Source organism: Carcharodon carcharias, chromosome 19 (assembly GCF_017639515.1).
Source record: "Carcharodon carcharias isolate sCarCar2 chromosome 19, sCarCar2.pri, whole genome shotgun sequence".
Classification (NCBI taxonomy): Eukaryota; Metazoa; Chordata; class Chondrichthyes; order Lamniformes; family Lamnidae; genus Carcharodon; species Carcharodon carcharias.
In genome coordinates, this window is record NC_054485.1 from 79,960,305 (window position 1) to 80,032,101 (window position 71,797).

The 71,797-nt window shown below is 46.5% G+C and overlaps 2 protein-coding genes and 1 long non-coding RNA gene across 7 annotated transcripts; 1 reads left to right on the forward strand and 2 right to left on the reverse strand.

The window, feature by feature from the left end:
• Positions 1-3,271: 3,271 nt before the first annotated feature.
• On the reverse strand, positions 3,272-50,998 carry LOC121291118 (class I histocompatibility antigen, F10 alpha chain-like). Of its 3 annotated transcripts, XM_041212184.1 has the most exons (7): positions 50,771-50,998; positions 46,362-46,622; positions 42,977-43,252; positions 42,581-42,859; positions 41,314-41,430; positions 35,012-35,066; positions 3,272-3,795 (listed from the first exon to the last, which is right to left on the reverse strand). In XM_041212184.1, the coding sequence occupies exons 1-6, from the start codon at positions 50,820-50,822 to the stop codon at positions 35,038-35,040; spliced, it is 1,014 nt and encodes a 337-aa protein (XP_041068118.1). In that variant the 5' UTR covers positions 50,823-50,998; the 3' UTR covers positions 3,272-3,795; positions 35,012-35,037. The 3 variants fall into 3 exon arrangements, with proteins under 3 accessions (XP_041068118.1, XP_041068117.1, XP_041068116.1); XM_041212183.1 differs by lacking the exon at positions 3,272-3,795 and having other exon boundaries at positions 34,486-35,066; XM_041212182.1 differs by lacking the exon at positions 3,272-3,795 and having other exon boundaries at positions 34,486-35,719.
• LOC121291116 (class I histocompatibility antigen, F10 alpha chain-like) lies at positions 4,611-15,154 on the reverse strand. Of its 3 annotated transcripts, XM_041212179.1 has the most exons (6): positions 14,977-15,154; positions 9,910-10,170; positions 7,190-7,465; positions 6,794-7,072; positions 5,605-5,721; positions 4,611-5,109 (listed from the first exon to the last, which is right to left on the reverse strand). In XM_041212179.1, exons 1-6 carry the CDS (start codon positions 15,026-15,028, stop codon positions 5,069-5,071), a joined length of 1,026 nt encoding a protein of 341 aa, XP_041068113.1. In that variant the 5' UTR covers positions 15,029-15,154; the 3' UTR covers positions 4,611-5,068. The 3 variants fall into 3 exon arrangements, with proteins under 3 accessions (XP_041068113.1, XP_041068114.1, XP_041068115.1); XM_041212180.1 differs by lacking the exon at positions 5,605-5,721; XM_041212181.1 differs by lacking the exons at positions 4,611-5,109; positions 5,605-5,721 and adding an exon at positions 5,746-6,021.
• LOC121291121 lies at positions 18,946-24,995 on the forward strand. Its single transcript, XR_005945963.1, has 4 exons — positions 18,946-18,967; positions 19,465-19,497; positions 24,293-24,328; positions 24,762-24,995. It is a non-coding gene; the product is annotated as an uncharacterized LOC121291121 (long non-coding RNA).
• Positions 50,999-71,797: the final 20,799 nt, after the last annotated feature.

Here is a 71,797-nt window from a genome sequence, read left to right on the forward strand (position 1 = left end):
GAAGGAGCACAGAGAGGGGATGGAGTTCGGAGGGGGGAATGTCCAGTTGAACGTGCAAGGGAGGACTCTGCTGAGTCCGTGATGGCCTCCTGTTCAGGGAACTGAGGGTAGGTGTGATATGAGGGAATGGTGAGAGTAACCGAGGGCAGAGTGAGGTGATAGGTTGGGAGGGTGAGGGTTTGACGGTAGTGTAGAAGGGGAAAAGCGAGGGAGGTTGGTTGGGACCCGGAGGCAGACACTGACCCTGGGGGTGGGAAGGAGGAGGTCAGGGGGGTGAATGTGGATGGGGGTAGGATTTTTGGGAAGGAAGGGAATGTGTACGTTCACCTGGACATTCCTGAAGGAAAAGGGTTGTGGAAGGTAGGTCACGGAGGGGAGGAGGAAAGTGATGCCAGAGGGTTGACAGTGATGGGGGAAAGGAAATGGGAGGGGAAAGGACAGGAGAGCAAAGAAAAAACTGCAGCAGCATCGTGCTGGCTAAATCGAAAGTGAAACCAGAGTGGTGGTGGGTGAGATCAGGTGCTGTATGGGAGTGTGGTCAGTGGGTGGGCGGAGATACAGGTCGGCTCAGATGGACACCTGAGAGAGAACCCCAGCAGCAGCATTGAAAATGCTCGGGACAGTAAGATGAGTGTGATGGATGAAGGATCCGTGTGTGTGAGAGAGAGTTTGCACGAGGCTCTGAAAGGCCCTGCCACACACACACACTTCTCCCTCCAGAATCACTCACGGTCCGGCTGTGTGCAGCTGAACTGTTAGTGGGGGGGGTGGGTGAGGGGCAGGGGGCGTGGGATGCAGTGGGAGGACTCGGGAAGCCTGTCAGTGAAGCTGAAAGACACCATTACACATTACACAGTGAAAATGAATATATTTTCAGATTGTAAAATGACAAAACGTGTTCACGCATACAACCAGCTGTGATCAGAATTGGTTAACTTGGAGCCTTAGATTTCTAGATGCTGCCCTGACATCCGCAGCAGGGGTGGAGACAGCCTGTGCAATGGTCGGCCTTGTTACCTCTGATGCCTTCGGTGTGGGTCCTCTGGAGAGCCGAGGCCTTGAGGGCCTGGGCTTGCTCTGGCTGTCCTCCTGTGGACCTGCTGCTCCCTCTGTGGTGACAGAGGACGAGGTTGAAGATCTCACAGGCAAAGGAGACTCGGAGGGAGAGGACAGCCTCTGAGAGCACCACTTCATCAGACAGCAGGCAGACGCACTCCTCCGACTCATGTGCCACTTTGTTGAGGGCTTCCAACAGCTCTGCATGATGTTCCCACGCCTTCTGCTGACTCTCCACGATGAGTTGGAAGGCCAAATCCACAGGCTCTACATCTGATTCGGCCCTCACAGATGCCTCTCCCCCAGCAGTCCTCCGAGTGCCGGGGAGCTCGGCTGAACCTGCCTCCTCCTGTTGCAGGCACATGTCCGTGTGGTGACCACCAGAATGTGAACCTGAACCTGCTCTAGATCTGGGTCCCACCGAGGTGTGTGTCTCTGCGCTGGTGGAGGATGTGGGTAAGCGCTGTGATGGGTCTTCCAGGCCACTTATTTCCAGCTCTTCAATGGAGGAGGTGGCCTCTTGGCTGGAGGTGAGGACCTGGATGGAGCTGAGGGACTGGCTGGCTGAGGGTGTTGGTCACTGGGCAGAGCTCACTGTGAATCAAAGTAGAGATAATTAGTGCATGGCAGCAGAGTGAAAAGCAGGAGAGAGAAAGAGAGCTCTCACAGTTGTGTTGAGAGAGGGATGATGTGGTGCAGGATCCACATGGAGGGTGTTCACCGCCAACCTCACTGTCACCACAGGCAGGGTCCACATTCTCACCAGCCAGCGCGATGACACACTCCTCAAAGTGAGTGAGGGGCCTAATGTGGGCCACTCCACCCACAGTCTGGGTCCTCTCCCTCATGAGGTCAGCCAGCTTCTCCTGCCTGAAAAAGATGGAGAGAGTGTGAACAGGATACATGGCACTACCTGGAATGTTTGTGTGGTGAGTGGAGACATGGACAGGATGAGGACATGAGCTCGAGAGGCTATGAGCCTGATGGGGATGTGAGGGTGTGTGTCAGAGTTAGTGGTGTTGTCCCTTGAGCTGTGAAAACCCTGTGGATGTGTGCTGGGTTTGTGAGTGTGAGAGTTGAGAGTGATGGGGAGAGTGACTTACCCTGGCAGAACGAATGAGCCAATTCACCCTGCAGTGGTACTGGCTGTCTGCCCTCTTTGACAGGGCATTGGCGCTGCCCACCACTGCCATCACCTACCAAGCCGGATTACTGATCTTGCTGAACCTCCTGCAGCCAGAGCGGGGCTAGGGGACATCACGGTGGGCCTGCACTGTGTACAAAAGGTGCTTGAGGGACGTGTCATTAAACCAGGCGGCTGCTGTCTTCTTGCCTTTCGGGGCCATGTCTTGTGCAGCAGTCCTGGGCTGGAAGCATGAACAGCTGTGCACGCGGCTGCACTTTAAATATGGTGCCCATTGTGATGAAGCAGCGAGGTGATGGCGTGGCGGGCGAATGAGACCCGCCCACCATCCAAACGGCCTGTTTCCCGGGAATACATAATTAATGAGGCAGTATTGGGATGATACAGCGTGAAAAGCCACCATTGCTGCCAGTGGGTAAAATGTCCTTTTCCCACCTGCTACTGCACCTAGTGTCAAATCTGGGATGTTCTGCCCTCAGTGAGTGTGTCTCCAATGGCAACTGAATTTTCCCACCACTTGACATCATCCACCCCTGACCAACCCATAAACCGATTAACAGAATCTTCACTTCATTACCCATTAAATCTTCAATGAACAATTAAATGATAAAAACTGCAAGAATTCTACAAAAACTGTCAGATTGTGTGAACTCATTCCATTTCTTTCGACATTGCGGTGTGGACCATGGAACAGTGCAGTTAGCAGTCACACTCTCTGTCACCTCCTTCCACACCAAGACACTAACTTTACTCGGTAACCCACACTTCTCATTACTGAGATGCTGGAGACACTTCAGCTCCACCTCACTGGCAAATGTGTTGAAGTTTGATTCACTAAAGTTATGACACGTCTTCCTCTTGTTTGTCTTTTGCTCTGTCACCTTCTTGTCTGTAAACAAGTGAATAAACGCTGATGGAAAGCAGTGAATGATGCTGACATTTGATATGAACTCACCCTGTTCACATTAAACTGAACTCCAACAACTGCCCATTCCAAGACCCACAAGATGCTGAGTGAATGAATTAAACCTTTCTTATGAAATCAGTAAAGAAGAATTCAGACAAGTCAACTACTGACAATTATTTATTGACAACAAACCACAATTATCAACACGTGGTGAAACATTGAGGATATAAATGTGTTTTAGCTCTGTAAATACTTTAAAGTTGCAAAATTTACAAATGTACATTATATAACAGCATAAATCTGACATAACAGAAAGTGCAAAATAGATCAGCTTCTATCAATATAAAATGTGTCTCTCTCAGTTCCCTCAAGACATTAACTCTGTTCACGTTAATCACTCAACCTGAACAAGTTGCTGAAAATATGAAAGTGTGATGGAAAATCATCCCTGAAGTTCCCTTCGACTGTGAGAGCCATCACATTGTGGATCCTGGATAGAAACACTACTTGAGAAAGTCTCACTTGAAGAATCAGGATCCCAACCTGGTGGATCCAGGATCCACTGTTCAATCTGTGGAAGCACATTCCCAGGTAAAATCGATCTCCACCATCAAAGCACTCAGTGTAAACAATGAGCTGTGATTCTGTCTGTCTGCTGTGATATGGAAGGATAGACGATGATGTCCATGTTCACACTTCATAACATCATTTATGAAGATAGATTGGTGAGATAACGAATGTTTCACTTGGAGAAAAGAAGGTTGAGAGGAGGTTCAACTGAGGTCTTCAAAATCATGAGGGGTCTGGACAGAGTAGATATGGAGAAACTGTTCCTACTCGTGAAAGGATCCAGGAAGAGAGAGCAGAGGTTTAAAGTAATTAGCGAAAGAAGCAAAAGTTAGATGAGGAAAAAACATTTCACACAGCGAGTGGTTAAGGTTTGGAATGCACTGCCTGAGAGTGTGGTGGAGGCAAGTTCAATTGAAGCATTCAGAAGAGAATTAGACTGGTATCTGAAAGGGAAGAATGTGTAAGGATGCGGGGGAAAGACAGGAGAATGGCACTAAGTCATAATGCTCATTCGGAGAGCGGGTGTAGACACGATGGGCCAAGTGGCGTCCTTCTGCACTGTAACAATTCTGTGATTCTGTGACTCAATGTTTCCTGTTGATGTCGAGGATCAGTCATGATCTTATTGAATGGTGGATCATGCCACTGGAGCCAAATGGCCCATTTCTGTTCCTATTTCTTATGTTCATCTCCCTGAGTCAGTGACTCCAGGTGTGGAGAGGAGGGAGTGGAGAGGGAGGGAATGGAGAAGGAGGGAATGGAGAGGGAGGGAGTGGGGAGGGAGAGAGTGGTGAGGGAGTGGAGAGGAAGGAAGTAGAGAGAGAGGGAGTGGCGTGGGAGGGAGTGGAGAGGGAGGGTGTGGGGAAGGAGGGAGTGGAGAGGGAGGGACTGGAGAAGGAGGGAGTGGAGAGGGAGGGACTGGAGAGGGAGGGAGTGGAGAGGGAGTGGAGAGGAAGGAAGTAGCAAGGGAGGGAGTGGCGTGGGAGGGAGTGGAGAGGGAGGGAGTGGAGAGGGAGGGTGTGGGGAAGGAGGGAGTGGAAAGGGAGGGACTGGAGATGCCTCTATTCTGATCCCCAATTCTAGACTGACCCAGTCAACCTCGTGAAAGTAACAAAGTCTCTGATAATTATTTCAATATTCGGTGCGATTAATGTTCATCAAGATTGTAAAATAATTCACAAACACAACAGAACAAGTTCCATAACTTCCCTGTTGCTGTCGGATTATCAGAGGAACCGAGTGAAATCTGGAAGAACAACTTCAAAGACCATTCACATCTTTCAGATTGTTTCTCTGTGGGATCGAGAATCCCCTTCCAGAGAATTCCCAGGAGAATGTAATTGTACAACTTTCAATCCCTCCTATTTCATTCCCAACAATCTGTCCCTCAGTCAATTACTCTGAGCTGTTGTGTAGTTCACATTTGGTGAATCTGCAGAAGCAAAATAAATGTCAGTTAGAATGGGGAATAATCCATTATCAGAGAGCGAGAACACAACAAGTGTGAGGGAATGGAGATTGTGTAAGAAACGCTCATTCCCACACTCCCCTCCATCCTTACACTTTATGGAGATCCTGTCGATCTCTTCCATTCCATCGATATTCAGTGGGTGAGGATGTGAGTGTGTGTGGTGAGTTTAATGATCAATATTAGACGTGGTCTGGGCTGATCACACAAAGGAAGATCAGACAGGGAACAAGACGTGTTTACCTTTGTGTATCTGTGTGTGGGAATTAAATCAGTTCCATTAAACAGTGTTCTGTACTCCCAGTACTGGAGATTCCCCCACACTCACTCTGTCCCCTCAGTTCTACATTCCCCTCTCTCTCACTCTCCCCTCTCAGTGTCCTGTACTCCCAGTACTGGAGATTCCCCCACACTCACTCTGTCCCCTCAGTTCCACATTCCCCTCTCTTGGATTCTTACCTCTCTGTTGCCTTTTCCAAATGAACATTCCAATTATCCCGAACATAAAAATTCCAGCGATCACTAATCCTGTTACAATTCCAAGATACAGTAGATCTCCACTGTGTTCTGGGATTTCTGAAACACATTTGAATAATATCAGGATTGTCTCTCTGTTCCCGGATCCATTCCCATGTCTGACCGGGGACACTGGCCGGATGTGATAAGTTGTATTCCCCAGGGATCTGGACTGGGGCCTCAGCTTTTCACCGTCTATATTCATGGCTTGGATGCAGGAACAGAGAGTTGTATATCCAAGTTTACAGATGATACTAAGTTAGGAGACACAGTGAAGGGACATTGACAGATTAAATGAGTGAATTCCATCTGCCACAGTTTTCCCCAATGTTGCGAAGTGTGGGATCACCTACATTAAATCTGGAAAAGACAAATTGGAACATTTTCATTATGTTGAGAGTGTAGGAGCTGTAAAAAATCCGAGATGTGGATGGGCATGTACACAAATCACTAAAAGCCCATTCACTGTTATAAAAAATGAATCCGAAAGGCTAACGGGCTGTTGTCCTTTATCTCAAAGGGGATTTGAACACAACGTGAGGAAATGAATCTTCAGTTGTACAGGCTTTGGTCAGACTCCATCTGGAGAACGACATTCAGTTCTGGACACCAAACCCCACATCAGATATATTGGCCGTGGAGGGGAACAGTGTAGATTCAGCAGAATGATCCCACAGCTCAGAGGGTTCAGTAACGAGGACAGGTTCTATAAAGCTGACAATGTATTTCCTTGTGTTTAATAGGGTGAAGGATGGAGATGTTTAAAATGATAAAGGGAGTTGATAGGGTCAACAGAGAGAAATTATTTTCTGTGTGATGGAATCCGGAACAAGTTGAGGCCACTCAGTAGTGAAATCAGGAAGCGATTCACCACAAGCGATTCACAAAAAGGGCAATGGACATCTGGAACTCTCTCCAGCAAGAGGCTGTGGGAGCCGAGAGTCAACACACACACACACACACACACATACACACACACACACACACACACGCACGCACACACACACACACACACACACACACACACACACACACACACACACACACACACACACACACACACACACACACACACACACACACACACACACACACACACACACACACACACACACACACTACAGTTCCTTACCCCACTGATAGAGCTGGGTCTCTGCCAGGCTGCTGTGTTCAATTTGACAGGAGTATTGATCCTCATCCCCAGCATTTATTTCAATCTCTTTCTGGATCTGATGGGTCCCATCGTGATTGGGTCGAACCCCCGAGGATAGTGTCTCAGACATTACCTCTCCATTCCTTAGCCAGCTCACCTCGATGTCTACAGGATAAAACCCAGTAACCAGGCAGGAGAGAGTGAGCGGCTTGTACTGACTATTGGGGTCACTTCTGGAGATGAATACTTCAGGCTGAACTGTAATGGGAAAGGGTGAAAACACAAACCATAGACAGACACTGAATGGAATGGGAGAACACTTTCATAGACCAGTGAAGTTGGATCAGAACATGGGATTAAAATTATTATAAATACCTTTCCTTTCAAAATATTCCTTTCCAGCTTGCAAATATAACCGTAAATGTCTAACAAATCCTTGTTCCATATGCTCTTTCCAAAGTTGATTCCAAGATTCATCAGCGTCCCATTTCTCCTTAGTCTTCACTGCAATGTGATTGGTTGCGACCCATCTCATTCTGCCTGGCTCTAAACTAATATAGTCCTTTCCATCAAATCCAAACCGCATCGATCTCTTCATGGAGCCATCTTCAGTGACCTCAACAATTGTTATCCATTGGAAAATGTGGATTCCTGTCAGTGGCAAAACAGGGGTCAGTAATCATTAGTGACTGAAAAATAGCAATAAATCAGGGGGGAAAGGAGATCTAATGTCAGATAGAAATGGGGGATTAGATTCACAGCCTGATCCAAGGGCAAAAGGGGATCTAGTATCATACAGAAATGGGGATTAGAGTCACAGTCTGATCAGTGGGGAAAAGGGATCTAGTATCAGATAGAAATGGAGGATTAGAGTCACAGTCTGAGCAGAGGGGAAAGGGGATCTTGTATCAGATAGTAATGGACTGAGAGGAGTGACCCAGGGGTCAGTGCTTGGAGATGGACTGAGTGGAGTGACCCAGGGGTCAGTGCTGGGAGATGGACTGAGTGGAGTGACCCAGGAGTCAGTGCTGGGAGAAGGGCTGATTGGACTGTTCGTGATAGTCCAGTTATGGTGTAAGTTGACAGGGTGAATTCGTCATTGTGTGAGCAGGAACACTGAGGCCTCCTCCCTACACACACATGCTCAGTAGTGTTAATATCTGTGGATTGTTCTCCTCACATTCTCCATCCATGGGTGACTGCCTCTGTCCTTGATAATCTCCACTTCCTTACCTCACAGAGGTATTGATTACAGAGATTCCCATTCTCCTTTCACACTGCCTCCTGGATTCACACTGTCCATTCTGGAATACTGGAGTAGATCGAGCTCACCCCCATACATATGAAGATACATTGAGACACAGCAAGAGGACAGGAATTCGCCAACAAGCTGCCCTTTCCTGGATGATCTCAACCATCTCACCATATTCTCAACTTGTTCAATCACAAACCCATCTCCTTATCTTCATCAATGTGAACACAACTTTGTAAATATCTCAATCAGAATAGGGAGATGGGATTGAAGCTGGGCACCTGACTGGCTCCCAAATAGGAAAAGAACAAAATATGACTTTGATTGATGCAACAATTTCCTGGACCACAGGATATCTCAAAGAGTCTGACAGCTAATTCCCTGTCATCACCGATATAAAGTAGGAATTGGGATAGTGAATATGCACACAGAGGGCTCTTTCAAGCAGCAATATTGGAATGTGTGGATGTTTTTGGGATGTTGGTTTAGGGATAAATATTGACCAGGACATCACCATCTCTTTTTTGAAATAGTGCTCCATGTAGCTAATAAGGCAGACCAGTACTGGGTTTAGCATCTCATTGGAAAGACAGTAGCTCCAACAATGCAGGACTCTCTCAGCACTGAACTGATGTGTTTGTTTTTTCTGTCCTCGAGTGGGACTTGAACATACAACATTCTGACTTAGAACGAAGAGTGATGCCAACTGTGTCACACCTGACACACAAGCCAGTCAGTGGGAGATTCTGCATCACTGGGGGAGCATTTAATGAACAGTGTGTTATTCCCGAGGTTGTAACTGGAGCTGTGCACCATTTCTGCTCTCCCTCTTTGTCCATTCCCCACACATCCGTAATTAAAATTGTAAATGCCAGAGGTGTGCATAGGAAACATGTGCAGTTCAGCAGCAAGGGTTGATTTTCATTGGGGAACCAACAACACCAGCTGGAAGGTCCCTTCAAGCCACTCACCATCCTGACTTGGAAATATAGTGCCATTCCTTCACTGTCACTGGGACAAAATCCTGGAACTCCCTCCCTATCAACACTGTGGGTGTACCTACACCATATGGACTGCAGCGGTTCAAGAAGGCAGCTACCACCACCTTCTCAAGGGAAATTGGGGATGGGCAATAAATGCTGGCCCAGCCAGCGAAGCCCACATCCCATGAATAAATAGGGAGAAACCTGGCATCAGTTGACAATGCTGCATCCGCAGGCTGGCTCGAGAAGAGCCCAAACCCCAAGATGGACACAGGTTTGGACAGTACTGACACCACCTTGCAGGCTCCTCATTTCCTTACCTTGATCGACTGTCCCAATACCACACCCCACCACAGCCAGGATGTCAGGCCATTCCCATGTCACCCGCCATGCTCCAACTCCAACCCCAGCCCACACCCATTCCCCACTCCCCACCGACTCACCCTTGCTTGTTCTGAGATTCCCCAAAAGCTGACAGTCTTCTGCTCCCCTCCCTTGTTCCGTAGAATGAAACAAGGGAAACTGTTGACCGCCGGCACAACTGCACAAAGCCAACGAGTGCACCTCATCTTTAAACAACCGTGAACTGAGTGCCATGGGATTCTCGTGAGCCGCTAGCTTTATCCCAAGGGCAGGGCCTTATTAAAACCCGTTTCACACTAATGAGTTTTTGTGACATGCAAATGTTCGAACACATCTCAGGGCGGGCGTGATCTCAACACGCTGAAACCTCACCGCTGACTTTGTCTCTGCATCTCAACCCGCCAGCGGGAAATTGGAATTTCTCATCCCATGTCACGTTTCTCACTCTTCCAGGCTTCATACAATTCACGCACCCCCCAATTCACCCCTGACCTTACCGGATGTCTGGTTTGTGCTCTTCATCATTGCCTTCAGATTCTCCTTTGCTATGTCCGATTTTCTATTCCCTACATCTGCGAGATTATCCCAATATTCCGCATTGAAAAAGTCTGCCATGAACCGCTGTCTGGGGATCATCCGTTTGCTGTTAGAGTCATGATAATTCAGTTGAACTCCCTTGACAACCGCAATGTTAGAAACCTCGGGAAAATCCTGAATGCCAGAGGTTGCCGTGTATATGACAGTCAGTGAGTTAGTGTCTGTAAAACAATTAGATGCTCATGTTAATAAACATGTACAGAACCTTGCACCTGATCAAAGTGAGGCCCATCCATATAGTGACAATCTCTAATAATCAATCACTTTCTCACAATTTCATTGTCGTTCCTTATAATTCTCTGTACGGGATATGGGCTTCACTGGCTGGGCCAGCATTTATTGCCCGTCCCTAATTGCCCTTGAGAAGGTGGTGCTGAGCTGCCTTCTTGAACCGCTGCAGTCCGTGTGGTGTAGGTACACCCACAGTGCTGTTAGGAAGGGAGTCCCAGGATTTTGACCCAGTGACAGTGAAGGAACTGCAATATATTTCCAAATCAGGGTGGCAAATTACTTTGAGAGTGTTAGGGGGAATACAGTAAGAATTTATTGAAAGGGAATTATTTAAAAACCCAGCCAGTCAGTGCCATCAAGTACATTAACAGTTAAAGGTTACCAGGTGAACTTTGCACTCCCTTAGGGCCTGCAATCACCAGAGAGACCCTGGGAACTAGACTGGAGACAGAGAAAAAAACAAGATAGATTAAGTGTGCTCTTCAACGGATAAGGACAGATGGTCCCAGCTTAGATAGGGGGAGAAGGCTCTGCCTGGGTGAAAGGTGGGTGTATGTACCTAGAAGTGTGAACCTACATGCTGACAAGATTGGAATCTAAACAATGTTCTTGCATGTGATCAGTGATGTAAAAATAAGTTGTATACTTGTAATTTGGTAGAGTGCTATCTCAAGCTGCTTTGAGGTGGTTCTCTCCTTGCAATTGCTCAAATAAACGATCGTGACTTGTACTTGAGCCTCTGGTGATTCGTTTGTCAAAGATATGCCAGCAAGAGGAACTGGCAGACGGTCATGTTCCCATCTGTTGCCCTAGCTCTTCCATGTGGTAGAGGTTTTGGGTTGGAAGGTGATGTCAAAGGTGCCTTGGTGAATACCCACAGGGCATCTTGTAGATGGTACACACTGTTGCTACTGTGCATCAGTGAGTGTTGAATGTTTGTGGATGTGGTGCCAATCAAGTGTCTGCTTTTTCCTGGATGGTGCCAAGCTTCTTGAGTGTTCTGGGAGCAGCACTCATACAGGCAAGTGGAGAGTATTCCATCACACTCCTGACTTGTGCCTTGTAGATGGTGGACAAGCTTTGGGGAGTCAGGAGGTGAGTTACCCGCCACATAATTCATAGCCTCTGACCTGCTCTTGTAGTCACAGTATTTATATGGTTAGTCCAGTTCAGTTTCTGGTCAATGATGACCCCCAGGGTGTTGGTAATGGGGGATTCAGTGATAGTAATCCCATTGAATGTCAAGGGTCGATGGTTAGATTCTCTGTTGTTGGAGATGGTCATTGCCTGGCACTTGTGCGGCACGAATGTTATTTGCCCCTTGTCAGCCCAAGCCTGGATATTGTCCAGGTCTTGCTGCACTTGGACATAGACTGCTTCAGTATCTGAGGAGTCACGAATGGTGCTGAACATTGTCCAATCATCAGTGAACATCCCCACTTCTGATCTTATGATGGGAGGAAGGTCATTCATGAAGCAGTTGAAGATGGTTGGGCCGAAGAGACTATGTTCACTCTGTCTATCGCTAACCTGGAACAGTAATCTAGGACACACCGGTTCTATCACTAACCTGGAACACTAATCTAGGTCACACCCAGTCTATCACTACCCTGGAATAGTAACCTGGGACACACAGAGTCTATCACTAACCTGGAACAGTAACCTGGGACACATCTGGTCTATCACTAACTTGGAACAGTAACTTGGGACACACCGGGTCTATCACTAACCTGGAACAGTAATCTGGGACGCCTGGTCTATCACTAAACTGGAACAGTAACCTGGGACACACATGGTCTATCACTAACCTGGAACAGTAACATGGGACACACAGGGTCTATCACTAACCTGGAACAGTAACATGGGACACACATGGTCTATCACTAACCTAGAACAGTAACATGGGACACACCAGGTCTATCACTAACCTGGAACAGTAACCTGGGACACACAGGGTCGATCACTAGCCTGGAACAGTAATCTGGGACACCTGGTCTATCACTAACCTGGAACAGTAACCTGGGACACACCCGGCTATCACAAACCTGGAACAGTAACCTGGGACACACACGGCCGAGACCATAAGACCATAAGACATAGGAGCAGAAATCAGGCCATTCGGCCCATCAAATCTGCTCCGCCATTCAATCATGGCTGATAAGTTTCTCAAACCCATTCTCCCACCTTCTCCCCGTAACCTTTGATCCTCTTACCAATCAAGAACCTATCTATCTTGGTCTTAAATACACTCAATGACATGGCCTCCACAGCCTTCTGTGGCAGTGAATTCCATAGATTCACCACTCTCTGGCTAAAGAAGTTTCTCCTCATTTCTGTTCTAAAAGGTCTTCCCTTTACTCTGAGGCTGTGCCCTCGGGTCCAAGCTCTCTCCTACTAATGGAAACATCTTCCCCACGTCCACTCTATCCAGGCCTTTCAGTATTCTGTAAGTTTCAATCAGATCCCCCCTCATCCTTCTAAACTCCATCGAGTATAGACCCAGAGTCCTCAAACGTTCCTCATATGTTAAGCCTTTCATTCCTGAGATCATTCTCGTGAACCTCCTCTGGACCCTCTCCAGGGCCAGAACATCCTTCCTGAGAAACGGGGACCAAAACTGCTCACAATATTCTAAATATGGTCTGACCAGAGCCTTATAAAGCCTCAGCAGCACATCCCTGCTTTCATATTCTAGCCCTCTCGAAATAAATGCCAACATTGCATTTGCCTTCCTAACTACCGACTCAACCTGCAAGTTAACCTTAAGAGAATCCTGGACTAGGACTCCCAAGTCCCTTTGCACTCCAGATTTCTGAATTCTCTCCCCATTTAGAAAATAGTCTATGCCTCTATTCTTCCTACTAAAGTGCATGACCTCACACTTCCCCATGTTGTATTCCATCTGCCACTTCTTTGCCCATTCTCCTAACCTGTCCAAATCCTTCTGCAGTCTCCCCGCCTCCTCAATATTACCTGTCCCTCCACCTATCTTTGTATCATCTGCAAACTTAGCCAGGATGCCCTCAGTTCCTTCATCTAGATCATTAATGTATAAAGTGAAAAGTTGTGGTCCCAACACTGACCCCTGCGGAACTCCACTAGTCACTGGCCGCCATCCTGAGAAGGACCCCCTTATCCCCACTCTCTGCTTCCTGCCAGACAGCCAATCTTCTATCCATGCTAGTACCTTGCCTCTAACACCATGGGCTCTTATCTTACTGAGCAGCCTCCTGTGCAGCACCTTGTCAAAGGCCTTCTGGAAGTCCAAGTAGATAACATCCATTGGCCCCTCCTTTGTCTAACCTACTCATTACCTCCACAAAGGATTCTAACAGATTTATTAGGCATGGCCTCCCCTTGATGAAACCATGGTGACTTTGCCCTATTTTACCATGCACTTCCAAGTATTCTGAAATCTCATTCTTAATAATGGACTCTAAAATCTTACCAACGACCGAGGTCAGGCTAATCGGCCTGTAATTTCCCGTCTTTTGCCTCACTCCCTTCTTTAAACAGGGGGATTAGATTAGCGATTTTCCAGTCCTCTGGAACCCTCCCTGACTCCAGTGATTCCTGAAAGATCATCACTAATGGCTCTACTACCTCTTCAGCTATCTCCTTCAGAACTCTGGGGTGTAATCCATCTGGTCCAGGTGATTTATCCACCTTCAGACCTTTCAGTTTTCCTAGCACCTTCTCATTGGGAATGGCCACCATACTCACCTCTGCCCCCGATTCTCTTGAACTTTGGGGATGTTACTCGTGTCTTCCACTGTGAAAACTGACACAAAGTACCAATTCAGTTCCTCCGCCATTTCTTTGTTCCCCACTACTACTTCTCCAGCGTCATTTTCCAACGGCCCAATGTCCACCTTTGCCTTTCTCTTACCCTTTATATATCTAAAAAAACCTCCTGCAATCTTCTTTTATATTATTGGCTAGTTTACCCTCGTATTTAATCTTCTACCTCCTTATTTCTTTTTTAGTTGTCCTCTCTTGGTCTTTGTAGGCTTCCCAATCCCCTGGTTTCCCACTGCTTTTCGCCACATTGTATGCTTTCTCTTTAGCTTTTATGCTGTCCCTGACTTCCCTTGTCAGCCATGGTTGCCTCGTCCTCCCTTTAGCATGCTTCTTCTTCCTTGGGATGAATTTTTGCCGAGTCTCCAAAATTACTCCCCGAAGCTCCTGCCATTGCTGTTCCACTGTCTTTTCTGCTAGGCTCATCTCGCAGTCAATTCTGGCCAGCTCCTCCCTTATGCCTCTGTAGTTGTCTATCACTAACCTGGAACAGTAACCTGGGACCCACCTGGTCTATCACTAACCTGGAACAGTAACCTGGGACAAACCCGGTCCGCTGAGGCTAGGGTAGGTTAAACATGAATTATCCTTCTCCTCTCTGTTGTGTTTTGAAGACTTTAGACCAGGAGTGATGAAACTGTTTTGCTTCTCCCAATCAATGTGAAAATTAAAAGTGTCCATTTGAATCATTTTCCATTTGCTCCAAGCTTCTCTGCTCTCAGTGTTTCTACATCCTGCTGTCAGGAGAGCTGGACACAAATGCCATCAGAGTCTTACAGACTGTGCTGACTTCAATGGTGTAAAATATCAGGCTGGCTGTATAACAGGCGGCTGATCAAACATCACTCATTTCAAACTCTCACCGAAAGATTCCAATTAACCCCAGAGAGAGAGAGAGAGAGTGAGAGTGAGAATGGAGGGCTGAATTCTGTACTTACCGGGAGAGACCCAGGAAAAACCCAGGGAGATGGAGAAAAGGATCAGCAACATTCTGGGAATCCACTCTCCCTGTTCCAATCAGGGACTGGGAATGAAACACTCTGAGGGGGGAAACTAATCCTGTTCATAAACTGGGAAAAACAACACAAGCTGTTTATCTCAAAGCTTGATCATTTCCTGATTACACAACCAGAGGGTGAATGATTGGTTAGTCTCAGAAAAATACCCAATTGAATGAATAAACTATCCATTGTCACCAGTTACTAGGAGGATCAAACACAGACACATTGAGATTCAGGCTGGGAAACAGAAAGTAAAAGCTGAAATTTCAGCAGGAAGCAGGATCCGGGTGTGTTTTGGGGTCAGGAACCTGCCTCCGGTGGGAAAGTGATGAAAGTTCAGATTTTCACAGGGTTGCCCCTGTAAGTGATATGGAGACAGGTTCCCTGTCCACTTAGAGCCAGTGGGGGTGGGGATGGAGCTGGGTCAGATGAAGTGTGGGACTGATTGACAGTCCCTACGACAGACATCACTGAAGCTGCTGCTTGTCCTCAGGGAGAAGCTGGTGCTTGTGCCAAAGCTCCCACAGGAGCAGAGGGAAGTGAGATGGCACAAGAGAGATGGAGGCCCTGGCACCTGGGACAGGGCTGCCCCTCACTTCATCGATGCCAACCTGGATGTAATGCTGGAGGCCATGAGGGAGAGGAGGGAGGTGATCTTCCTGGAGGGTGGCAGGAGGAGGGCAGGGTGTCACACAGGGCACTGAGTGGGTCACTGGGGGGTGTTCTTACTGTCTCTCTCTCTCTACTGTTTTCCTCTCTTTACACTGTGTAAATGATGACAGTTTAAGTCAGACGTTGGGGACTCTGGTTATTGCTGCAGAGACAGGAAAAGTGGGATGAGGTGGTGAAAGAGATAATGGGATCCTCCACAGTGAGGGGAAAGCCTCTGGACAGATGTTCTCCCATCATTGTTGGTCAGTGATGAGATATTCCAGGCTGCCTCTTCTATACCTGTATTAGCACGGGGATCTCAGAATCCCTTCCATGTCCTGTCCCTCACCCTGGCCCTGGATTTGGGGGGGGATTCAGCTGAAACGTTCCTGAATCAGGAGATTCCTGACATTCATGACATCCTCACGACCCCTTCACACCCCCAGCTGTACCCGGCCGCCTCACTGTGCAGCCAGGTCACCTCTCTGTTCAGTGTCATCTCCCTCCACCTCCACTTCCTCCTCCTCTCTCACCTCCTGTTCCTCCCCCCGATGAACTGTCTCCTTCCAGGGCCTCACTATCATCAGGGTCCACTCCTCTCTGGAGGGCCATGTTATGGAGAGAGCAGCAGACCACCACAGTGACCGAGACCCCTGCAGGAGGCTATTGGAGGATCCACCCGACCCATTCACACACCAGAGTCACATCTTCAGAAACCCGATACCCTGATCAATGTTTCTCTGAGTGAGTCGGTGACATTGGGTGTATCACCTCTGTCCCTCTGTCTGGGACTCCAGTAGAGGGTGAGTAACCATCTCCTTTAGGGATTTCCCTTGTCCCCTCAGATCCATCCACACACTGGGGGTTGGAGTGAAGATGTAAGGCAGACTGGACTGGGGGAGGATGAAACACCATTCCAGCTGCCAGGAGAGAGAGCGTGCACACATGGAGGGAGCTCTTGTTGTGGTCACAGACCAGGTGGACATTGAGGGTGTGGGCGTCGTTTCTGTTGATGGATCTCACTGCAGGTCACTGGGCATCTCGATGGGCACCTGGGTACAATGGATGGTGCCCTGAACCAGGGAGAATCCGGCAGTGGAGGTGAACCCAATGCCCTCTGTGCCTGTGACGTTGTGTCTGTTGTGAAATGCAAGTACTGTCCAGCTGTGGGAAAGACGGCATCAGTGGCCAGCCAGATGCTGTGGTGGGCAGCTGTTTGTGAGATGTCACTAAGGTCCTCAGCTGATCCAAGGAATGAGCCAGGAGTGAAGAGGTTAAAGGGCACAGAGACATTGACGGTTACAGGAAGGACCTAGCGGCCATCGCTGTGAGGATCCAGCTCTTCGGCAACAGGGTGCAGATGTCAGTGACCTTCTGCCTGGAGGATCACAGTCTCCTGTGACCCTGGGACTCAGTCATCTCCAGGTCGCTCCGTCTCTGCTGGTGCCGTTCCTGCCCCCTTTCCTCTCCCGTATCCTCCAGCTTTCAGGTTCTGCCTGTCCTGCGGAAGGTGTTGTCCCTCTTCACACAATGTCTGACAGTTGTGCCCCCATTTGCAGCTGCAGACGTCCTCCTGTAGAGGTGGCCGTCCCATTGTGATTGACAGTCACACTACAGTCAAACTAACAGGAGGAGAGTGAGGGGAGGGAGTCAAACTAACAGGAGGAGAGTGAGGGGAGGGAGTCAAACTAACAGGAGGAGAGTGAGGGGAGGGAGTCAAACTAACAGGAGGAGAGTGAGGGGAGGGGGTCAAACTAACAGGAGGAGAGTGAGGGGAGGGAGTCAAACTAACAGGAGGAGAGTGAGGGGAGGGAGTCAAACTAACAGGAGGAGAGTGAGGGCAGGGGGTCAAACTGACAGGAGGAGAGTGAGGGGAGGGGACAAACTAACAGGAGCATAGTGAAGGCAGGGGGTCAAACTAACAGGAGGAGGCTGCAGTAAACAGGCTGAATCCCCCACTCTGGTCTCTCTCTACAGCACCCACTCCATGAACACCCACACTATTTGTGTGTTTGTGTGTGTGCGCCACTGTAAGACTTAAGCCAGGTTTATGCAGCAGTCCACAAACCACAGCCTTCACTGATCTGTGCACATGTCCAACCAAATCCCTTGTTTATGGCAGATGAATTTCACCCACTTAATCTGTCAATGTCCCTTCACTGTGTCTCCTAACTTAGTGTCATCTGTAAATTGGATATTGCAAATCTCTGTTCCTGCATCCAAGTCATGAATATAGATGGTGAAAAGCTGAGGCCCCAGCCCAAATCCCTGGGAAATACAACTTTTCACATCCTGCCAATGGGAGCACATTCCCTTTATCTCCATTCTCTGTCTCCAACCTTCCAACCAATTTTCACCCCATGTCAAAGATCATCTCCATTTCCAAACACTCTGATTATTGTCAATAATCTCTTGTGTGGAACCTGATCAATGACCTTCTAGACGTCCATCTAGACCAGAACCATAGACGGTCTCTTATCCACCATGTAACTGAGCTCCTCATAAAATTCAATGAAATGAGTCAGACATGAGCTCCCATTCCCAAATCCATCCTGTCTCTTTTTGATCAGCTGATCCTTGTCTAAGTGTCTGGAACTCAATATGTGGACATTTGTGGAGATTTTTCTTTGATCTGGATTCTCTCACTTATTTCCTGTGTTGACCATGGTGGGTTCACTGCAGTAGTTTAGGACTAAGTCCTGCTGTTGGATTGTACTGAGTGCTTCTTCTGAAGCGTTTCCTCTGTTTAGCTGTGGTTTTCCTCATTATCAGCTCAGCCCAGTTTCCTGCGGTCAGTTTCTAGCTCATCCCTTTGAAGTTTGATGTGAAAAGCATCAGTGATGCTGCCTCCTGGGCCGTACAATGTAACCCTGGGGATTGAACAAGGACAGGACACTGAGACATCGGGGAGAATTAGAACTGAACTATCCGGGGAGGGAACCCATGGGATTGGGACAACACGGCTTTTCCACCACCATCAATGGGACTCTTTACTGACTTCACTGGAGAGTGAAATCGGGCGAGTGGAAAACCAGCGTTTCAACCAATCCCATCAATTCCCAATGGGCAGCTTCGGTTAGAATTGTCCCCAATTAAAATTGAACTGGGAATGGATCCAGGGACAGAGAGACAATCCTGATATTATTCAAATGTGTTTCAGACATCCCGGGAAACAATGCAGGACGCTCCCATCTTGGAATGATAATTGGATTAGTCGCTGCACTGGCTGCTCTACTTCTGATAATCGGAATAATCATCTGGCAAAGCAAACAGAGAGGTAAGAATCAGAGAGAGGGGAATGTGGAATTGAGGGGACAGAGTGAGTGTAGGGGAATCTCCAGTACTGGGAGTACAGGACACTGAGAGGGGAGAGTGAGAGAGAGGGGAATGTGGAACTGAGGGGACAGAGTGAGTGTGGGGGAATCTCCAGTACTCGGAGTACAGGACACTGTGTTGAATGGAACTGATTTAATTCCCACACACAGATACACACATATAAACACATCTCGTTCCCTGTCTGACCTTCCTTTATGTGATAGGCCCAGACCAGGTCTAATATTGATCATTAAGCCCACCACACACACTCACATCCTCACCTACTGGATATTGATGGCTTGGAAGAGATCGACAGGATCTCCATAAAGTGTAAGGATGGAGGGGAGTGTGGGAATGAGTATTTCTTACACAATCTCCATTCCCTCACACTTGTTGTGTTCTCGCTCTCAGATAATGGATTATTCCCCATTCTAATTGACATTTAATTTGCTTCTGCAGATTCACCAAGTGTGACCTACACAACAACTCAGAGTAAGTGACTGAGGAACAGATTGTTGGGAATGAAATAGGAGGGATTGAAAGTTGTAGAATTACATTCTCCTGGGAATTCTCTGGAAGGAGATTCTCGATCCCACAGAGAAACAATCGGAAAGATGTGAATGATCTATGAAGTTGTTTTTCCAGATTTCACTCGGTTCCTCTGATAATCCGACAGCAACAGGGAAATTATGGAACTTGTTCTGTTGTGTTTATGAATTATTTTACAATCTTGATGAACGTTAGTCGAGCATTGAAATAATTATCGGAGACTTTGTTACTTTCACGAGGTTGACTGGGTCAGTCTAGAATTGGGGATCAGAATAGAGGCATCTCCAGTCCCTCCCTTTCCACTCCCTCCTTCCCCACACCCTCCCTCTCCACTCCCTCCCTCTCCACTCCCTCCCACGCCACTCCCTCCCTTGCTACTTCCTTCCTCTCCACTCCCTCTCCACTCCCTCCCTCTCCAGTCCCTCCCTCTCTACTCCCTCCTTCTCCATTCCCTCCCTCTCCACTCCCTCCTTCCCCACACCCTCCCTCTCCACTCCCTCCCACGCCACTCCCTCTCTCTCTACTTCCTTCCTCTCCACTCCCTCACCACTCTCTCCCTCCCCACTCCCTCCCTCTCCATTCCCTCCTTCTCCATTCCCTCCCTCTCCACTCCCTCCTCTCCACACCTGGAGTCACTGACTCAGGGAGATGAACATAAGAAATAGGAACAGAAATGGGCCATTTGGCTCCAGTGGCATGATCCACCATTCAATAAGATCATGACTGATCCTCGACATCAACAGGAAACATTGAGTCACAGAATCACAGAATTGTTACAGTGCAGAAGGACGCCACTTGGCCCATCGTGTCTACACCCGCTCTCCGAATGAGCATTATGACTTAGTGCCATTCTCCTGTCTTTCCCCCGCATCCTTACACATTCTTCCCTTTCAGATACCAGTCTAATTCTCTTCTGAATGCTTCAATTGAACTTGCCTCCACCACACTCTCAGGCAGTGCATTCCAAACCTTAACCACTCGCTGTGTGAAATGTTTTTTCCTCATCTAACTTTTGCTTCTTTCGCTAATTACTTTAAACCTCTGCTCTCTCTTCCTGGATCCTTTCACGAGTAGGAACAGTTTCTCCATATCTACTCTGTCCAGACCCCTCATGATTTTGAAGACCTCAGTTGAACCTCCTCTCAACCTTCTTTTCTCCAAGTGAAACATTCGTTATCTCACCAATCTATCTTCATAAATGATGTTTCTCATCCTGGAACCACTCTCATGAATCTTTTCTGCCCTCTCTCCAATTATTCACATTCTTCCTAAATATTTGGTGCCCACAACTGTACTCAAGACTCCAGCTGAGGTCTTACTAATGTCATATACAAGTTCATCTTCGCCTCCTTGCCCTTTTACTCTGCGTCCCTATTAATAAAGCCCAGGCTGCCATATGTTGTATTTCCCACGCTCTCAACCTGCCGTGCCACCTTCAATGCACATGTACACCCAGGTCCCTCTGCTCCTGCAACCTCTTTAGAGTTATACCCCTATTTTCTACTGTCTCTCCATGTTCCTTCAACCAAAATTAATCACTTCACATTTCTCTGCATTGAACTTCATCTTCCACCTGTCCATCCGTTCCACCAACTTTGAAGTTTTTCATTATCCTCCTCACAGTTCACAATGTCTCCGAGTTTTGTATCATTCACAAACATTGAAATTGTGTCTTGTCCACCAAGGCCTTGGTCATTAATGTAGATCAGGAGAAACAGTGGTCCCAACACTGACCCCTGGGAAACTCTCCTACAAACCTTCTCCCAGCCTGCAAAACATCCATTAACCACAACTCTCTGTTTCTTGTCACTCAGTTAATTTCATATCCATGTTGCTACTGTCACCTTTATTCTATGAGCTATAACTTTGCTCACACGTTTGTTATGTGGAACTGTATCAAATGCCTTTTGGAAGCCCTTGTTCACCACATCAACATCATTGTCCTCATCAATCCTCTTTGTTACCGGTTCAAAACACTCCAGCAAGTTAGTTAAACACGATTTTGCCTGAAGAAATCCAAGTTAGCTTTCTTTAATTAACCTGCATTTGTCCACATGACTATTAACTTTATCCTGATTTATTGTTTCTAGAATTTTTCCCAGCATAGAAGTTAAACTGACTGGTCCTTACACCCTTTTTTGAACATTTGCCATTCTCCAGTCCTCTGGCACCACCCCTGAGGCTATGGAAGATGATAAATTATGGCCAGTGCTTCTGCAATTTCCACTCTCACTTCTCACATTATCCTTGGGTGCATCTCATCCAGTCCCAGTGCCTTATCAACTCTAAGTACAGGCAGCCTATCTGATGCCTCCTCCTTTTCAATTTTAAACCCCTCTGGTGTCCAAACTGCATACTCTTTTATCATGACTTGTTTGGCTCCTTCTTCCTTTGCAAAGACAGATACAAAATATTCATTTAATACCTCATATATTCTCTCTGCCACCATGTGTAAAACTCCTTTTTGGTCCCCATCATCTCTACTCCTCCTTTTAATCATCCTTTTACTATTTACCTACCTATATAAGACTTTGGGATTCCCTTTTATATTACCTACCTGTCTCTTTTCATACTCACTCTTTGCTTCTCTTATTTACTTCTTCACCTCTCGCTTGAGCCTTCTATATTCAGCCTGGTTCTCACTGTTAGTTTCTGCCTGACACCTGTCACAAGCACACAATCTTAATTTCTACCTCCTTTGTCATCCAGGCAGCTCTGAGTTTGTTTGCTCTACCTTTCCCTTTCGAGGGAATATACCTTGACTGTGCCTGAACTATCTGTTCTTTGCAGGCAGTCAATTGACTATTGGCTGTTTTTCCTGCCAATCTTTGACTCCAATTTATTCCAATTTTTCCATCGTCAGCCTAAACCTTATGATACAATCAACATGGTCCCCGAAATGCTTTCCTATTGCTACTTGATCTACTTGGTCCAACTCATTCTCACGAACCAGGTCTAGTTGTGCCTCCATTCTTGTTGGAATGGACATATACTGCTGGAGGAAATATTCCAGAACACAATCTAGTAATTTGACCCTCTCTGCCCTTCACAATAAGACTATCCCAGTCTATATTTGGATAATTAAAGTTCCCCATTACAAGTACATTATAAATTTCTGTACCTCTCTGTAATTTCCTTGCAAATTTGTTCGTCTACATCCTTCCCATTGCTTGTGGACCTACAGAATACACCGTGCAATGTAACTGCACCCTTTTTGTTACTTATCTCTAGCCGAATACCTTCTGTCCTTGACCCCTCTGGGTCATCCTCATTCTCCAGCACTACAATACTTCTCTTAAACAACAGCACCACTCCTCCTCCTTTTCATCCTTTCCTATCTTTCCTGAACACCTTGTAACGAGGGATGTTTAATGCCCAGTCGTGCAGTTCTTTGTGCCAGGACTCTGATATAGGCAGAACATCGCAATTCCCCATAGTAACCTGCACCTGAAACTCACCAATCTTATTTATCACACTCTGTACATTCACACACATGCACTGTAACCCTGACTTAGACTCTATTAATTTCTTTTATTCTGACCACAACTATTAACTTACTATTCCCTGCTCTCGTGTGATCTATCTTTCCCAATATTCTGTGCACCTTGGCATCTTCTGCTTCCCATTTCCCTGCCGAGTTAGTTTGAAACCTTCCCAACCTCCCTTGGAAAACTTCAGACTGTCCCCTTGGAACAGAGAAGGTTAAGAGGTCATTGAGTAGAGAGTTTCCAGATGATGAAATGTTTTGATAGAGTAGATAGAGAAAAATGATTCTGTCTGGGGTGTGATCGATAACGAGAGGTTATAGATTTACTATCATTGCTCAGTGATCCAGAGAGGAGAGGAGGAGAAATGTTTTTCACTCTGGGAGTTGTTGGGATCGGGACCAGTTCACCTGAAAATGTAGTGGAAGCTGAACCCATAAATAATGTTAAAAGGTGGTTGAACAGATATTTGAGAATGCGGAACTTACAGGAATCAAGACAAAATGCGGGAATCTGGGACAAAGCATAATTGTTGTTTCAAGAGCCAGCAGGGGTAGATGGGCAGAATGGTTTTCTTTTGTGCTGAAAGTTTCTATGATTCTAGGGGACTTCACTTCAACTCAGTTACAATTCCATGTTCCCACATCATTCCCAGATCCCTTGATCCCCTCAGTGCTGCAGAATCGATGGATCTCAGTACTGAATCTACTCATCACCTGATCATTCACGACCCTCTGGATAGACAGTTCCAAACATTCACAACTCTCTGAATGAAGACATTTCTCCATCTCAGCCCAAACTGATTGATCCCTTATCCTGAGACTGGGAATCCTGGATCTCAACACTCCTGACAGGGGAAAGAGATTTTCAATGTCTTCCTAGGCAAATCCTCTCAAAATTTTATCTGTTTCAATGAGATCACCTCTTAGTCAAGTCAATACCGGAGAAGATAGGAACATTCTACTCAAATTCCACAGCAGGAGTCACTGTCTTTCTTCAGTCAATCATCCTCCACGCCTGCATCCTCCAGTGTCTCACCCTCCACATCATGCCCTCCTTTCTCTCACCCTCCACTGCCTCATCCTCCACTCCCTCACCCTCCACTCCCTCTGTACTCATTTAACATGTGTGAGTTAGTTTAGTTAATGCTGGGAGGTGATTGAATCCTGGGCTTAGTGAGTGATGTAGAATTTCTCACACTCTCAATTTTTATCTTTTATTCTGTTTCTCACATTCTGTTTTTATTTTCTCAGCTTCTGATGTTTCTGTTTCAGAACCTTCCTGATTCAGTAAGTGACATCTTCAATTTTTCCCCCATTGATATTGTTGTAACTTTTTCACTGCCCTCCTGACCCTGTCTCACACTCCCAGACACTGTTAAAACCTGTCAGACTAATTTTACTGTCCACCTGACCCTGTCTCACACTCCCAAACACTGTTAAAACCTGTCAGACTAATTTCACTGTCCTCCTGACCCTGTCTCACCCTCCCAGACACTGTTAAGTCCTGTCAGACTAATTTCACTGCCCTCCTGACCCTGTCTCACCCTCCCAGACACTGTTAAAACCTGTCAGACTAATTTCACTGCCTTCCTGACCCTGTCGCACCCTCCCAGACACTGTTAAAACCTGTCAGACTAATTTCATTGCCCTCCTGACCCTGAACCGATTGCCCTGTTTCTGTCCATTCCTTACCTCGTGGGTTTACTGTGTTCCACTGCAGGACATTCCCAGAGCCTCATTGGTGAATAACTGGATTTGCCTGTTCTAGTGTGAACATGGACATCATCGACCATCCTTCCATATCACAGCAGACAGACAGATTCACAGCTCATTGTTTACACTGAGTGCTTTGATGATGGAGATTTATTTTTCCTGGGAATGTGCTTCCACAGATTGAATAGTGGATCCTGGATCCACCAGGTTGGGATCCTGATTCTTCAAGTGAGACTTTCTCAAGTAGTGTTTCTATTCAGTATCCACAATGTGAAGCTGATCTATTTTGCACTTTCTGTAATGTCAGATTTGCACTGTTTTATAACATATATTTATAAATTTTATAATTAAAGTATATTTATGGAGAAAAATCTCATCATCAATGTGTCACTGCAAGTGCTGATAATTGTGGTTTGCTGTCAATAAATAATTGTCAGTAGTTGACTTGTCTGAATTCTTCTTTACTGATTTCACAAGAAAGGTTTAATTCATTCACTCAGCAGCTTGTGGGTCTTGGAATGGGCAGTTGTTGGGGTTCAGTTCAATGTTAATTGGGTGAGTTAATACAAGTGTGAAATTTTCCCATCCCATTCTCATCAGACATCATGGACTCCGAAGGCGGGAAGGGTCTGGGGATAGAGCTGGTCAATGGCGCCGAGATAGAGGGACCCCATGATCATATTGAATTGCGGAGCAGGCTCGAAGAGCTTAGTGACCTACTCCTGCTACTAGTTTCTATGTTTCTGTGGTGGGCGTGAGTGGACAATATGGCAGGAAGATCAAAAATCCATTTCATAACATAGTGAAAGCACTTTCCAATCGTCTGCTCCGCCCGTCAATGGCGGGCTGTGTTTCCCACTGCTGTATATCAGGAACTTCATTTTAATAAATCTTTGTATCATTCTAATCCCAGCCTGCCGGAACCTGTATAAAGTGACTATTCCTCTGCAGCTGAGACAGTTCAGGCACAGCCACATTGACATGTGTGGAGTCGAGTCTCTAGCTTATCTGCCCACTCAAGCAACACAGAGGCATCAAAGTGCCACCAAGTGCTCCTGAATGTTTCACCCCTTGGGCACAGACTACAAACTAATGAGTGTTTTAGTGAACAGTTGGCCGACTGGGCCTCAGGAAGGAGGGGTGGCTGGGGCTCCCATACACACTGCTGAAGAGCCACAGGCAGCCGATACTGGTCGGTGCCTGGCTAGACCCAGGGTCTATGGACAGCACTTGTCATTCCTGCACGTGACTGAGAACCAATGTCGCTGAAGGCTGCACATGTCCAGGGAACTGGTCAGTCACATCTGCCACCTGCTGCAGGGTTTTAACACCACAGGGACGTGGAGGGCATCCACTGCCAGTGACTGTGAAAGTGACTGTGGAGTTCAATTTCTACACCAGTGGCTCCTTTCAGGGCTCCACAGGCGACCTCTGTGGGATCTCACAATCCACCACCCACAAATGCATCCATGAGTCACAGATGCCATCTTCTCGAGGGCACACATCTTTGTGTATTTTACCCAGGTTCAGGTGATTTGCCCACACCGCTTGTTCCCACAGTTCCCACAGTGCAGCTACCATCGACTGCACTCACGTGTCACTCAGGTCTCCATGGTAACAAGAGGGCAACTACATCAACCGTAAGGGCTTCGACTTGCTGAATGTTCAGCTGGTGTGTGACCACCACAAATGCATCCTGCAGGTCTGTGCACGGATCCCAGGGAGTGTGTGTGTCTCCTACATCCTCAGTCAGTCTCAGATCCCTGACGTCTTCCAGTGTCCAGGGAAGCTGCAGGGTTGGCTCCTCAGGGACAAGGGCTACCCACAGAGTCCGTGGCTGATGACACCCATGTGGCAGCCTCAGACTGCAGCAGAGCGATGGTAAAATGAGGATCATGCAGCAACTCACAACTTGGTGGAGCAGATCACCGGGATGTTGAAAATGAGATTCCGGTGCCTGGACCGGTCTGGTGGAGCCCTGCAATACAGTCCACAGAGGGTGTCACACATCATCATCATCTGCTGTGCCCTTCACAACCTGGCACTGGAACGGGGACAGGAGCTGGCTGAGGAGGAGATGGAGGTACTTCATGTTTCCTCCACTGAGGAGGACATCAACAGGGATGAGGGTGAGGAGGTCCTCGAAGGCGGTGATGAGGCCCTCGCACTGGCCAGATGAGGCAGGCAAGCTCGGGAGGCCTCATAGCTGCTAGATTTGTGGGGGGAGATGATGACACCCTAGATCCTCATATTGTACCTGTGAACATTTGACTCCAGTCTGGCTGATGGCAGCACACATACCCTCTGTGATAAGGCACAACAGATACCCACAGTCCCCCCATTCCAGGAGGATGATGACATGCAGTGGGGACACCCATAGACCCTCATGTATCTTATGTGAATGTCTGACTCCTGTCCGGCTGATGGCACCTCACTTTCCTTCTGTGAACAGAGTCATATCATGGAGACGCAGTGGGGAAGCTTTAACTTCTCCTGATCCTATGTCATCCATTGTGAGCTGATCCCTTCAGGACCAGACTGTCACCGGACACAGGTTGTCATGACAGCGGATCATTGTCCCGAATTACTTACAGACATCTTGAACTTATGAAAATAATCTCTGTTTTTTTTTAAAAAGCATATATAAGCAAAAGCTGGCTGAGACTGTAACCACTGGATGGAAAATTCCTACGTGGATTACACTTGACCAACTAGTCCAGAGGGAACAGAATGTTACACCTAAAAGGGTGTTAGAGTCTCCTTCAGACAGAGACACTTCAAAAGAAGAGATGCAATGCCAAAAAAATGCTGATCACCATCTGAGCAGAAACCATCTCCTGTTGAGTTAAATACCAGACTGAGGACATGATCCGAAAAGAAATAGGCCATTCAGCCCATCGTGTCTGCAGTGGCCAAAACAGAGAAAAATGAAACTAGCCACTCACTTTCATCCCATGTTCTGGCACCTGGTCTGTAGCCCTGCAGGTTACAGAGATTCAGGTGCAGATCCAGGTACCTTTTCAATAAACTGAGTGTTTCAACCTCAAACACCTACTTAGGCAGTGAATTCCAGACACCCACCACCCTCTGGGTGAAAAACCTTTTCCTCATGTTCCCTCTAATCCTTCTACCAATCACCTTCAATCTATGTCCCCTGGTAATTGACTCCTCATTAGGGGAAACAAGCCTTTCCTGTCTACCCTCTCTAGGCCGCTCGTAATTTTGTACCCCTCGATTACTGTTCTGGTGTGTGTGATGTGAAGGTCACAGCTGAAGAACAGCAACTGGACATCCCTGTGTTTGCAGCTAAAGAAGACTTTCTCTCTGATTGCTGGAAGCAGGTGTCAAGTCTGCAAAGCCACAGTCAAAAAGGAAGCAGGAGAACTCATTTCAGCAAACCTGCAGAACCAATTGTCTCCAGACCAACTGCCAAAGTCAGCTCCACCGAAATCATCCAACCTCATGGCCAGAGCATTTCACCATCTACCCCTCACGGACAAGCCAAAGATTGATTTGTTTATCATTTTTAATTGATATCTTTGGACTCTTCAGATTTCCATTCTGTGTGTATTTATAATACATTTTATTATTTTTTCTTGTGATTTAGTAACCAATAAAGTGACTCTTTCTTTAGCTCAGGAAAGCCAATTTAAACTGGCTCCTTGTAAAACAAAAATACATTAACACTTGGAAAAGGCATCCTCGAGGGAAAGGATCCTTTTTAAATTAACCTTGTTGTGACCAAATGCAGCAGTTGAATAAAGTAAGGGAGCCAAGTCATTCCTCCTCACCCAGGAGCATGACAATTTGGGGAATCTCTTCTGGGATCATAACAAATTGGAGGAACCTTACCTGGGGGCAGTCATAATAAAGTGTAAGGATGGAGCGGAGTGTGGGAATGAGTATTTCTTACACAATCTCCATTCCCTCACACTTGTTGTGTTCTCACTCTCTGATAATGGATTATTCCCCATTCTAACTGACATTTATTTTGCTTCTGCAGATTCACCAAGTGTGACCTACACAACAGCTCAGAGTAAGTGACTGAGGGACAGATTGTTGGGAATGAAACACGTTTACATTTTGTTGCACATTTCTCTCAATCCAATTTATCTCAGTATTAAAAGATCCTGAAATGGGTTTTTATCAGGAGTTTACTGACTCAATATAAAAGACTCTGAAACACGTCAGGTGGGACAATCGATGGGATAAAATCCCATTTCCGGAGCTTGGACAGGTGAGGGGTCAGTCTCCAACCCTCTCCTGTTAAATTGTCGGGGATTGTGTTGGTCTCTTCCCCATTGCACAACTTTCCCCTGCAGGAAGGACTGACCCTTCACCTCACTGACCAGATGGTTCCAGAAATCGATGGAATGGAGGATCCAACATGGATGTGACTGGATCCAGGCCTCACGGAGAAGCTGAGGAAACTCCGACAGCAGCTGTTGGGGCAGCTGGAGAGCAGCTGGAGGCTGATACATTTGGACATTGAGAGTGAGAAAATCCCTCTCCCTCCCCCAGGAAATCAGACCAAAGAACAGTGTAGATGGAGAGTGAAACAAGTGACATTTTATTTTAACAGCAAATCCCCATTGCAAGACCTTCGAGGTAATCAGTGTTGAACAATGTAAACCTCAGAAAATTGGTCTAAAACATTTCATAACATTTATGTTAATGAGTTATTTTTCTACTTTGTAAATTGTTGTAATCTTAAATGTTTCATGTTAATAAAAGTTATTTTGAATTATTTAGAGTGACTCCGGGATGATGGTTAAATACAACAACAACAGACTCAAATAGAACACCAACAATTTATAATTTACAAATAGAATTCTCATTAAATAAGACAACACAAACATTTCCTCAAAATGTAACAGCAACAAACCCCCCCTCTCTGTGCCTGAGGGTCACTGTCACAAAGGGGGAGGGGAGAGATAAAGATGTCCACTTTGCAAGATCTGCCACCCTAATGCCCCCTGCATCTTCCCTGTACCCGTGTCCTGCCCCCACTTGTGACAGAGACATGCCCAGCAGCTGATAACTCCTCACTGGGGAGCTGCTGACCAGAAGCTGCATCCACTCGAGGTACAGCTGCTGTCTCGTGGTCCTGCTCTGTTTCTGTACTTGGAGCTGTCAGGAGTGGCTCTATTGGGGTTATTTGTGACACTGCGATGCTGAAGGTGCAACATGGGGCAGGAGAGACAGTGTCACTTCACCTGCCCTCCCACCCAGTGCTCACCCTCCTGTTCGTCTGGATATCACTCCCCTTCCCTGTCCAGCTCAGTTAGTGTCTCACTTCCGTCTGTGAACCGGGGCTCAGTGTCTTCACCAGGTTCCCTTTCAGCCCCCTGGGCTGCTCTCACTGACTCAGCACCACCTCCAGCCGCTGTGTCCAAAGACAGCACCTGTCAGGAGAAAACATTTACAATGAGGATTCACCTTCCTTTGTCACATCACAGAAGCTCGTGTGCTGAGACCTGGTTTAAACATCCAGCTGCTGACACTCACCTTTCCTCACTCCAATATCTGCTTGGTCACCACTCAGTGAAGTATTACTGATTCCCAGCAGCTGCCTGACCCTCTCTTCATCCTCATTCAGATCCTTCAGAAAGACCACTCCACCCGCATGTAATGAACACTGCCGGACATTATGACCCATCTCACTCTAAACAGACATGTCAAATAAAGAGCACTTTGTGTGTCTTTGTTGGATTGGGTAAGACTTGTTGGGTAGTTTGGGGACAATTTCACACCCTCACGGTGTCGGGTGCAGAGAAAGGATCTTTACAAACACTGAGGGTGGATTTTTCTCTGCCCGCTGGCATCGGGTGTGTTCAGCAGCGAGTGGACAATATGATGAGAAGGCCACAAATCAGTTTTACGATGTTGTGAAACCAGTTTGCAATCGTCCAGTCTGCCTGTCAATGGCTGGTCACGTTTCCCACTGTTGGGTGTTGGGAAACTAATTGTAATACATCCGGGTATCATTATAAGGCCAGCCCACCAGACTCCATCCCACCCGCGGACAGTCCGAGACTGTCACTGTAGAACACGACTTGACAAGTGTGACGTGCAGAAGTCGGGACTCACTGCCAGGGCCTTGCTCACTTTGTGGACACCGGAGGAACTGAAGATGCTGGAACCCGACAGCAACAGGATCCTGGAGGAACGTCCATGGGAAGCTGGGTGGATTCTCATGGACATGGCTCCACCGTGAAGCAGCTCACAGAAGGTGGAAAGTCACTGTTGAGGGTCTGATCACAACAGATGATGGTCGAGGGGGTGGAAAGGCAGGTCCAGTTGTGTTTGGGAGGAGGAGATGGACCAGAAGGTCTAGGATTGACTGGGAGAGGAAGAGGTGTCAGGAGGGTGAGGTTGTGGAGGTGAATAAATGTGTCGGGGGGTGAAGTTGGGAGGGGGGAACAAAGGTGTCTGGTGGGGTGGGGTTGTCTGGGGGCAATGAAGGTGTTGGGGGGGGTGAGGTTGGGAGTCAAGGAATGAAGATGTCTGTGGGTGGGAGTTTTGGAGGGGGAGGGACTACAGGGGTGATGAGGAGTAACAGAGAAGACAGCAACTGGGGAGACCGGTATAAGGGAGGTGGAAGGTGAAAGGGAGGGAGTCAAGAGTGGGGGAGGAGTCGAGAGAGGCAAAGGAGTGTGGGGAGAGGAAGGAGCACACAGAGGGGATGGTGTTCGGAGGGAGAATGGAGTGCAAGGGGAGGAAGGAGAGCAGAGAGGGGATGGAGTTCAGAGGGGCTGATGTGCAGGTGAACGTGCAAGGGAGGACTCTGCTGAGTCCATGATGGTCTCCTGTTCAGGGAACTGAGGGCAGGCGAGATATGAGGGAATGGTGAGAGTGACCAAGGGCAGAGTGAGGTGATAGGTTGGGAGGGTGAGGGTTTGACGGTAGTGTAGAAGGGGAAAAGCGAGGGTGGTTGGTGGGGACCTGGAGGCAAACACTGACCCTGGGGGTGGGAAGGAGGAGGTCAGGGGGGTGAATGTGGATGGGGGTAGGATTTTTGGGAAGGAAGGGAATGTGTACGTTCACCTGGACATTCCCGAAGGAAAAGGGTTGTGGCTGGTAGGTCACGGAGGGGAGGAGGAAAGTGATGCCAGAGGGTTGACAGTGATGGGGGAAAGGAAATGGGAGGGGAAAGGACAGGAGAGCAAAGAAAAAACTGTAGCAGCATCGTGCTGGCTAAATCGAAAGTGAAACCAGAGTGGTGGTGGGTGAGATCAGGTGCTGTATGGGAGTGTGGTCAGTGGGTGGGCGGAGATACAGGTCGGCTCAGATGGACACCTGAGAGAGAACACCAGCAGCAGCATTGAAAATGCTTGGGACAGTAAGATGAGTGTGATGGATGGATGAAGGATCTGTGTGTGTGAGAGAGAGTTTGCACGAGGCTCTGAAAGGCCCTGCCACACACACACTTCTCCCTCCAGAATCACTCACGGTCCGGCTGTGTGCAGCTGAACTGTTAGTGGGGGGGGTGGGTGAGGGGCAGGGGGCGTGGGATGCAGTGGGAGGACTCGGGAAGCCTGTCAATGAAGCTGAAAGACACCATTACACATTACACAGTGAAAATGAATATATTTTCAGATTGTAAAGTGACAAAACGTGTTCACTCGTACAACCAGCTGTGATCAGAATTGCTTAACTTGGAGCCTTAGACTTCTAGATGCTGCCCTGACATCCGCAGCAGGGGTGGAGACAGCCTGTGCAATGGTCGGCCTTGTTGTCTCTGATGCCTTCAGTGTGGGTCCTCTGGAGAGCTGAGGGATTGAGGGCCTGGGCTTGCTCTGGCTGTCCTCCTGTGGACCTGCTGCTCCCTCTGTGGTGACAGAGGACGAGCTTGAAGATCTCACAGGCAAAGGAGACTCGGAGGGAGAGGACAGCCTCTGAGAGCACCACTTCATCAGAGAGCAGGCAGACGCACTCCTCCGACTCGTGTGCCACTCTTTTGAGGGCTTCCAACAGCTCTGCATGATGTTCCCACACCTTCTGCTGACTCTCCACATTGAGTTGGAAGGCCAAATCCACAGGCTCTTCATCTGAGTCGGGCCTCACAGATGCCTCTCCCCCAGCAGTCCTCCGAGTGAGGATAGTAGAGATAGAGTAGAAAGTAGAGATAGTTAGTGCATGGCAGCAGAGTGAAAAGCAGGAGAGAGAGAGAGAGCTCTCACAGTTGTGTTGAGAGAGGATGATGTGGTGCAGGATCCACATGGAGGGTCTTCACCACCAACCTCACTGTCCCCGCAGGCAGGGTCCACATTCTCACCAGCCAGCGCGATGACACACTCCTCAAAGTGAGTGAGGGGCCTAATGTGGGCCACTCCAACCACAGTCTGGGGCCTCTCCCTGATGAGGTCAGCCAGCTTCTCCTGCCTGAAAAAAATGGAGAGAGTGTGAACAGGATACATGGCACTACCTGGAATGTTTGTGTGGTGAGTGGAGACATGGACAGGATGAGGACATGAGCTCGAGAGGCTATGAGCCTGATGGGGACGTGAGGGTGTGTGTGAGAGTTAGTGGTGTTGTACCTTGAGCTGTGAAAACCCTGTGGATGTGTGCTGGGTTTGTGAGTGTGAGAGTTGAGAGTGATGGGGAGAGTGACTTACCCTGGCAGAACGAATGAGACAATTCACCCTGCAGTGGTACTGGCTGTCAGCCCTCTTTGACAGGGCATTGGCGCTGCCCACCACTGCCATCACCTACCAAGCCGGATTACTGTTCTTGCTGAACCTCCTGCAGCCAGAGCGGGGCTAGGGGACATCACGGTGGGCCTGCACTGTGTACAAAAGGTGCTTGAGGGACGTTTCATTAAACCAGGCGGCTGCTGTCTTCTTGCCTTTCGGGGCCATGTCTTGTGCAGCAGTCCTGGGCTGGAAGCATGAACAGCTGTGCACGCGGCTGCACTTTAAATATGGTGCCCATTGTGATGAAGCAGCGAGGTGATGGTGTGGCTGGCGAATGAGACCCGCCCACCATCCAAACGGCCTGTTTCCCGGGAATACATAATTAATGAGGCAGGATTGGGATGATACAGCGTGAAAAGCCACCATTGCCGCCAGTGGGTAAAACGTCCTTTTCCCACCCACTACTGCACCTAGTGTCAAATCTGGGATGGTTCTGTCCTCAGTGAGTGTGTCTCCAATGGCAACTGAATTTTCCCACCACTTGACATCATCTACCCCTGACCTACCCATAAACCCATTAACAGGATCTTCACTTCATTACCCATTAAATCTTCAATGAACAATTAAATGATAAAAACTGCAAGAATTCTACAAAAACTGTCAGATTGTGTGAACTCATTCCATTTCTTTCGACATTGCGGTGTGGACCATGGAACAGTGCAGTTAGCAGTCACACTCTCTGTCACCTCCTTCCACACCAAGACACTAACTTTACTCGGTAACCCACACTTCTCATTACTGAGATGCTGGAGACACTTCAGCTCCACCTCACTGGCAAATGTGTTGAAGTTTGATTCACTAAAGTTATGACACGTCTTCCTCTCATCTGTCTTTTGCTCTGTCACCTTCTTGTCTGTAAACAAGTGAATAAACGCTGATGGAAAGCAGTGAATGATGCTGACATTTGATATGAACTCACCCTGTTCACATTAAACTGAACCCCAACAACTGCCCATTCCAAGACCCACAAGATGCTGAGTGAATGAATTAAACCTTTCTTATGAAATCAGTAAAGAAGAATTCAGACAAGTCAACTACTGACAATTATTTATTGACAACAAACCACAATTATCAGCACTTGTGGTGAAACATTGAGGATATAAATGTGTTTTAGCTCTGTAAATACTTTTTAGTTGCAAAATTTACAAATGTACATTATATAACAGCATAAATCTGACATAACAGAAAGTGCAAAATAGATCAGCTTCTATCAATATAAAATGTGTCTCTCTCAGTTCCCTCAAGACATTAACTCTGTTCACGTTAATCACTCAACCTGAACAAGTTGCTGAAAATATGAAAGTGTGATGGAAAATCATCCCTGAAGTTCCCTTCGACTGTGAGAGCCATCACATTGTGGATCCTGGATAGAAACACTACTTGAGAAAGTCTCACTTGAAGAATCAGGATCCCAACCTGGTGGATCCAGGATCCACTGTTCAATCTGTGGAAGCACATTCCCAGGTAAAATCGATCTCCACCATCAAAGCACTCAGTGTAAACAATGAGCTGTGATTCTGTCTGTCTGCTGTGATATGGAAGGATAGACGATGATGTCCATGTTCACACTAGAACAGGCAAATCCAGTTATTCATCAATGAGGCTCTGGGAATGTCCTGTAGTGGAACACAGTAAACCCACGAGGTAAGGAATGGACAGAAACAGGGCAATCGGTTCAGGGTCAGGAGTGCAGTGAAATTAGTCTGACAGGTTTTAACAGTGTCTGGGAGGGTGAGACAGGGTCAGGAGGGCAGTGAAATTAGTCTGACAGGTTTTAACAGTGTCTGGGAGGGTGAGACATGGTCAGGAGGGCAGTGAAATTAGTCTGACAGGTTTTAACAGTGTCTGGGAGGGTGAGACAGGGTTAGGAGGGGAGTGAAATTAGTCTGACAGGTTTTAACAGTGTCTGGGAGGGTGAGACAGGGTCAGGAGGGCAGTGAAAGTAGTCTGACAGGTTTTAACAGTGTCTGGGAGGGTGAGACAGGGTCAGGAGGGGAGTGAAATTAGTCTGACAGGTTTTAACAGTGTCTGGGAGGGTGAGACACAGTCAGGAGGACAGTGAAATTAGTCTGAAAGGTTTTAACAGTGTCTGGGAGGGTAAGGCAGCATTATGGTTATCTGTTAAGATGGGATTTGAACTCAGGACCCTAGAGGATTATTCTGGGTGTTTGAATTACTCAATGTTTGGATTACTCCTGCTATGACAATACCACTACGCCATCGCCTCCCCTTTAGCTGCTGGAACGTTCTGGAACAGTGACATCAGAAGCTGAGAAAATAAAAGAGAGAGTGTGAGAAATGGGATAATGAGAGTGTGAGATATTCTCTATCACTCACTGGGCCCAGGATTCAATCACTTCCCAGCATTAACTAAACTGACTCACACGTGGGCCTGAATTTTACCTTCGTTGGGCCTGTGCGATTGGAGGGCCCGAGAGCGGGTGGGAACAACTAACGGGCAGCCAGCATGAAATGCACCCTCAGAATGACTCAGCACTGCCGCTGGGAGCGGGAAGAGGGCGGAGTTGAAGTGAAGTCCCCTAGAATCATAGAAACTTTCAGCACAAAAGAAAACCATTCTGCCCATCTTCCCCTGCTGGCTCTTTGAAACCATTATGCTTTGTCAATGTTGACGTCACCGTGGGTGCTGGTGAGAGTTTCCACTGAGCTCCCTGAAGGCAGACAGATGCTTCAGGGAGCTGCAGACCTCCAAATAATAAAAGGAAACATTAAAATGCTGCAAAAAATGTCCCTGCAGCACAACCAAGCACCTGAAAGCAGATCTCATAAAAACTGCAGTCCCCAGATATTTCTTTTTATTTTATATTCTAACGGTGATTCCATCCTGGCCTTGGATGAGGTTTCAGCAAAAATGTAAAGCCTGCCCGGCCAATTGGCCTGTGTGGTTCGATGGGCTACGGAAAATCACTTACAATTGGGGCATTAATGATCTTAATTGCCCCTTTAATTGCCAGCGGGCGCTCTTCCGAATGCCACACGTGCCTGCCAAGCGAAATATCGCGCGAGAGCAATACTCTCCCAACTTCATCTGAGGAGATTTTACACCCATTCGGCTCAGGTGAATGTCTGCCCCCAGGACATAAAATTCTCTCCATGGTAAGTGAGCACAGAGGGAGTGGAGGGTGAGGGAGTGGAGGGTGAGGGAGTGGAGGCTGAGGGAGTGGACGGTGAGGGTGTGGAGGGTGAGGGAGAGGAGGGTGAGGGTGTGGAGGGTGAGGGAGTGGAAGCTGAGGGAGTGGGGAACATTGTGAACCCAGCTGTGGAATTTGAGTAGAATGTTCCTATCTTCTCCAGTGTTGACTCAGCTAAGAGGTGATCTCATTGAAACAGATAAAATTCTGAGAGGATTTGATGGGAAGACATTGAGAAACTCTTTCCCCTGTCAGGAGAGTCTAGATCCAGGATTCCTAGTCTCAGGATAAGGGATTAGTCAGTTTGGGCTGAGATGGGGAAATGTCTTCACTCAGAGAGTTGTGAATCTTTGGAATTGTCTAACCAGAGGGTTGTGGATGATCAGGTGATGAGTACATTCAGCACTGAGATCCATCGATTCTGCAGCACTGAGGGGTTCAAGGGATCTGGGAATGAAGTGGGAACGTGGAATTGTAACTAAGTTGAAGTGGAGCCCCCTAGAATCATAGAAACTTTCAGCACAAAAGGAAACCATTCTGCCCATCTTCCTCTGCTGGCTCTTTGAAACAACCATTATGCTTTATCCCAGATTCCCACTTCTTGTCTTTATCCCTGTAAGTTCCTCATCCTCAAGTATCAAGTCCAGCCCCCTTTTAATATTATTTATGGAATCAGCTTCCACCACATATTCAGGTGGAGCCTTCCACATTCCGACAACTCCCAGAGTGAAAAACATTTCTCCTCTTCTCCTCTCTGGATCACTGAGCAATGATAGTAAATTTATAACCTCTCGTTATCCATCACTCACCAGACAGAATCATTTTTCCCCATCTACTCTAGCAAAACCTTTCATCATCTGGAAACTCTCTATTCAATGACCTCTTAATCATCTCTGTTTCAAGGAGACAGTCTGAAGTTTTCCAAGGGAGGTTGGGAAGGTTTTAAACTAACTTGGCAGGGAAATGGGAAACAGGAGATGCCAAGGTGCACAGAATATTGGGAAAGATAGATTTCACTAGGGCAGGGAATAGTAAGTTAATAGTTGTGGTCAGAATAAGAGAAATTAATGGAGTCTAAGTCAGGGTTACAGTGCATGTGTGTGAATGTACAGAGTGTGATAAATAAGATTGGTGAGTTTCAGGTGCAGGTTACCATGGGGAATTGTGATGTTGTGCCTATATCAGAGTCCTGGCACAAAGAACTGCATGACTGGGCATTAAACATCCCTCAATACAAGGTGTTCAGAAACATAGGAAAGGGCAAAAAGTAGGAGGGGTGGTGCTATTGTTTAAGGGAAGTATTGTAGTGCTGGAGAATGAGGATGACCCAGAGGGGTCAAGGACAGAAGGTGTTAGGCTAGAGATAAGTAACAAAAAGTTACATTGCTCTGTGTATGCTGTAGGACCACCAGCAATGGGAAGGATGTAGAGGAACAAATTTGCAAGGAACTTACAGAGAGGTACAGAAAATATAATGCACTTGTAATGGGGAACTTTAATTATCCAAATATAGAGTGGGATAGTCTTAGTGTGAAGGGCAGAGAGGGTCGAATTCCTGGCAGAATTTTCTGCCTGTTGGGTGGGCCCAATCCAATCGCCGGCGGGCGTGAAGCCGATCGCCGCCAGTGAAGTGGGTCGCACAGCCATTTTACGTAGGCGGGCCAATTAAGACCCTTCCAGCGTGAACTCCGCCGGGAAACTTGATGCGTTTCTTGTGTGGAGAGCAGGGGCGGGGGGTGCAGAATCACTAATGTCAAGAAAGAGCGCACTCATCTCCCTGAGGCTACGTGCAGCCTCAGGGAGATCGCTCTGACTTTTAAAACTATTAAAAACATAGAAAAGAAAAATTCCTTACATGTCCCCTCATGTGGCAATGTCACATGAGTTGGGACATGTTTGTAATTTACAGAACAACTTGATTAAAATTTTTAAAACCCTGCATGAAACCTCATCCTGCCAGTGGATGAGGTTCCATGTTTTCTCTATTTGCTGCCGGGGTTCCTGGACTGCTCGCTAACCTTAAGGTTGGACGGAGAGGTCCTTTAATTGTTTAAATGATCCTGACAACGGCCTCAATTGGCCAGCGACAGGTTGGCCAGCCCGCAAATGATTTTGTTGCGCCCCCGCCTTCCTGAAAATTTAAATGGGGCGGGGTGATGTCGGGGGTTCCACCCAACATCATCCCGCGTGATTTTACCCATCGGCGAGTGGGCCCCGCCCCCTGCTCACCAACGGCAAAATTCTGCCCCTAAAGTGTGTTCTGGAAAATTTCCTCCAGGAATATATGTCCAGTCCAACTAGAATGGAGGCTCTACTACACCTGGTTCTTGGGAATGAGTTGGGCCAAATGGATCAAGTAGCAGAAGGAAAGCATTTCAGGGAGAGTGGTCATTGTATCATAAGGTTTAGGCTGACCATTGTAAAATTGGAATAAATGTGAGTCAAAGATTGGCAGGAAAAACAGCCAATAGTCAACGGACTACCTGCAAAGAAGAGATAGTTCAGGCATAGGCAAGGTATGTTCCCTCGAAAGGGAAAGGGAGAGCAAACAAACCCAGAGCTGCCTGGATGACAAAGGAGGTAGAAATTAAGATTGTGTGCTTGTGAAAGGTGTCAGGCAGAAACTAACAGTGAGAACCAGGCTGAATATAGAAGGCTCAAGGGAGAGGTGAAGAAGTAAATAAGAGAAGCAAAGAGTGAGTATGAAAAGAGACAGGCAGGTAATATAAAAGGGAATCTCAAAGTCTTATATAGGCAGGTAAATAGTAAAAGGATGACTAAAAGGAGGAGTAGAGATGATGGGGACCAAAAAGGGGTTTTACACATGGAGGCAGAGAGAATATATGAGGTATGAAATGAATATTTTGTATCTGTTTTTACAAAGGAAGAAGGTGCCAAACAAGCCATGATATAAGAGAATGCAATTTGGATATGAGAGGAGTTTAAAATTGAAAAGGAGGAGGCATCAGATAGGCTGTCTGTACTTAGAGTTGATAAGGCACTGGGACTGGATGAGATGCACCCAAGGATAATGTGAGAAGTGAGAGTGGAAATTGCAGAGGCACTGGCCATAATTTATCATCTTCCATAGTCTCAGGGGTGGTGCCAGAGGACTGGAGAATGGCAAATATTCAAAAAAGGGTGTAAGGACCAGTCAGTTTAACTTCGATGCTGGGGAAACTTCTAGAAACAATAATTCAGGATAAAGTTAATAGTCATGTGGACAAATGCAGGTTATTTAAAGAAAGCTAGCATGGATTTCTTAAGGGAAAATCATGTTTAACTAACTTGCTGGAGTGTTTTGAACTGGTGACAAAGAGGATTGATGAGGACAATGATGTTGATGTGGTGAACACGGGCTTCCAAAAGGCATTTGATACAGTTCCACATAACAAACGTGTGAGCAAAGTTATAGCTCATAGAATAAAAGGGACAGGAGCAACATGGATATGGAATTAACTGAGTGACAGGAAACAGAGAGTTGTGGTTAATGGATGTTTTGCAGACTGGGGGAAGGTTTGTAGGGGAGTTTCCCAGGGGTCAGTGTTGGGACCACCGCTTCTTCTGATCTACATTAATGACCAAGGCCTTGGTGGACAAGACACAATTTCAATGTTTGTGAATGATACAAAACTCGGAGACATTGTGAACTGTGAGGAGGATAATGAAAAACGTCAAAGGGATATAGACAAGTTGGTGGAATGGATGGACAGGTGGAAGATGAAGTTCAATGTAGAGAAAGGTGAAGTGATTAATTTTGGTTGAAGGAACATGGGGAGACAGTATAAAATAGGGGTAAAACTCTAAAGAGGTTGCAGGAGCAGAGGGACCTGGGTATACATGTGCATTGAAGGTGGCACGGCAGGTTGAGAGCGTGGTAAATACAACATACGGCAGCCTGGGCTTTATTAATAGGGACACAGAGTAAAAGGGCAAGGAGGTGAAGATGAACTTGTATATGACACTAGTAAGACCTCAGCTGGAGTCTTGAGTACAGTTGTGGACATCACAATTTAGGAAGAATGTGAAGGCATTGGAGAGAGGGCAGAAAAGATTCATGAGAGTGGTTCCAGGATGAGAAACATCAGTTATGAAGATAGATTGGAGAGGTTATGAATGTTTTAGTTGGAGAAAAGAAGGTTGAGAGGAGATTTAATTGAGGTCTTCAAAATCATGAGGGGTCTGGACAGAGTAGATATGGAGAAACTGTTCCTACTTGTGAAAGGATCCAGGAAGAGAGAGCAGAGGTTTAAAGTAATCAGCGAAAGAAGCAAAAGTGAGATGAGGAAAAATCATTTCACACAGCGAGTGGTTAGGGTTTGGAATGCACTGTCTGCGAGTGTGGTGGAGGAGGTTCAATTGAAGCATTCAGCAGGGAATTAGACCGTTACCTGAAAGGGAAGAATGTGTAAGGGTGCGGGGGAAAGACAGGAGAATGGCACTAAGTCATAATGCTCATTCGGAGAGCTGGTGCAGACACGATGGGCCAAATGGCCTCCTACTGCACTGTAACAATTCTGTGATTCAATGTCTCCTGTTGATGTCCTGCACTCCCAGTACTGGAGATCCCCCACACTCACTCTGTCCCCTCAGTTCCACATTCCATTCTCTCTCACTCTCCACTCTCAGTGTCCTGTTCTCCCAGTACCGGAGATTCCCCCACACACACTCTGTCTCCTCAGTTCCACATTCTCCTCTCTCTGCTTCTTACCTCTCTGTTTGCTGTTCCAGATGATTATTCCGATTATCAGAAGTAGAGCAGCCAGTGCAGCGACTAATCCAAATATCATTCCAAGATGGGAGCGTCCTGCACTGTTTCCCGGGATTTCTGAAACACATTTGAATAATATCAGGATTGCCTCTCTGTTCCCAGATCCATTCCCAGTTCGATGTTAATTGGGGACAATTCTAACTGAAGCCGCCCATTGGGAATTGATGGGATTGGTTGAAAGGCTGGTTTTCCACTCGCCGATTTCACTCTCCAGTCAAGTCAGTAAAGAGTCCCATTGATGGTGGTGGAAAAGCCGTGTTGTCCCAATCCCGTGGGTTCCCTTCCCGGACAGTTCAGTTCTAATTCTCCCCGATGTCTCAGTGTCCTGTCCTTGTTCAATCCCCAGGGTTACATTGTACGGCCCAGGAGACAGCATCACTGATGCTTTTCACATCAAACTTCAAAGGGATGAGCTAGAAACTGACCGCAGGAAACTGGGCTGAGCTGATAATGAGGAAAACCACAGCTAAACAGAGTAAATGCTTCAGAAGAAGCACTCAGTACAATCCAACAGCAGGACTTAGTCCGAAACTACTGCAGTGAACCCACCATGGTCAACACAGGAAATAAGTGAGAGAATCCAGATCAAAGAAAAATCTCCACAAATGTCCACATATTGAGTTCCAGTTACTTAGTCAAGGATCAGCTGATCAAAGAGAGAAAGAATGGATTTGTGAATGGGAGCTCATGTCTGACTCATGTCATTGAATTTTATGAGGAGCTCAGTAACATGGTGGATAAGGGAAGGTCTATGGATCTGGTCTAGATGGACTTCCAGAAGGTCATTGATCAGTTTCCACATAAGAGATTATTGATAATAATCAGAGTGTTTGGAATTGGAGGTAACCTTTGACATGGGGTGAAAATTGGTTTGGAGGTCGGAGACAGAGAATGGCGATAAAGTGAATGTGCTCCCATTGGCAGGATGTGATATGTTGTATTCCCCAGGGATCTGTCCTGGGGCCTCAGCTTTTCACCATCTGTATTCATGACTTGGATGCAGGAACCGAGAGTTGTATATCCAAGTTTACAGATGATACTAAGTTAGGAAACACAGTGAAGGGATATTGACAGATTAAATGAGTGAATTTCATCTGCCATAACTAATGGATTTAGTTGGACATGTGCACAACTTATTAAAGGCTCAGGGTAGTGGACTGCTGCACACACACACACACACACACACACATCCAGTACAGTTCCTTACCCCACTGATAGAGCTGGGTCTCTGCCAGGCTGCTGTGTTCAATTTGACAGGAGTATTGATCCTCATCCCCAGCATTTATTTCAATCTCTTTCTGGGTCTGATGGGTCCCATCGTGGTTGGGTCGAACCCCCGAGGATAGTGTCTCAGACATTACCTCTCCATTCCTTAGCCAGCTCACCTCGATGTCTACAGGATAAAACCCAGTAACCAGACAGGAGAGAGTGAGCGGCTTGTACTGACTATCGGGGTCATTTCTGGAGATGAACACTTCAGGCTGAACTGTAATGGGAAAGGGTGAAAACACAAACAATAGACAGACACTGAATGGAATGGGAGAACGTTTACATAGATCAGTGAAGTTAGATCAGAACATGGGAACAAAACTAAAACGAATACCTCTCCTTTCAAAATATTCCTTCCCAGCTCGTAAATATTTCTTCAGATGTGGAACAAATACTTGTTGTAGATAGTTTTCCCAGTAGTTGTTCCAGGTTTCATCAGAATCCCATTTTTCCTTAGTCTTCACTGCAAAGTGATTGCTTGCGACCCATCTCATTCTGTCTGGCTCTAAACTAATATAGTCCTTTCCATCTAATCCAAACCGCATCGATCTCTTCATGGAGCCGTCTTCAGTGATCACAACAGATCGAATCCATTGAAGAGTGTGAATTCCTGTCAGTGACCAAACAGGGGATTAAGAATCGATAGTTAATAGACAATCACAAACTGTCTGATCAGTGGTGAAAGTGCAAACCAACATATTATCTACCCTTTTAACGTAAATCACTTTTCAACTATGTAACTATTTCTTTATTTCGTCTATATTAATGAATGTAGACTGGTGTGTCAGCCCGTGTGTACAGTGTGTCTCATGAGGGTAACATGGAACATCAAGGTATAAGGAGGACCCAGATGGAAGGTATATAAAGAACTGCACTAAACTGCACTGCGGGCTTAAAACACAAAGAATGATGGCTAATTTAGTCAAGTGAAAGCCTTGATAGAATCAGCAAGTTCTGTAAAATGGCTTAACCTGTGGGAGGGTTTGTACCAGGGAAGATAAACAGACTGAGCTTCATTAAGGGGCAATAAATGTGCTGCCTTCTTCCCATTCTGGAGATTGCTAAGTGTTGGAGATAACAAAATGGAGTCAAGCTGGCTTTGTTAAATCAAGTGTGACCTTCAAAGGGGGTTACGCCAGGGCACATGTACGGGGATGTAATTAAAAACAAATTTGGATGTCTTGGAGGCTGGTCACAAATCTCAGCCTCTTGACTCATATCAGGTGGCGGCTGGGCCGGTCACAGCGTCTTGTGGCTGGGTGGGGGAGGGAGTTTCTGGGCAGGAATGGTGGGAGAGAGATGCACCCAGAGATGGGGTCAGTTCTGTCTCCAGTGGGGTCCTGGGGGTTGAACTGAGAGCACTGGGCAGCAGAAGGACCAGGCACAGTGAGAGAGGGAGTTGGATCTGGTGGGGTGGCAGATCCAGGGTGACAGTCAGGTGGCTGAAGGTTCCATGGAATGGTCATGAAAGCGTAACAAGAAGGGTCAGTGTAGGCATGGGAACGATAATGGGAGTAGGCTCTGAGGGGACAGAAGGCCATGTGGAGGGTGATGGTTAGAGGTGTAAGTCTAACAGGGGGAGGTTTAAGTGTAACGGGGGAAGGAAATGGTTATATTTGGTGGGTCAAGGGTGATGGGGAAAGTTGGCAGGTGCCAGGGGGTCTGAGGGGCCATGAAGGGGGTGGCGTGAGTTTCAAGTTTTACACGCACCATATTGGGAGTCTCACCATTGCAACACAATCACTGTAAAACTGTGATACTTCGAATTGGGGGGAGGGTCTTTTCCCGTGGTTGGAGTTCAGGGTCAGCGCAATTGGCCGACCAAAGGGACACCCTAATAATCATGAGGCAACTGAATGGGAATCAGGCTCTGTCACTGAGTATGTTTAAAGCAGAGGTCAATATGTTTCTAAATACGAATGACACTAAGGGATACAGGGACAGTGCAGGGAGATGGGGTTGAGGTCGAAGATCATGTGGCCTTGAGAGCTCGCCGGCAACAGCCAGTCACAGTCATCAATAGAAAAGGTTTCCACTTTTTTAAGATACAGCTGATATGTGATCACAACAGAGAAATCCTGCATGTTTGTGCTCAGTTCCCAGGGAGCTCTCATGACACCTACATTGTGACTCACTCTCAGATGCCATAGCTTTTCGAACGACCTCAGCAATTGCAGGGCTGGATCCTTGGACACAAGGGATATCCCCAAACAATCTGTCTGATGACACCACTTCGCCGCCCACACAGTGCTGCTGAGGAGAGCGATGATGCTGCACATGTCTCCACAATGCCCACCATTGAGCAGATGATAGGCCTCCGAAAGATGAGGTTTAGATGTTTGGACCGCTCAGGCGGGGCTCTCCAATACTCACCACCCAGAGTGTCCAGGATCATCTTCGTACGCTGTGCCCTGCACAAATTAAAATTACAAAGGGGGAATGTCTTGGCTGAGGGAGATATGCAGGACTGAGATGTCTCCTCTGACAATGAGGACAGTGAAGACAATGGAGATCAGGGCCAGGGATGCCGTGGAGCTACATGCAAAGGCCATTGTGAGGGTATGACGCAGCAGAGAGGCTCATAACAATCTGATAGCTGGCAGATTCCAGGCACAGTAAGATTCCAAGACATATACTTTACTATTTGGTTCTCTATTCTCTGCTGGCTCGAAGGCCCCAGCTCCATCTTAGTTGCAGACATGATACTTTGCTTTAATGTACTTTGATTAATGAGATCTGAATTAAATTGCACAACTTAACGTCGGCCCTGCTGGTGGTTTGATCATTTGCATGCACCAAGCTACACTGATAAACAGAACTCTGGCGTGAAAAGCACACGTTAGAACCTGCACAGCGCTCCGTTCTCCCACCAGCTCAGGCACCTGTAAGTAGAATTGAGATATTTCCCATCAATCATAAAGTCCGTGTGCTTGGCAACTTGGAAACAATATCAAATCCAACCTGGGCAGAGATAAACCTCTGTCAATCTGACATCTGCTCTCAGAGAGGGTCTGACCCGACAAAAACTCTTTCAGGGGAAAAAGATTGGTGTGTCCACAAGGAGGAGCAGCATGAGAACATCACATTGCCCCTCGAGATCGTTCCTCAATGCAGATTTAACTTCCAAGCACATCAAGAGGAGCTAATTAGCAGCAAGCTAATGAAAGTAGATCATTTCAAATAGATTCATGAAAGAGGGTAATTCCCAGCAGGCCAATGACTGGAGTTAATTCCCAGCAGTTAATTCGCAGCATGTTAATAACGGGAGTTAATTCCCAGCACGTTAAGAACAGGAGTTAATTCTCAGCATGTTAATAACGAGAGTTAATTCCCAGAGCGTTAACGACAGGAGTTAATTCCTAGCCCATGGTGCGTGATGGACTGAGTAGAGTGACCCAGGTGTGAATGCTGGGTGATGAGCTGAATGGAGTGATGCAGGGGTCAGTGCTGGGAGATGGACTGAGTGGAGTGACCCAGGGGTCAGTGCTGGGAGATGGACTGAGTGGAGAGACCCAGGGGTCAGTGCTGGGAGATGGACTGAGTGGAGTGACCCAGAGGTCAGTGCTGGTAGATGGATTGAGAGGAGTGACCCAGGGTCAGTGTTGGGAGATGGGCTGAGTGGAGTGACCCAGGGGTCACTGCTGGGAGATGGGCTGAGTGGAGTGATCCAGGGTATAATGGGGGATAATCAACAATGAGTTTCTACATCATGATCTTACCGGATGTCTGATTTGTCATCTTCAGTATTTCATTCTGACTCTCCTTTGCCAGGTGTGAATGTGACTTCACCAGATCTGAGACATAGTCCCAGTGTTTCATATCGAAATATTCAGCCATGAACTGCTGCCTGGGGATGCACCGACGGACCTCACTGTCATAATGATCTATTTGGACTCCATTGACCATCCCAACATGTGTAATCTCAGGAAACTCTTCAATGCCGGAGGTTACAGTGTATATCACCGTGTGTGAGTTTGTGTCTGTGAAGCAAACAGTTAAAGTGGCACTTTAATAAACACCAACATAAGCATCAGAATAATCTCCCTGAGCCTCTCTGATCATAATGATACCAGAAAGCTCGGGAACATCACTGATGGTGTGAAAATCACTGTAAATGTGTTAGTGTCTGTAAAACAATTAAACAATTAAAGGGACAGGTTAATAAACATTTCCACACACTGACACCTGATCAAAGTGAGGCCCATCCACACAGGGACAATCTCCAATAATCCACCACTTTATCACAAGGTCAGAATCCTGTCTGATATTATAAACAGAATCTGATTAAACTGGGTCAGAATTAGATCCTGCAGCCTCTCAGAACAGGGAGCAAACCCGAAATCAGAGTCAATCTGGGCTGGTCTGTTGTGCAGGGTCTTAGTTGTAATATGTTTTTAAGGAACAGTAACCTTACATCACATTGAAATGAAAAGTGTCATGTGATCCAGTTTTAGTTTTACTTTTGCCTATGAGCAGAATGTAGCACAGCTCTGATGCTTTCAAGTTTCCTATCCATGTCTCTCTGTTCTCATGTGCCTAGTCTTAAGAAATAAATCCACAACCTGTTTACCCAATCCCTTATGAGTGATTGGTGCCGTTATATCATTATCAAAACACAACATGGTGTTCAGCGGTGGTCAAATGGCCTGGCAGCAAGATTAAGGTACGACATGATGAACAGCTTAGATTGTACCACATGGCGTGAGATGACCCTTGATGTTTGGGTCAGACCGCAACAATGTTGGAGAGTGGCTGTAATCCAGCCAGAGAAGGTTGTAATTCTAAGCACACAAAAGCGGCTAGAGTGACACTCATCCTGAGTACAATAGGAGAAGGAAGGTCTAAGGGTTATTGTCAAAATATCCACAAAATCCCCCAGATTGAATTGGGATGCAGCTGACCCACTGCCTGAATTAAACATGTTTAAACAGTGTACAGAGCTATGGTTTCTTGATTCATGTGTGTCTGAACCAGACAAGCAAGCTATAACAATTCACCTAGCAATTGGGAATGAAGGTCTACACAGGCTGAACACATCAGGATTGACAGCAGAAGAGCTAAAGGATCCCCAAGAGATACGGCCGACATTGGAAGACCAGTTCAGAATCAGGTTAAACTTCCGTATTCATCGATAAGAGTTCATATCATTTCGACAATAGTCTACAGAATCCATAGACCACTTCGTCAGTAGACACAGAGAAAAGGGAACAGACTGTGATTCTTCAAACACAGAGCTGGCAGACAGAATTGTTGATTTTCTGATCATATCCACTCCCATTAAAACCTTCCAGAAAGATCTGTTAGACAAACCCAAAACATTTAGCATTGGAGATCTACACAAGGATGGATGTGAGTATTAACCAATCCTCGCAGGTTAATAAAGCTGACAGGTCCTAAGTACATCCCCAGTTGTTGATGCACTCACTAGACCATCTAAACCTTGTAAGACATGTGGAAGCTGTGGCCTTCTCCAGACACCAAGGAAATGCCCACTTTCCAGCAATTCTGCAAGGCATTTGACAGAAAGGGCCATTGGCAGCAGTGGTTCACTAGAGCAAAGGCTGATGCAGCTGTGAGGAGCCGTGCAAAGATCAAACAGACCGGACATAACAGGCATCTTCAAGCAATAAGAATGACCATCCAGTATCCTGTCAGAAACATATACATGAGATGATTAACAACCAGAGAATGACAATGTGCCGGATGAGATGAGGAGCAGTAACACAGTTTTCACACTGTCAACCTCATGGAAAACACAGATACTGTCACTCACTCACACACGGGCATAGATCGGATAAGAAGAGAGACCGTCTATTGGCCGAGTATGAACAATGACATTGAAGCTATTGTCAAGCAGTACAAGGCATGTTAAGAGCATATGCCAGGTCAGCACAGAGAACCATTGATTCCACATGAAGCTCCTACCCATCCTTGGTCCAAAATCACATCCAACCTCTTTCGTGTCCATGACACTGACTTCATCGTCATCGTCAACTGCTTCCAAGTAGCCCATTTTTCAACAATTGCACAATACATCAAGCACAACTGTAGCACACACACTAAATGCTATTTTCAGTTTATTTGGTGGGACTAGGGAGCTCTTTATGTATAATGGTCTGCAATTTATTGCTAAGCCATTTGAGGATATGTGTCCGAAATGGAATATTGATCACACTACTTCTTCACCTCATTACTCTAGATCTAAAGGCCTAGCTGAATGAATGATTAGTCTGGTGAAATCCCTAATTATCAATGAAGACAGACCAAGCAAGATCTACACATTGCAATGGTACACCTGAGGTCGACCTTTAAGTGCAACTATTCCATTCCTGGCAGAGCTCATGTTTGTCACACCAGTGTGTACTAGTTTACCTACTCTTACCCATTCTACTTTCTCAGAAACTACCCGACGCAACTTTTAAAACTGCAAAAGAAGTTGATCAACGTGCACAATAAAAATGCAGGTAGGGAATTGCCAAGTTCAGCATTGGGACAAGTTCACATCCAGGATCCCACAGAATGTACACGGCAACCAGACAAGGTGACAAGGATTTGCTCAGGACCAAGGTCCTATGAAGACATCAGACACAATGGCGCAATGGTGAGGGGTAATTGAGGACAAATCAGATCCATTCCAGCTCCTCAATCACCATATAGTCCAACTACATCTGGGACAAAATCCCGAATCCACACAGGAGCAACATCCAATAATGACAATCCCACAGATCACTCTGATCAATTAAAGACACCTCCAGACAAGGTGACCATGACAAGATCTGGATGTATGAGCAGATTACCTCTACACTTTAGAGACTGATAGGTACATCTGCTCTACACACTTATGTAATGGTAACAAGACATGAACATGTATTGTAAATAGTTCAACTTCTTTAGAAGGGGGAAAAGTCTCTTTAAAAAGAACTGGGGATGTTATAAGGTGTACTGTTAAGGGACAGTCACCCTAAATCACTTGAAGGAAAGTGTGCCCCAGTTTTAGCTTCACTTTTGGCTGCAAGGAGAAGATAACAGAGCTCTGATGTCTTCAAGTTTTCTATCCATGTCTATCTGCTGTCTTGTGTCTACCCCTTCAGAAATGAACCCCAATGTCTTTACCCAATCCCTTATGAGTGATTGGTGTCTTTACATCATAATCAAAACATGACAGTCATCACCAGAAAACTTGTGGTGTGACTGAATTCCAGATTGAAACGAAGAGAAACAGGAATATTTGGGAGGATGAAGTGTGACACCATAGGAGGGGACCGTCACTTTATGAACAGTCTGACTGTCAAACAGGGTGATGGACAATCCAGAGCAGGACCTCACAGAGCTTTTTAATCACCCTTTTATATAGGGTCAGTAGAATGTAGGAGGTCTAAGATAACCTGGCCTATTCAACCAGGAGGGCATCACAGCTGAGGCTAGGGTAGGTTACACGTGGATTATCCTTCCCAATCCTGTGAATTTTAGAAGACTTTAGACTAATAGTGCTGAGCTGATCAGTTTTAGGCAAAGTTACATAGATTGTCGACTGACAAGGGAGTGAAAGTGTCTTGGCAGCAGATGGGAAAGTACAGTTGAGACCACAATAAGATCATTCATGACTTTATCAAATGATGGAGCAGGCTCGAGGGGCCAAATGGCCTATGCCTGAAGCTAATTCTTGTGTTCTCATGTCCTGTCATGGCCAGTTGAATGTTGGTGGTCTGAGACAACATGGCCTGTTCAACTATAAGGGCATCACATTTGATCCTGGGGTGGGTTAAACATGAATTATCCTTCCCCTCTCCGTAGTGTTTTGAAGACTTTAGACCAGGAGTGATGAAACTGTTTTGCTTCTCCCAATCGATGTGAAAATTAAAAGTGTCCATTTGAATCATTTTCCATTTGCTCCAAGCTTCTCTGCTCTTGGTGTTTCTACATCCTGCTGTCAGGAGAGCTGGACACAAATCCCATCAGAGTCTTACAGACTGTGCTGACTTCAATGGTGTAAAATATCAGGCTGGCTGTATAACAGGCGGCTAATCAAACATCACCCATTTCAAACTCTCACCAAAAGATTCCAATTAACCCGAGAGAGAGAGAGAGAGAGTGAGAGTGAGAACAGAGGGCTGAATTCTGTACTTACCGGGAGAGACCCAGGAAAAACCCAGGGAGATGGAGAAAAGGATCAGCAACATTCTGGGAATCCACTCTCCCTGTTCCAACCAGGGACTGGGAATGAAACACTCTGAGGAGCAAACTAATCCTGTTTATAAACTGGGGAAAACAACAAAAATAACAAGTTTAAGGAAACTCCATTTTCCTGTTAAACTCAAAATTTGATCATTTCCTGATTATAGAACCAGAGGGTGAACGATTGGTTAGTCTCAGAAAAATACCCAATGAAATGGATAAACAGTTGCTTGTCACCAGGTACCAGGATGATCAAACTGAGACAGGTTAAGATTTTGGCTGTAAGAAAACAACAATAACTTATATTTATATAGCACCCATCACTGAATGAAACGTCCCTAAGATGCTTCAGGGGAACATTATAAAACAAAGGATGACCCTGAGTCACACAGGTCAATGCCCACAAGCTTTCTCAGGGAAGCAGTTTTTAAGAATGTTTTACAGAGAGGCTGAGAGGTGTAGAGAGGGAATTCCAGATCTATGGGCCGAGGCTGCTGAATGCACAGCCCCCATTGTGGGTGATTATAATTCCTGATGCTCACAGGGTCAGCATTAGAGGAGGACAGATATCTCACAGGGATGTGGGGCTGGAGGAGATTACAGAAATAGGGAGGGACAAGGCTGTGGACAGATTGGAATTTTAACATTGAGGTGTTGCTTGACTGGGAACCGATGTAGGTCAAAGAGCACAGGGGTAATTGAGGAACAGGACTTGGGTCATGTGCAGAAAGCCCAGTGTGGGGGATTCATGGAGTGGGTCCTGTAGAAAGAGCCCAGTTTCAGGGTTCAGGGAGTGAGTCCTATAGAGAGAGCCCAGTGTGGGTGTTCATGGGGTGTGTCAGATACAGAGAGCACAGTGCGGGGGATTCAGCCTGTTCACTGCACTCTCCTCCTGTTAGTTTGACTCCCTCCCTCACTCTCCTCCTGTTAGTTTGACTCCCTCCCCTCACTCTCCTCCTGTTAGTTTGACTCCCTCCCCTCACTCTCCTCCTGTTAGTTTGACTCCGTCCCCTCACCCTCCTCCTGTTAGTTTGACTCCCTCCCCTCACTCTCCTCCTGTTAGTTTGACTCCCTCCCCTCACTCTCCTCCTGTTAGTTTGTCTCCCTCCCCTCACTCTCCTCCTGTAAGTTTGACTCCCTCACTCTCCTCCTGTTAGTTTGACTCCCTCCCCTCACTCTCCTCCTGTTAGTTTGACTGTAGCGTGACAGCCAATCACAATGGGACGGCCACCTGTACAGGAGGACGTCTGCAGCTGGCAATGGGGGCACAACTGTCAGACATTGTGTGAAGAGGGACAACACCTTCCACAGGACAGGCAGAACCTGAACAACCGGAGGGTACTGGAGAGGAAAGGGGGCAGGAAGGGCACCAGCAGAGACGGAGCGACCTGGAGATGAATGAGACCCAGGGTTACAGGAGACTTTGACCCTCCAGGCAGAAGGTCACAGACATCTGCATCCTGTTGCCGAAGAGCTGGACCCTCACAGCGATGGCCGCTAGGTCCTTCCTGTAACCCTCAATGTCTCTGTGCCCTTTAACCTCTTCACTCCTGGCTTCTTCCTTGGATCAGCTGAGGACCTTAGTGACATCTCACAAACAGCTGCCCACCACTGCATCTGGCTGGCCACTGATGCCCTCTTTCCCACAGCTGGACAGTACTTGCATTTCACAACAGACACAGCAGCACAGGCACAGAGGGCATTGTGTTCACCTCCACTGCCGGATTCTCCCTGGTTCAGGGAACCATCCAATGTACCCAGGTGGCCATCGAGACGCCCAGTGACCTGCCAGTGAGATCCATCAACAGGAACGACACCCACCTCCTCAATATCCACCTGGTCTGTGACCAGAACAAGAGCTCCCTCCATGTGTGCACGCTCTCTCTCCTGGCAGCTGGAATGACACTGAACAGAGAGGTGACCCAGCTGCACAGTGAGGTGGCCGGGTACATCTGGGGGTGTGAAGGGGTCATGAGGATGTCATGAATGTCAGGAATCTCCTGATTCAGGAATGTTTCAGCTGAATTCCCCCCTGACCCAGGGTGAGGGACAGGACATGGAAGGGATTCTAAGATCCCCGTGCTAATACAGGTATAGAAGAGGCAGCCTGGAATATCTCATCACTGACCATCAATGATGGGAGCACATCTGTCCAGAGGCTTTCCCCTCACTGTGGAGGATCCCATTATCTCTTTCACCACCTCATCCCACTTTTCCTGTCTCTACAGCAATAACCAGAGCCCCCAACGTCTGACTTAAACTGTCATCATTTACATAGTGTAAAGAGGAACATAGTGGAGAGAGAGAGAGAGAGAGACAGTAAGAACACCCCCCAGTGACCCACTCAGTGCCCTGTGTGACACCCTGCCCTCCTCCTGCCACCCTCCAGGAAGATCACCTCCCTCCTCTCCCTCACGGCCTCCAGCATACATCCAGGTTGGCATCGATGAAGTGAGGGGCAGCCCTGTCCCAGGTGCCAGGGCCTCCATCTCTCCTGTGCCATCTCACTTCCCTCTGCTGCTGTGGCAGCTTTGGCACAAGCACCAGCTTCTCTCTGAGGACAAGCAGCAGCTTCAGTGATGTCTGTCGTGGGGAGTGTCAATCAGTCCCACACTTCATCTGACCCAGCTCCATCCCCACCCCCACTGGCTCTAAGTGGACAGGGAACCTGTCTCCATATCACTTACAGGGGCAACCCTGTGGAAATCTGAACTTTCATCACTTTCCCACCGGAGGCAGCTTCCTGACCCCAAAACATACCCGGATCTCGCTTCCTGCTGAAATTTCAGCTATTACTTTCTGTTTCCCAGCCTGAATCTCACTGTGTCTTTGTTTGATCCTCCTGGTAACTGGTGACTAGTAACTGTTTATCCATTTAATTGGGTATTTTTCTGAGACTAACCAATCATTCACCCTCTGATTCTACAGTTTGAGTTCAGGAAATGATCAAATTTTGAGTTAAACAGCAAAATGGATCCTCGATAAACTTGTTATTTTTGTTGTTTTCCCAGTTTATAAACTGTTTCTCCCTCAGACGGCAAGATTCTCCTGTCGGTGAGTGGGGGCGGGGCCTGCTCACCGACACGTAAAATGACGCACGGTGATACCGCGCGGAAATCCCAATGTCACCCCATTTAAATGTTCCATTAGGCGAGGGCTCAGCAGAATCAGCTGCGGGCCCGATGGCCTGTCAATGGCCAATTGGGGCCATTGACAGAGTAATTAAAGTGATTAAAGGGCCTGCCCGTCCAACCTTAAGGTTAGCGAGCAGGCCAGGAGCCCCGGCGGGAACTAGAAAAACCACGAAACCTCATCCGCAGGCGGGATGAGGCTTCATGTAGGGTTTTAAAAAATTTGAATGAAGTTTTTGTAAAAATTATGGACATGTCCCAACTCATATGATAGTGTCACATGAGGGGAAGCGTTAGGGAAATTTTATTTTATTTTTCTATTTTTAGCTTTTTTACATTTACAGCCGATCTCCCTGATGCTGCACCTAGCCTCAGGGAGATGGGTGCGCTCTTTTGTGCGTATGCGCGAAAGAGTGCACTTTCGATTTTGAGATTCCCCCTGTCCCCACCCGCACAGAGAGTGCATAGCGGGTCTTAATTGGCACAACAGATATTAACACAACTGAGCATGTGTGTGTAGGGAGGAGGCTTCGATGTTGCTGCTCACACAATGACAGATTCACCATGTCAACTTAAACTATAACTGGACTATCACTAACAGTCCACTCACTCTAATCCCCTATTTCCATCTGATACTAGATTCTTTTTCTTCCTCTGATCAGACAGTGACTCTAATCTCCCATTTCTATCTGATACTAGATCCCTTTTACACTCTGATCAAACTGTGACTCTAATCCCCCATTTCTATGACACTAGATCCCCTTTTCCCTCTGATCAGACTATGACTCTAATCCCCCATTTCTATCTGATACTAGATCCCTTTTCCCTCTGATCAGACTGTTTGTGATTTTCCATGAAAAATTGATATTGATCCCTGATCGTTCACTGACAGGAATCCACATTTTCCAATGGATATCCATTGTTGAAGTCACTGAAGACGGCTCCATGAAGAGATCGATGCGAGTTGGATTTGATGGAAAGGACTATATTAGTTTAGAGCCAGACAGAATGAGACGGGTCACAACACATCACTTTGCAGTGAAGACTAAGGAAAAATGGGATTCCGATGAATCCTGGAACAAATATTGGAAAAAGCGTTTTCATATAAAAAGATATTTACAAGCTGGAAAGGAATATTTCAAAAGGAAAGGTACTTATTTCAGTTTGGATCCATGTTCTGATCTAACTTCACTGGTCTATGAAAGCGTTCTCCCATTCCATTCAGTGTCTGTCTATGGTTTGTGTTTTCACCCTTTCCCATTCCACAGTTCAGCCTGAAGTGTTCATCTCCAGAAGTGACCCCAATAGTCAGTACAAGCCGCTCACTCTCTCCTGCCTGGATACTGGGTTTTATCCTGTAGACATCGAGGTGAGCTGGCTAAGGAATGAAGAGGTAATGTCTGAGACACTATCCTCGGGGGTTCGACCCAACCACGATGGGACCCATCAGATCCAGAAAGAGATTGAAATAAATGCTGGGGATGAGGATCAATACTCCTGTCAAATTGAACACAGCAGCCTGGCAGAGAGCAAGCTCTATCAGTGGGGTAAGGAACTGTAGTGTGTGTGTGTGTGTGTGTGTGTGTGTGTGTGTGTGTGTGTGTGTGTGTGTGTGTGTGTGTGTGTGTGTGTGTGTGTGTGTGTATGTGTGTGTGCGTCTGTGTGTAAGTTAAAGTGTCTACTCAGTAGCTTCCACAGAGTATTTGTTGATCAGGCTCTGAATCCCGAGACTAAGATCATGCTTCCTCAGACAGCAGTGATCCCTGCACTCCCGTCTACGCCAGAGACTTGGACGGCCGACAGCAGATACCTCAAAGCACTGGAGAAGCATCACCATTGGTTCCCTCACAAGATTCTCCATATCCAGTGGCAAGAATGGCGGAGCAACAACAGTGTGCTCTTCCAAGCTAACATACACTGCATCAGAGTGCTAATTGCTCAAAAGCAGTTCCGCTGTGGATGGAGGATCACATGCCAGAGTACAGCAGAAATCCTTGAGTGAAATCTTCAAAGCATCCGTGAAGAGGATAAACATCTCACCGAATCACTGGAGAGCCTCGCTTGTGATCAACTAAAATGGAGAAGGGTTAATTCGGAAAGGCACTGAACACGCAGAGACTTTATCAGGAGCAAACAGAGGCAAAGTCGAGGCATTAGAGAGAGAGAACAAACACCTCTAAACGCTTCATTTACCTGATTGTTCTTCAAGCACTATCAGTCCCACATGTGGCAGAGGCTGCAAATCACACATTGGACTTATCGACCATCTCAGAACCCACTGAACTGGAGTGGAAACAAGTCATCCTCGATGCCAAGGGACTGGCTAAGAAGAGGAATATAGCAACAGGACTAGGCCATTCAATCACTTGAGTCTGCTCCACCATTCATTGGGATCCTAATTGATCTGTACTCCAGCTCCATTTACCCACTATTGTTCCATATCTCTTGCTGCTCTTACCCAGCAAAAATAGCTCCATCTCAGTCTGGAAAAGTTCAGTTGACCCCCAGCTGCCACACCCTCTTGCTGGGGAGCGTTTCAGATGTCCACTGCCCTTTTTGTGAAGAATCGCTTCCTGATTTCACTCCTCACTCTAATTTTAAGTTGATTCTCTCTTGTTCTGGATTCTATCACCAGAGAAAATAGTTTCTCTCTGTAGACCCTATTGACTCCCTATATCGTTTTAAACATCTCCATCAGATCATCCTTCACCTTGTTAAACACAAGGAAATACATGACAGCTTTATAGAATCTGTCCTCATAACTGAACCCTCTGAGCTGTGGGATCATTCTGCTGAATCTACACTGTTCCCCTCCACGGCCAGTATATCTGATGTGAGGTTTGGTGTCCAGAACTGAATGTCGTTCTCCAGATGGAGTCTGACCAAAGCTCTGTACAACTGAAGCATCATTTCCTCACTTTGTGTTCAAACCCTCTTGTGATAAAGGACAACAGCCCATTAGCCTTTCTGATTGATTTTTTCTAACAGTGAACGAGCTTTTAGTGATTTGTGTACATGGCCATCCACATCTCTGATTTTGTACAGCTCCTAGACTCTCAACATGATGATAATATTCCAATTTGTCTTTCCCAGATTTAATGTGGGTGATCCCACACTTCCCAACATTGGGGAAAACTGTGGCAGATGGAATTCACTCATTTCATCTGTCAATGTCCCTTCACTGTGTCTCCTAACTTAGTGTCATCTGTAAACTTGGATATACAACTCTCTGTTCCTGCATCCAAGTCATGAATGTAGACGGTGAAAAGCTGAGGCCCCAGTCCAGATCCCTGGGGAATACAACTTATCAAATCCTGCCAATGTCCCCGGTCAGACATGGGAATGAAACGTAAAAACATAGAAAATTGGAACAGGAGTAGGTCATTCGGCCCTTTGAGCCTGCTCTGCCCTTCAACATGATCATGGCTGATCCTCTATCTCGACACCAAAGTCCCCCTCTCTCCCCATACCCCCTGATGCATTCAGAGTTTAGAAATCTATCTATTTCCTTCTTAACTATATTGAATGACTTGCCCTCCACAGCCCTCTGTGATAGAGATTTCCACATGCTCACCACCCTCTGAGTGAAGACGTTTCTCCTCATCCCAGCACTAAATGGCCTACCCTGTATTCTGAGATTGTGGCTCCTTCTTCTAGACCCCCCAGCCAGAGGAAATATCATCCCTGCATCCAGTCTGTCCAGCCCTGTCAGAATTTTATACGTTTTAGTGAGATCTCCTCTCATTCTTCTAAACTCCAGTGAATACAGGCCTGATTGGACAATCTCTCCTCATACAACAATCCTGCCATCCCAGAGCCAGTCTGGTGAACCTTCGCTGTACTTCCTCTTTGACAAGTATATCCTTTCTGAGGTAAGGAGATCAAAACTGCACATAAATCTCCAGGTGTGGTCTCACCAGGCTCTGTACAGTTGCACTAAGACATCCTTGCTCCTGTACTCAAGCCCTATCGCAATGAAGGCCACCATAGAATTTACCTTCTCCACTGCTTGCTGCACCTGCATGCTTGCTTTCAGTGATGGATGTACAAGGACACCCAGGTCCCTTTGTACATCAACATTTCCCAATTTATCACCATTTACATAATATTCTGCCGTTCTGTTTTTCCCACCAAAGTGGATAACTTCACACTTATCCACGTTATACTGCATCTGCCATGCATTTGCTGATTCATCAACTTGTCTAAATCGCTTTGAAGCCTCTTAACATCCTCCTCACCACTCACATTCCTAACTAGTTTTGTGTTGTCTGCAAACTTGGAAATATTATATATTACATTCCCTCATCCAAATCATTGATGAATAGCTGGGGCATATGTACTGATCCTTGTGGTACCCCACTAGTCACTGCCAGCCATTCCGAAAAAGACCCATTTATTCCCATTCTCTGTTTCCTGTCTGCTAACCAATTATCAATCCATGCCAATGTCTTACCCCCAATCCCATATGCTTTAATTTTACACACTAACCTCTTATGTGGGAGTTTATAAAAAGCTTTCTGGAAATCTAAATACACCACATCCACTGGTTCTCCCTTATCTCACCTGCTAGTTACATCCTCAAACGGTTTGTCAAAAATGATTTCCCTTTCATAAACCCATGTTGACTTTGTCTAAATCTCTTGATATTTTCCAAGTATCCTGTTATTACATCCTTTCTAATAGACTCGAGCATTTCCCCTACCACTGATGTTAGGCTAACCAGTCTTTAATTCCCAGTTTCTTTCCTCCCTCCTTTTCTAAATAGTGGGATTACACTTTTTACCCTCCAATCAGCTGGGACTGTTCCAGAGTCTTGGAATTTTGGAAGATAACTACCAACGCATCCATTTATTTCCATGGCCACCTCTTTTAGTGCCGTGGGATGTAGATTATCAGGCCCTGGGGATTTATTGGCTTTCGGTCCCATTAATTTCTCGAGCATTATTTTTTCAGTAATACAAATTTCCTTCAATTCCTCCTTCTCACTAGGCCATCGATTCCCTAGCATTTCTGGGAAGTTATTTGTGTCTTCCTCTGTAAAGATGGAACTAAAGTATTTGTTTAATTGCTCTGCCATTTCCTTGTTCTCTATTATAAATTTTCCCATTTTGGACTGTAAGGACCTACATTTATCTTTACCAATCTTTTTCTTCTGACATATTTCTGGAAACTTTTACAGTCCTCTTTTATGTTCCTTGCAAGCTTACTCTCAAACTCTATTTTTCCCCTTTTAATCAATCTCTTGGTCTCTCTTTGCTGAATTCTAAACTGCTCCCAATCCTCAAGCTTGTTACTTTTTCGAGCAACTTTCTATGATTCCTCTTTGGATCTAAAACTAACCCTAATTTATTTTGTTAGTCATGGTTGGGCCACTTTTCATGCTGTGTTTTTGTGCCTGAAAGGAATATATAACTCTTGCATTGCAGGCATTCATTCCTTCAGTATTAACCATTGCCTATTCACCATCATGCCTTTTAATGAAGTCCCCCAGTCTACCTTAGCCAACTCATGCCCCATTCTTTCATAGTTTCCTTCATTTAGGACCCCAGTTTCGGTTTGGACTACTTCACTTTGCTACCTAACGAAGAGTTCTATCATGTTATGGTCACTGTTCCCTAAAGGACCCTGCACAACAAGATTATTAATGAACCACTTCTCATTGCACATTACCAAACCTAGGATAGCCTGTTCACTAGTTGGTTCCTTGAAATACTTGTCTAAAACAAAATCCTCTACACACTCCAGGAATTGATCCACCACAGTATTATTGCTAATTCGGTTTGCCCAGTCTATATGTAGATTAAAGTCACCCATGGTTACTGTAGCACACTCATTATGCCCACATCTAATTTCTGGTATAATACCACCCCCTACTTATTACTACTGTGTGGAGGCCTATAGACAACTCCCACTAATGTTTTCCGCTGCTTGTTGCTTCTTAGCTCCACCCAGACTGATTCTAACTCTAGATTTTCTGAGCCAATATCATCTCTCACTATTGCACTGATCTCATCGTTAACTAACAATGCCACTCCACCTCCTTATCCTTTTTTCCTGTCCACCCTAAATATTGAGTACCCTTGGATATTCAGTTCCCAGCCTTGGTCACCTTGCAGCAATTTCCTAGCTCCTTATATTCTGTTTGCAGGACCTCATCTCTATTTTACCTATGTCATTGGTACCGACATGGACAACAACCTGGCTATTCACCCTCCCCCTTCAGAAAATCCTGCAGCCGCCCAGTGACATCCTTCACCCTGGAACCAGGGAGGCAAGAAACCATCCTGGTGTCACACCTGTGGCCACAGAAACATCTATCTGCTCCCCCTACAATAGAATCCATGATCACTATTGCTCCCCCACACTGTTTTCTCTCCTACTGTGCAGCTGAGCCACTCGTGGTGCCACAGAGCTGGCTCCTGCTGAATTCCCCTGAGACACCATCTCCCTCAGCAGTAACCAAAACGGAAAACCTGTTAGAGAGGGAGATGGACCCAGGGGGCTTCTGCACTACCTGCCTAGTGACTTTACTCTATCTGGCAGTCACCCATTCCCTTTCTGTCTGTGCACTCTTCACCTGCAGTGTGACCACCTCACTTTGTGCCATCCACGGAGATCTCAGTGCTGCAGATGCTCCACAGTGACTCCAGCTGCTACGCCAGATCCAAAAAAGTGGATTTCAAGTAGCTGCAGCTGGAGACACCTCTTACACATATGGTCACCATGGACACTGGAAACTGTTCCTGACTTCCCACATTGCACAGGAGGAGCATTCCATGTGACTTAGTTGCCCTGCCATGACTTACCCTTAAATTACTCCCTTTCATATTATTTCCATTACTTTAGGGAATATTAAGGGCAGTAGAAGTACTCACCAGGTCATACTTGCCAAGGTCGCCGCAATTCTTTCTGAGGAAAGGTTGAAAATGAAAGGATAAACTCATCCCCTCTTCACTGAACTCCCTCATTCGCCAAACCTCAACCAAAGCACTCAAATGCAGCCAAAGACAGCACTCAGTGCAGACAGTGCAGCACTGTAGATGAATCCGGGAACAGTGAGACAATCCTCATATTATTGAAATGTGTTTCAGAAATCCTGAAATAGAGTGGACAACTCCTGCATCCTGGAATTGTAACAGGATTAGTGATCGCTGGAATTTTTATATTCAGGATAATTGGAATGTTCATTTGGAAAAGGCAATGGAGAGGTAAGAATCCAAGAGAGGGGAATGTAGAACCGAGGGGACAGCGTGAGTATGGGGGAATCTCCAGTACTGGGAGTACAAGACAGTGAGAGGGGAGAGTGAGAGAGAGGGGAATGTGGAACTGAGGGGACAGAGTGAGAGTGGGGGAATCTCCAGTACTGGGAGTACAGGACACTGAGAGGGGAGAGTGAGAGAGAGGGGAATGTGGAATTGAGGGGACAGAGTGAGTGTGGGGGAATCTCCAGTACTGGGAGTACAGGACACAGTGTTGAATGGAACTGATTTAATTCCCACACACAGATACACACGTATAAACACTTCTTGTTTCCTGTCTGATCTTCCTTTGTGTGATCAGCTCAGATCAGGTCTAATATTGATCATTAAACCCACCACACACACTCACATCCTCACCTACTGAATATCGATGGAATGGAAGAGATCGACAGGATCTCCATAAAGTGTAAGGATGGAAGGGTGTGTAGGATTGAGTGTTTCTTACACAATCTCCATTCCCTCACACTTGTTGTGTTCTCACTCTCTGATAATGGATTATTCCCCATTCTAACTGACATTTATTTTGCTTCTGCAGATTCACCAAGTGTGACCTACACAACAGCTCAGAGTAAGTGACTGAGGGACAGATTGTTGGGAATGAAATAAGAGGGATTGAAAGTTGTAGAATTACATCCTCCTGGGAGTAACTCAGGGTTACACAGGGGGGAACCGCACCCTCCTCTCCCTCACCCTCAACTTCCTCACTCTCCAATCTCTCACCCTCCCCTCCCTCACCCTGAATTCCCTCACCGTCCCCCTTCATTCCCTCATCGACCACTCCCTCACCCTCCCCTCTCTCACCCTCAACTCGTTCAGCTCTAGTCCCTCACCCTCTATTCCCCCAACCTCCACTCCCTCACCATCCACTCTCTCTGTGCCCATTTACTATGCGGGAGTCAGTTTAGTTAATATTGGGAGGTGATTGAATCCTGGGCCCAGTGAGTGATATAGAATATCTCACATGCTCAATTTTATATTTTATTCCGATTGTTATATTTTAGATTTTGTTCAGATTATTGTGAATGAGATATGTGGGATTGAAAGCTGTAGAATCACATTCTCCTGGGAGTAACTCAGGGTTGCATATGAGGGAACCTCACCTTCATCTCCCTCACCGTCAACTCCCTGCTCCCTCACACCCCACTCCCTCATTCTCCACTCCTTCACCCTTCTGTCACTCTCTCTTCACTCCCTCAATTCCACTTGCTGATCACTCCACTCCCTCAGCCTCCACTCCATCACCCTCCACACCTCACCCTCCTCTCACTAAGCTTCAGTCCCCTACCCTGCGCTCCTTCACCCTGCACTCCCACACCCTCCAATCCCTCACCCTCCACTCCTTCACCCTCCACCCTATCCATACACACACAGTCACCATTCCCTCACCCTCTATTCCCTCATCCTTCATTGCCTCACCCTCTACTTCCTGACCCTTCTATTCCATCAGTTGCCACTCCTTCACCCTTCACACCTCACCCTCCACTCACTCACCCTCCACTCACTCACCCTCCACTTCCTTACCTTCCATCCCCCCACCAACCTCTCTCACCATCAACTCGTTCAGCTAGACTCTCACCCTCTACTCCCTCAACCTGCATTCTCTCTCCCTTCTCTACCTCACCCTCCACTTTCTGATACCTCCACTCCCTCAGACTTCACTAATTTGAACAGTTAGGAGCTAAATTAAAAAGCAGAACTTCCAAGGTAATAATCCCGGGATTACTACCTGAGCCACGGGCAAATTGGCATAGGGTAAATAAAATCAAGGAGTTAAATGCGTAGCTCAGAGATTGGTGTGGGAGGAATGGGTTTCAGTTCATGGGACACTGGCACCAGAACTGGGGTAGAAAGTAGCTGTTCCAGTGGGATCAGCTTCACTTGAACCGTGCTGGGGCCAGTGTCCTGGCAAATCGAATAACTTGGGCTGTAGAGAGGACTTTAAACTAATTAGAGGGGGGAGGGTTCTGAAAAGGGGATACGTAGGCTTACAAAGCAAAACAACACGGCAGCTTTGCAGGGCAGCTATTTAGGTAATGATACCCAGAGTGTGACAGGAAGGGACAGAGGGTACAAACATTAAAAAAAGCAGCAAATAGCGTCAAAGGGGGAAAAAAATGTAAAAAGGCAAAATTAATGACTCTTTATTTAAATGCACATAGTATTCAGAACAAAATAAATGAATTAACAGCAGAATTAGAGGTTAGAAACATAGAAACTTGGAGCAGGAGTAGGCCATTCGGTCCTTCAAGCCTGCTACGCCATTCATCATGATCATGGCTGATCATCCAACTCAATAGCCTGCACCCGCTTTCTCCCCATATCCTTTGATCCCTTAAGGTTAATGGGTATGATCGTATAGCCATTATGGAGATATGGTTACAAGGAGATCAGAGCTGGGAACTAAATATTCGAAAGGACAGGCAGGAAGGAAAGGGGGATGGGGTAGCTTGTTGGTACAAGATGGAATAAGTACGATAGCAAGAAAGGATCTTGGATCGGAAGCTGTAGAATCCACATGAGTGGATGTAAGAAATAACAAGGGGAAGAAGGCTCTGATTGGAGTAGTCTTCAGACCCCCTGACAGTATCTATACTGTCGTACTGAGGATAAATCAGGAAATAATGTGGGCTTGTAAAAGAGGCAGTATATTAATCATAGGCAACTTTAATCTTCATGTAGATTAGAAAAATCAAATTGGCAGAGGTAGCCACAAGCAAGAATTCATAGATTGTATTCTGGACAGTTTCCTAGAAGAATATGTTGTGGATCCAACCTGGGATCGGGCTCTTTTGGATCTGGTAATCTGAACAAGGCATGTTTAATAATTGATCTCAGAGTCAAAGATCCCCTAGAAAATAGTGACCATAACATGGTGCAATTTAGCATTCAGTTTGAGAGTGAGAGCTTTAGTTTGGAAATATCTGTGCTAAACTTAAACAAGGGTAATTACAAAGGAATGAGGGCAGAGTTGACTGGAGTGGACTGGGAAAGGAGTTAAGCAGAAAAGACGGTTGGTGAACAATGGCAGATGTTTAAGAAAATAGTTCATGACTCATAACAAAGATATACCCCAGTAAGGAAGAAGGATTGTAGGAGGGGGATAAATCAACCAATCAAGGAAGCTAAGGATAGTATCAAAGTGAAAAAACCAATAGAAGATGACAAAAATAAATAAAGAGGAAGAAAATAAACTTTGAGGGTAAACTAGCAAGTAATACAATAACGGACAGGAAGAGCTTCTTTAAATATATAAGAAGGAAGAGAGAGGCCAAGTGAACATAGGCCCCTTAGAGAATGAGGCTGGGGAAATAATATTGGGGAACCAAGAAATGGCAGAGGAGTTGAATAAATACGTTGCATCAGTCTTCACAGTAGAAGACACTAATAACATTCCAAAATACTAAATAATCAAGGGACAAAAGTGGTGGAGGAAATAGTCACAATAACTATCACTAGAGAAAAAGTACTAGAGAAACTAATGGGGCTAAAGGCCGATAAATCACCTGGATTTGATGGGCTGCATCGTAGGATATTAATGGAAATAACTGCAGAGATAGTGGATGCCCTGGTAGTAATCGTCCAAGAGTCCTTAAATTCTGGATAAGTCCTAGAGGATTGGGACATGGAACACCCTTATTCAAAAAAGGAGGCAGACAAAAATAACTAAAAATAGGCCAGTTAACTTAACATCTGTCATTGGGAAAATGCAGGAGACTAATATAAAAGATGTAACAAGAGAGCGTTTAGAAATACATAATCTAATCAAGCAGAGTCAGCATGGCTTCATGAAGGGGAAATCATGCCTAACAAATTTATTAGAATTCTTTGAGGAAGCAGCAAGTGTGATGTATTTAGATTTCCAAAAGGCATTTGATAAGGTACCGCACATAAGGCTACTTAATAAGATAAGAGGCCATGGTGTTGGGGGTAGTATATTAGCAAGTATTGAGGACTGGCTAACTAAAAGAAAACAGGGAGTTGGGATATGGGGGGCATTTTTAGGATTGGAACCTGCAATCAGTGGAGTGCCACAGGGAACAGTGCTGGGGCCACAAATATTTACAATATATATTAATGACATAGATGAGGGAAGTTAATGTTCTATCGCCAAGTTTTTGGATAACATAAAAATAGATGGGAAGGCAAGTGGTGGGGATGACACAAAGAGTCTACAGAGGGATGTCGACAGCTTAAGTGAGTGGGAAAAAATATGGCAGATGGAATATAATGTGGGTAGATGTGAGGTTATGCACTTTGGCAGGAATAATAGAGGAGCTAGAAAGCTGCAGCACATAGGGATTGGGGTCCTCATGCATGAATCGCAAAATGCTAACATACAAGTTCAACAGATCATAGGGAAGGCAAATGAAATGTTGGCCTTTATATCAAAGGGAATGGAGTATAAAAATAGAGAAGCCCTGCTAAAACTATACAAGGCACTAGTTAGGCCACATCTAGAATACTGTGAACAATTTTGGTCTCCTTATCTAAGGAAAGATATACCAGCATTGGAGGCAGTCCAGAGAAGTTTCACTAGGTCGAGCCTGGGTATGGAGGGGTTTTCTTATGAGGAGAGGTTGAATAGGTTGGCCCTGTACTCAGTGGAGTTTAGAAGAATGATAGGTGACCTTATTGAAACATATAAGATTCTTCGAAGGCTGGACAGGGCAGAGAGAGTCTAGGAGCAGAGAGCATAATCTCGGGGTAAAAGGGCACCCATTTAAAACAGAGATGAGGTGGAATTTCTTCTCTCTGTAGGTAGTCAATCTGTGGAATTCTTTACCGCAGAGGGCTGTAGAGGCTGGGCTGTTAAGTATATTCAAGACTGATATAGACAGATTTTTAATCAGTCGGGGAATCAAGGGTTCTGGGGAAAAGACAGGAAAGTGGAGTTGAGGATTATCAGATCAGCCATGATCTCATTGAATGGTGGAACAGACTCGATGGGCCAAGTGGCCAACTTCTGCTCCCACATCTTATGGTCTTATGGTCCCTCACCCTCCACTTGCTGACCCCACTATTCCCTGAGCCGCCACTCCCTCATCCTCCACACCCCACCTCCACTCACTCAACCTCCACTCATTCAGCTTCCAATCATTCAGCTTCAACTCATTCAACCTCCAATCCCTCACTCTCCACTTGCTGATCCTTCCACTCCTTTACCTTCTATTCCCTCACCTTCCACCCTATCTGTACACACTCAGCCTCCAAACCCTCATCCTTCAATCACTCATCCTTCATTCCCTCACCCTTCACACCTCACCCTCCACTCACTTACCCTCCACTTACTCACTCCCCACACCCTGTCTCTGCACTCTCAGCCTTCAGTCCCTCACCCACCTCTCCCTCACCCTCCGCTCCCTTTGTGCTCATTTACCAAGTGTGATCCAGTTTATTTAATGCTGGGAGGTGATTAAATCCTGGGCCCAGTGAGTAATATAGAATATCTCACACTCTCAAATTTTATTCCATTTCTCACATTCTGTTTTTATTTTCTCAGCTTTTGATCTGTTCCAGAACCTTCCTGATTCAATGAGTGACAATTCAATATTTCCCCCATTGATATTGTTGTCACTTTTTCACTGTCCTCCTGACCCCGTCTCACCCTCCCAGACACTGTTAAAACCTGTCAGACTAATTTCACTGTCCTCCTGACCCTGTCTAACCCTCCCAGACACTGTTAAAACCTGTCAGACTAATTTCACTGCCCTCCTGACCATGTCTCACCCTCCCAGACACTGTTAAAACCTGTCAGACTAATTTCACTCCCCTTCTGACCCTGTCTCACCCTCCCAGACACTGTTAAAACCTATCAGACTAATTTCACTGCCCTCCTGACCATGTCTCACCCTCCCAGACACTGTTAAAACCTGCCAGTCTAATTTCACTGCCCTCCTGACCCTGTCTCACCCTCCCAGACACTGTTAAAACCTGTCAGACTAATTTTACTGCCCTCCTGACCCTGAACCGATTGTCCTGTTTCTGTCCATTCCTTACCTCGTGGGTTTACTGTGTTCCACTGCAGGACATTCCCAGAGCCTCATTGATGAATAACTGGATTTGCCTGTTCTAGTGTGAACATGGACATCATCGTCCATCCTTCCATATCACAGCAGACAAACAGATTCACAGCTCATTGTTTACACTGAGTGCTTTGATGATGGAGATTTATTTTTCCTGGGAATGTGCTTCCACAGATTGAACAGTGGATCCTGGATCCACCAGGTTGGGATCCTGATTCTTCAAGTGAGACTTTCTCAAGTAGCATTTCCATTCAGTATCCACAATGTGACAGCTCTCACAGTCGAAGGGAACTTCAGGGATGATTTTCCCTCACACTTTCTTATCTTCAACAACTTGTTCAGGTCAAGTGATTGACCTGAACAGAGTAAATGTCGTGAGGCAACTGAGAGAGACACATTTTATATTGATAGAAGCTGATCTATTTTGCACTTTCTGCAATGTCAGATATACACTGTTATATAACATATATTTATAAATTTTATGATTAAAGTATATTTATGGAGAAAAATCTCATCATCAATGTTTCACTACAAGTGCTGATCATTGTGGTTTGTTGTCAATAACTAATTGTCAGCAGCTTGTGGGTCTTGGAATGGGCAGTTATTGGGATTCAGTTCAATGTGAACGGGGTGAATTAAAGCGAGTGTGAAATGTTCCCATCCCATTCTCATCAGACATCATGGACTCCGAAGGCGTGAAGGGTCTGGAGATAGCGCTGGTCAATGGCGTCGAGATAGAGGGACCCCATGATCATATTGAATTGCGGAGCAGGCTCGAAGAGCTGAGTGACCTACTCCTGCTCCTAGTTTCTATGTTTCTGTGGTGGGCGTAAGCGGACAATATGGCAGAAAGATCAAAAATCCATTTCACAACCTAGTGAAAGCAGTTTCCAATCATCTGCTCCGCCCGTCAATGGCGGGCTGTGTTTCCCACTGCTGTATATCAGGAACTTCATTTTAATACGTCTGTGTATCTTTCTAACACCAGCCTGCCGGAATCATCCCCTCATCCTGGACCATCCGGGCACATCGGTTTGATTCCACACCCACATGTTTCACAACAGCATTTAAAAGGCGAGTGTGCATCTGGTGAGCTGAGATTTGAGGGAAACTCGGAGGTGAGGACACACTCACATTGCCCAGCACACGGGAAGGTCACCTGTTGGACCTCAAGTTGACTCTGCTCTCATTCAGGCGAGGGCACAGGCCGGTCACTTTTACCCAGCTGGCTGGCAGCGCGGTGCCAGGGTAAGAGCTGCCCTGTGGTTGGGGCGAGTTGCTGGGGGGACCAAGGTCCGCCCTGTGGTTGATGTTAGTGCACAAGCACATGCGGGATAGGGTGGGGGGGGGCAGTGAAGGGGTCACACATTAGGGTAACCTGTATAAAGTGACTAGTCCTCCGCAGCTGAGACAGTTCAGGCACAGCCACATTGACATGTGTGGAGTCGAGTCTCTAGCTTATCTGCCCACTCAAGCAACACAGAGGCATCAAAGTGCCACCAAGTGCTCCTGAATGTTTCACCCCTCGGGCACAGACTACAAACTAATGAGTGTTTTAGTGAACAGTTGGCCGACTGGGCCTCAGGAAGGAGGGGTGGCTGGGGCTCCCATACACACTGCTGAAGAGCCACAGGCAGCCGATACTGGTCGGTGCCTGGCTAGACCCAGGGTCTATGGACAGCACTTGTCATTCCTGCACGTGACTGAGAACCAATGTCGCTGAAGGCTGCACATGTCCAGGGAACTGGTCAGTCACATCTGCCACCTGCTGCAGGGTTTTAACACCACAGGGACGTGGAGGGCATCCACTGCCAGTGGCTTTGAAAGTGACTGTGGTGCTCAATTTCTACACCAGTGGCTCCTTTCAGGGCTCCACAGGCGACCTCTGTGGGATCTCACAATACACCACTCACAAATGCATCCATGAGTCACAGATGCCATCTTCTCGAGGGCACACATCTTTGTGCTTTTCACCTGGGATCAGGAAAGCCATGATGCAAGAGCGGTTGGATTTGCCCACATCTCAGGTGATCTCAGATCATAGATGCAGCTACCATCGACTGCACTCACGTGTCACTCAGATCTCCATGGTAACAAGAGGGCAACTACGTCAACCATAAGGGCTTCGACTTGCTGAATGTTCAGCTGGTGTGTGACCACCACAAATGCATCCTGCAGGTCTGTGCACGGATCCCAGGGAGTGTGTGTGACTCCTACATCCTCAGTCAGTCTCAGATCCCTGACGTCTTCCAGTGTCCAGGGAAGCTGCAGGGTTGGCTCCTCAGGGACAAGGGCTACCCACAGAGTCCGTGGCTGATGACACCCGTGTGGCAGCCTCAGACTGCAGCAGAGCGAAGGTAAAATGAGGATCATGCAGCAACTCACAACTTGGTGGAGCAGATCACCGGGATGTTGAAAATGAGATTCCGGTGCCTGGACCGGTCTGGTGGAGCCCTGCAATACAGTCCACAGAGGGTGTCACACATCATCATCATCTGCTGTGCCCTTCACAACCTGGCACTGGAACGGGGACAGGAGCTGGCTGAGGAGGAGATGGAGGTACTTCATGTTTCCTCCACTGAGGAGGACATCAACAGGGATGAGGGTGAGGAGGTCCTCGAAGGCGGTGATGAGGCCCTCGCACTGGCCAGATGAGGCAGGCAAGCTCGGGAGGCCTCATAGCTGCTAGATTTGTGGGGGGAGATGATGACACCCTAGATCCTCATATTGTACCTGTGAACATTTGACTCCAGTCTGGCTGATGGCAGCACACATACCCTCTGTGATAAGGCACAACAGATACCCACAGTCCCCCCATTCCAGGAGGATGATGACATGCAGTGGGGACACCCATAGACCCTCATGTATCTTATGTGAATGTCTGACTCCTGTCCGGCTGATGGCACCTCACTTTCCCTCTGTGAACAGAGTCATATCAGAGTCTCCTTCAGACAGAGACACTTCAAAAGAAGAGATGCAATGCCAAAAAATGCTGATCACCATCTGAGCAGAAACCATCTCCTATTGAGTTATATCCCAGACTGTGGACATGATCCGAGTTGAAATAGTCCATTCAGCCCATCGTGTCTGCAGTGGCCAAAACAGAGAAAAATGAAACTAGTCGCTCACTTTCATCCCACGTTCCAGCACCTGGTCCATAGCCCTGCAGGTTACAGAGATTCAGGTGCAGATCCAAGTACCTTTTAAATAAACTGAGTGTTTCAACCTCAAACACCTACTTAGGCAGTGAATTCCAGACACCCACCACCCTCTGGGTGAAAAAGCTTTTCCTCATGTTCCCTCTAATCCTTCTACCAATCACCTTCAATCTATGTCCCCTGGTAATTGACCCCTCATTAGGGGAAACAAGCTTTTCCTGTCTACCCTCTCTAGGCCCCTCATAATTTTGTACCCCTTGATTACTGTTCTGGTGTGTGTGATGTGAAGGTCACAGCTGAAGAACAGCAACTGGACATCCCTGTGTTTGCAGCTAAAGAAGACTTTCTCTCTGATTGCTGGAAGCAGTTGCCAAGTCTGCAAAGCCACAGTCAAAAAGGAAGCAGGACAACTCATTTCAGCAAATCTGCAGAACCAAGTGTCTCCAGACCAACTGCTCAACTGCCAAAGTCAGCTCCACCGGAATCATCCAACCTCATGGCCAGAGCATTTCACCATCTACTCCTCATGGACAAGCCAAAGACTGATTTGTTTATCGTTTTTAAGTGTTATCTTTGGACTCACTTCACATTTCTATTCATTGTGTATTTGTATTGCATTTTTATTTTTTTTTGTAATTTAATAACAAATGAACTGACTCTTTCTTTAACTCAGGAAAGCCAGTTTAAACTGGCTCCTTCTAACACACAAGTACATTTGGATTGGGAAAAGGCATCCTCGAGGGAAGGGATCTTGTTTAAATTAAGCTTGTTGTGACCAAATGAAGCAGTTGATTTAAATAGGGGAGCAGGTCATTCCAACTCACCCGGGAGCATAATAATTTGGGGAAGCTCATCCGGGAGCTGTCGTAATAAAATGTTTGGTTGGAGGGGAGTGTGGGAATGAGTATTTCTTACACAATCTCCATTCCCTCACACTTGTTGTGTTCTCACTCTCTGATAATGGATTATTCCCCATTCTAACTGACATTTATTTTGCTTCTGCAGATTCACCAAGTGTGACCTACACAACAGCTCAGAGTAAGTGACTGAGGGACAGATTGTTGGGAATGAAACACATTCACATTTTCTGCACCATTCACTCATTCCAATTTATCTCAGTTTTAAAAAGTCCTTAAATGTACATGGGTTTTTAATCAGGAGTTTTCTAACTCAATATAAAAGACTCATAAACAATCGAGGAGATAAAATCCCATTTCCAGAGCTTGGACAGGTGAGGGGTCAGTCTCCAACCCTCTCCTGTTAAAGTGTCGGGGATTGTGTTGGTCTCTTCCCCATTGCACAACTTTCCCCTGCAGGAAGGACTGACCCTTCACCTCACTGACCAGATTGTTCCAGAAATTGATGGAATGGAGGATCCATCATGGATGTGACTGGATCCAGGCCTCACG

Bases quoted from the DNA above. Each gene is read 5' to 3' on its own strand.
- LOC121291116 (XM_041212179.1), bottom strand. From the start codon at position 15,028: ATGTTGCTGATCCTTTTCTCCATCTCCCTGGGTTTTTCCTGGGTCTCT. The intron at 10,171-14,976 runs GTAAGTACAGAA...ATTGTTTTACAG, and splicing joins TTTTTCCTGGGTCTCTCCCG to ACACTAACTCACTGACTGTC. The intron at 5,722-6,793 runs GTAAGGAACTGT...AATGTGTTTCAG, and splicing joins GACCCAGCTCTATCAGTGGG to AAATCCCAGAACACAGTGGA.
- LOC121291118 (XM_041212182.1), bottom strand. From the start codon at position 50,822: ATGTTGCTGATCCTTTTCTCCATCTCCCTGGGTTTTTCCTGGGTCTCT. The intron at 46,623-50,770 runs GTAAGTACAGAA...TTTGCTTCACAG, and splicing joins TTTTTCCTGGGTCTCTCCCG to ACACAAACTCACACACGGTG. The intron at 41,431-42,580 runs GTAAGGAACTGT...AATGTGTTTCAG, and splicing joins GACCCAGCTCTATCAGTGGG to AAATCCCGGGAAACAGTGCA.